This window comes from Eptatretus burgeri, chromosome 7, assembly GCF_056783735.1.
Source record: "Eptatretus burgeri isolate ZD-2024b chromosome 7, Ebu_testis_v1, whole genome shotgun sequence".
NCBI classification, from domain to species: domain Eukaryota; kingdom Metazoa; phylum Chordata; class Myxini; order Myxiniformes; family Myxinidae; genus Eptatretus; species Eptatretus burgeri.
The window spans coordinates 64,669,105-64,735,414 of NC_140967.1; the positions used below are offsets into that span (position 1 = coordinate 64,669,105).

The 66,310-nt window shown below is 42.7% G+C and overlaps 1 protein-coding gene and 1 long non-coding RNA gene across 2 annotated transcripts; one reads left to right on the forward strand and one right to left on the reverse strand.

Annotated features, from left to right (window-relative positions):
* Positions 1 to 27,087: 27,087 nt before the first annotated feature.
* LOC147023423 (uncharacterized) lies at positions 27,088 to 60,514 on the forward strand. The gene is made up of 4 exons (XR_015060174.1): positions 27,088 to 27,185; positions 41,200 to 41,267; positions 41,750 to 41,806; positions 60,022 to 60,514. It is a non-coding gene; the product is annotated as an uncharacterized LOC147023423 (long non-coding RNA).
* A 3,289-nt stretch (positions 60,515 to 63,803) lies between these two features.
* Positions 63,804 to 65,261, reverse strand: LOC147023424 (uncharacterized). Its single transcript, XM_085890339.1, has one exon. The coding sequence runs from the start codon at positions 65,259 to 65,261 to the stop codon at positions 63,804 to 63,806; it is 1,458 nt and encodes a 485-aa protein (XP_085746465.1).
* Between the last annotated feature and the right edge of the window lie 1,049 nt (positions 65,262 to 66,310).

Genomic DNA, 66,310 nt, shown 5'->3' on the forward strand with positions numbered 1-66,310 from the left:
GTGTTAATTGGCTTTTCTGCTTAACTGTTCGGGAAAATTCATTTTGTATTGAAACCCATTTTCAAAACAGCTGCAATAAGTGAGGTTTTTTTTTTTTTTTGGTGTTGTTTTTTTGCTAACCCAAACACCTGTCATCATGGGTGACAAGTAAATATCCCCACACTTTTTCTTTTATTAAAATGGTGGGGAAATTGTAATCTGCTCCGCCCGTCTGTCTGTCTGTCTGTCTGTCTGTCTGTCTGTCTGTCTGTCTGGCCGTCCATCCATCACACCATCTCCTCCTAAACTGTTAGGCAGAAATTCAATAAACTTACTAATTATGATCACCACGTGGCAAGAAGTTGCTCGAGCAGTATCATTTTTGGCCTTGCCACCTGAGGTCCCAGGGTGGGGTCAAAAGATCAAATCCCCAAAAATGCAAATTATGGGCACATTTTAAACGTTTTTTTAAAATGAAATTTTGTACATGCAATCAACATTGGGATGGACATGAAATATGAAACGATTTTTGGGGATTTGCCCACTGGTTCATGCCCCAGGGGTTGGGGACTAAGCATCACAGGGGTCAAAACAGAACATTTTTTTGAACTCCAAATTTGATATTGGGTCATTCATGGTGGAACGTTTTGCCATCTCTCAACTTTGCTTTATTTGGGAAGCATGTGCATTTGCGATTGTATGCCATCGACTTCACTCGAGTTAGGCATTGTGTTGATGATGCTCATTCGTATGAATTGTCCGTTATTTGTTCTACAAAAATCTACAATGCACTTTGTATTCTAAACCAAGTCATAAGTGTGACTCATTTTTAGACACACAAAATAGTCTTCCTTTCAACAACTTTTCCATTTTTCTACCTCCCCAAAATCCCTACTTTTCTCTGATGATTTTGTCCATGCTTACCTAGAGTTACCCTCATCAACTCAATCTATCCCTGCCACCAACTATTTTGTACATATAATATGTAGGTGTTCCTGATTGTGATGGCCTCGAAAAACAATATGCATATATATATATATATATATATATATATATATATATATATATATATATATATATATATATATACACTGCATATATTGTTGCAGTCTCGGGGCCCAAGCCTAATCCAAGGGTAAATCCAAGGTTTCTCTCGAACTTCCCGGACCTGAGGCCACCAGGAGCGAATAACTTTACCCCACGGTGGGTTGCAACGCAACTTCGAATGCCAATCGAGCGACCACGAGTCCAATGGTCCGTCAGTCTAACAACCATTTAACTTGGGGTTCCATGGTCCCCCGACCAGGGAACACACCCTTGGCAAATGTGCTACTTACCTTATCTGGTGATCTTGAATGCGGCCGAGCTGTACCTCTCGCACACGCAGGACCCTGCAAACCGAACCATCGGGAATCTTAACCTCCCAAGCTATTTATGTGCGGACAGTGCTAGACCAATGGTCGAAAAGACGGACACGGACGGATCGGAAATAGATTCAACAAGAACAGGTTTATTAACACAAGTGGGGAGCAGGAAAAAGGGGGGTTGGGATGTTCAAGCTGCCACATTTGAGGGGTTGGGAAGAGGGGAGGTGTGATGAGAGGAAAGAAGGAGCATGTTTCTGGTGTTGTGAAGTGTACTGATTGAAAGAGTGAGATATCTGTTCTGTTATAACGGAACCCACAGATGTTAGAACACCACACACTTTGGGGCAACAGAGGAGGAACTGTTACTGAAGCAGAAGACAGTGAGGATGCACTAAGAGAGGAGGTAGGATGAGGAGTAAGATGGGAGAGGTAAGCGGAGGGAATAACAGGTGAGGGGTTAGTAGGTAGATTTAAGGAAGTGGGGTGAATTGACACTGAAGTTGGAAAAAATGGACGATTGATGGAACACGAACATGTATTGCAAACTGGGATTTAAATTTTCTTTTTAAGTCAGAGATGCGATTAAAGACATTATGTGAGGGATGCAATAAAGGAGAATTAAGAGAATAAAGAAAAGAAACGTTATAACAGATGCACTTTTTAGAAAACAGCCTTTTGAAGAAGAAAAGGAGTTGTGAAATATGATACATTTTAAGAGGTACTTTCATTCGTGACTTAAGCTGCAGTCTTCATTGGGCAGAGCCTGTGAAAAACACAGAACCACCCACTGCAAACAAGTAGTGTCAGCTGCCACATTGCACGCTGCAGATCAACCAGCCAATTTGTTTGGTAACTTGCGAACTCTTCGAAAAAGAAACTGTGGTGTTTTGAGTGTAACCAATGACCAGTGTTGGCCGATGGGTAGTCAAAATTCCGTTGGATGACAGACATGTTGATGTATTGCCTGAATGTGAACCACAGCGATGTAATTTTATAGCTGAATCGACATTGGAACCCAGGCTAAACAGTTTGAATGTGAGTGTACATAGTTCCTCTCTCGAAGCTATCTTGCCCGTCCTGGAGGCTACCTCTAGCCTCGTCTCGTCTGTCTATCAGCTGGAGAGTGCCGACTACTCACATGGCCGAAACAAGTGAAGTATGTTTTTGAATACTTGATTTGGTACACAGATTATGAAAAGGTATGATGGATGCACGAAAATGGTGGCTTATCAACAAATCAGGGGTCGATATGTTATCTCTCTGCTCTCTGGAAAATCCACTCTTTCTTTTTGTTGATGACTCCACCTGATGCCGTAACATCTCTCATCCCTCAAATTGGAAGGCAGCAGCCTCTTTACTCTCTGCAGACCTGAGTAAAATCATAAGCTGGTCAAACAGTTGGAACATGTCTCCGATCCTGACAAATCTCACGATGTCTCTCTGAAAGGACTGTCTGGACACCCCTCCCCCCTCCCCCATCTACTTTCTCAACAATCCACTCGAAGAAGTTCTGTCTCTCAAAATTTGGGATGTCACTATCTGCCATTATCTTTCCTGGGAAAGCCACATTTGTTTTTCCATGACACACCTGAGCTCCTGACTATATACAAAGCTTTCATCTGCAGCCTGTTCGAGCACTGCTCTCCTCTCTGGGCTGGTGCTCCTGCCTCACACCTAGCTCAGCTTCACAGTGTGGAAACCAAGGCTTTTAGGATCATTGGTATTTCCCGCGATGAAGCTGAGTCTTTGGGTCTCTCACTTTCTCACTGGAGACAGGTCGGTGATCTTGATGTCTTCTACTGACTCCTCTCTGGCCTTGCCCCCTCCCACCCCACTTCTCAGTCTGTACTATGTCGCCCCAATATTTCCGCAGGGCGCTCAAGGTCCGCCAACAACCCCCATCTGGTAAAACTACCAAAATCACAAATTACTGCTCACCTTCACTCTTTCATTCCTCTTTTTCCCCACCTCTGGAACAAACTCCCACACTCTCTTGAATCCATCGCTTCCCTCCAGGTCTTCAAAACAGCTTTTCACCACCATCTCAATTCTTCAGGTCAGGTCAGGTATGGGAGCATGTGCCAGAACAGCACGTCGCTGCGTCCACTTTCCGCCGGTACTCCAGGGGCCTCCGTCTGGCCATCCCCCAGGCAGATGCCAGGCCCATCCCCATCTCCTTGAGATGATGGTCAACCTGTTGCAACCATGAGGCACGTGGTCGACCCACTGGCCTCCTCCACTCATGAGACTCCCTCGCTGAGAGAATCTGGTGAGCAGGATCAGAGTCAGGAAAACGAGCCACATGTCCATACAGCCGCAACTGACGCTCACGAACGATGCAGGTAACAAATCTCATCCGAGTCTCTCTCAGCAACCGCTCGTTGGACACAAAATCCGACCAGCGATAGCCAAGGATTCTCCGAAGAGACCTGGTACCAAAGGAATTAAGTCTCCGTCTCAGATCCTTGGTCAGAGTCCAAGTCTCGCACCCATAGAGCAAGACTGGAAGTACCAAGGACCTGAAGACTCGGACTTTCGTCTTCCAGCACAGGTACCGGCAGCGCCACACCCCATGATCCAGTGAATCCATGACTCCCCAGGTCCGACCAAGACGTCTATTGACCTCTGACTCGCAGCCAGCAGAGACATGAATATCACTGCCAAGGTAAGTGAATCTCTCCACGACCTCAACATCCTCACCACAAACAGACACAGACAGGACAGCAGCATCCAAGATGTCACCGAAAGCCTGGATCTTAGTTTTTACCCAAGAAACCCGTAATCCCAACGGCTCCGACTCCTCATTCAGCACCTCGAGAGCCTCCAAGAGGATGTCTAAAGTCTCCGCAAAGATGACTGCATCATCTGCAAAGTCAAGGTCCGAGATCTTGACATTCCCAAATGACGCACCGCAACTTGATCTCTCCGACATCCTCCCTAGAATCCAGTCCATACAAGTGCTGAAAAGTGTGGGGGCAAGTACACATCCCTGACGAACTCCAGTAACAACTGGAAATAAGTCAGAGATGGTACCACCACACTTCACAGCACTCTCAGTACCAGAGTAGAGTTCAGACATCAGATCGATCAGTTTTGGTGGCACCCCACGAAGACCAAGAATCCTCCAGAGGAAATCCCGATTCACTGAATCGAACGCTTTACAGACATCAACATAGGCTGCAAGCAGCCCCTGCCGAAACTCTCGTCTGCGTTCGGTGAGGACACGAAGTGCAAGGATACGGTCAATCGTTGACCTCTTTGGTGTAAAGCCTGACTGCTCTGGACGCTGGTGCTCAAGCAGATCGTGGCGAACCCTATCGAGAATTATCCGAGCAAAGACCTTGCCTGGCACTGAGAGCAGCGTCACCCCTCGGTAGTTTTTGCAGTCTTGGCGATCACCCTTCCCTTTCCAGTTCTTCCCCCATCCTTCCCCACTCAATTCTTCCCCCATCCAAAACCATGATCTTTTCTCACCCTGTTAATCCACCTCCTTCAAATTCCCTGCTTTCCCTCCTGAAAGTCCCTGTGGTGTCCATCTTGTTTACCACGAGTGAGTACCATGCCCCATCCCTCCCCCTTCCACAGATCTCAAAATGTCTCTGTTCCCTACTGTTGTGCTAAACTCTCCCGTCCCTCTTGTCTCCTCCTCCCTTTGTTGTATGTTCTGCGTGTTTGCTCTTCTATTAGCCTCACTAAAGTAAAGAAAAAAAATAATCAAATTTCGTTCATGATCAAACCGCATTTTCTCCTAAGAATCATTCTTACTACTTTGCAAGTCGATGCATTTAGAACAGTTTATTCTTCCTTTGTTGCCATTTCATCCCATTCGATAGCGCATAGATCCGTACATTTCTACCCCACTTTTCCCTTCTTTTTTATGTTGAAGGCTCCAGTCACGGACTAAATAGTCCTTATCGAGGCTATAAGGCATCAGGCCTTAAATAAAGAAAAATAAGAGAGAGAATGTAAAGTGAGGAGTGAAAATGAGTGAGTAAGAAAAGTTTGTGATGTTTGTTTGCAAGAAAGAGAGATTAAAGCTAGCCCAGTAGCTATAATTTGAGTGCGACAGAAAGTAAGACCAGCAATCCTGACACGGAGTGGGTAAGATGGTTCCGGACACCACTTTAACACTCCTAAGTCAGAATGGAAGTACTACCCTGAGCAGTTGCTCTCTACAATTTACTTTCTATAAAACCGGTCTAACTGGATGGGTATTTTTTTGGAGACACGATCTCCTTACTGGATGGCCGTTGGCTCCCTGAAGGAGCCCATCCACCCTTTAAGACCTGCAGGTAAGTTTTGAAGACCTGGAGGGAGGTGTGGGATTGAAGGGAGTGTGGGAGTTTGTTCCAGAGCTAATCCCAGCTCATCCGCTTGCAAACAACAACATGAATCAATTTTACAAGATCTCTTGCATGTACAGCTGAACAATTCCATGATTTCGTCAGGGGCAAGACTAATGGCGGTCCACTTTATTGAGATTGAATTTTCACTAATTTGCCATCCACAACCAGATCAGGAGAAGGAAGGTAAGGCATTTGAAAAATTGTACATGTCCATATCGCTGCTTGATAATTTGTCCTCGTCACACGTCACATCTCTGAGAGACTTTGGGGAATCCTTTGTTGTAGGCCTTGATGTCTCAAAAGCCTTTGACAGAGATTGGCATCGGGGTCTGATATCCAAGCTTCTCTCTTTCTGCTTTTCTTCTTTACTCTGCTCTCTCATGTCGAGCTTTCTCTCTGATCGTTATATCTCCGTAATTGTTAATGGTTCAACATCTCCCCCTTCTCCATCAACAGCGGTGTACCTGTCTCCAACACTCTTCCTTCTTTTTTATCTATGACCTTTCTTCCACAAATAATCAAATGCACTCGTATGCTGATGACTCAACATTACATTCCTCCATGTCTTTCCCATCTGCTCCATTTTCCCTCACTCGATCTACATTTTGTTTCATCACAGCCACCTCTTTTTAAATTCGGATATGGACGACAAGATCTCCCCGTGGGCCAAATGTAATCAAGTGAAGTTTAATAATGCTTCTAAAACTCAACTTCTTCTCATCCCTCTCTCTAAAGCTCCTCTCAACTCTCCAATCTCCTTTGAAAGCTCCACAATCACACCATGTGATACAATAAACCCACTAGGTATTACCCTAGCATCAAATTTATCCTGGAATCCACACATTGTGCAAATCGATAAGTCTCTCTCTCAGAAACTAGGACTCATATTCAGATGTCGAAGATTCTTCTCCTCTGAGCAGTTGCTTCAACTATATAAAGGATTGATTCGTCCTTGTATAGAGGACTGCTCTCACATCTGGAGAGGTTCTAGCGTCATCACTCTTGGATGATGACGCACTTTCCAGTTGTGCCTTTATCAACTCTCCCAATCTGACCTCAAAACTAGATCTGCTCGAATTACGACACAAAGTTGGCTCTCTTTCTCTTTTCTATAGATATTACTTTGGTTTCTGCTCCTGAGAACTTGCTGCTTGTGTAGCTCTGCCATTAGCGAGACCACAAAATACTTGACAAGCTACTACATCACATGATTATTGCATGGCCATTGGCAACTCAAAGGTGGGTCATTATGATGTTTGTTTCTTCCCCTCCATTGTCAAACTCTGGACCTCTTTACCTTCTCATGTCTTTCCTAACAGTTATGAGTTATGACCTTCCCCTTTTCAAAAAGCAGATTGTTTACTTCCTCAAAAACTCTTCTACTGTTCTCTCTTTCTTCATTTTTTTATCTATACAGTTTTTTTTAAAGGTCTGGTCTCGATGAGGATCTGGAGCCCATGACTCGAGCCTTTAAGATAAATCAAAAAATAAAAATAAAAAACCCCGTCAATTTGCAAGGCAATAAAGCATCAATCTCAACCTTCCCGTTATCAGAAATGGAGCTGATAACGAAGAGGATTGACATTTTGCAGTTGTTTTCCATAAAAAGTGCAATCAAATTCTTCCAGTTTGTTTGTTTCTTCTGGTACTGCCCATGTATGCGATGTGAATGCTTCCACAAAATATTGATGGTGCATCAGCAATTTCAGTGCTTTAACCTTTCCCTTACCAGCAAAAGCAGAAATCGAATCACATCCAGTGAAAGCATGCATCCCAATCAGAGATCTGCAGAATTCCTGGCTTGAAATTTGAGGATGCAATTTTGGCAATAGGTTTTATTTTACCTTTTCGATTTTGATTAACCCGGTCTTTGGAACCTTACCCAATTTCATGTGAGCGTCTGCAAGCAGATAACTGTGTCCAAGAAGTAATGTGAAGACATCTGTATCATTATCGTGAATAACTGTCAGGCCATTTTCAAGTTTTGCATGGAGAATCATGCACGTAGCAGTCTCTACTTATGAACACTCCAACTCAGGTACAATATCACATCATTTTGCTGTTATTCTCCAGTAGGTGCTGCCCTCTGTCATGTACATTGTCTTCCCCCTGAGCTTGTCTGTGAACTCTGGCTTCTTCCGTTCATTAACAAGAAACTTCACAATTTCTGTCTCATTTCATTGAATCGCCATTAACTTTTTCCAAGACTTTATCAGCTACTTTGAGAAAATGGTCTTGTATCTTCCACCCTCAGAACTTCCACCCGTTCTCGTGGCTCGCTCAGGATTATTTATGGACACATCTGGATAAACGTCAAAAACCATGTGAACACTTCTGCTGACCTGACTTGTACATATCTGAAAAACTGTTTCAGCTAATGTGTGAAACGTTGATCCGCTAGAAGGTTAAAACTTCTGAAGCACCGACGCCACATCAAATATGCTTGTTGCATGCCTCGGATAGTGATCTGCTGGAAAAGTTCCTTTTTCCAATAGCTGAGGAGATTGGCTTTGTTAGTCTTCTTTGGCATGCCATATGCATCAAAAAAGGCCCACGGAAGTGGACCTAACAGATAACAGAACACTTCTTTCAGGTCAATTTTTCTAAACTGTGCCAACAGAGGCATTTGCGCGAATAACGTACGGTCCATTGCCAAAGGGATAAGTGAATCCTTCTATCGGACCTTGACAACTTTCTTTAACTGCTTGAACATTTTGAGTCTTTGCATGCAGTAGTAAACCAACCAAAATTGAATCGTACATCTCTTTCGCACTGTACTTCCTATGGCCTGACTTCCACTTCTGCTTCACATCAGCCAAAATAGCGACACAGTCGAACAACTTTCAATTAACCAAAATATTATCTCAAATCTTTTACCTTGCTAAAGCTGAGGTTTTCCTTCCTAAGGTGGGGATGGGTACTTCCAGAAAAAGTGTGATTTCCCCAAGAAAGCTACTGGGAATGGAAGTCCATCATAGATTTTTCAAAAACAGGGTAGTGTAAGCACCATATGGCAAATTTTCCATTTGTTTTGATGAAATGAGTATTCACACTAAAAATACGGTTCTTAGCTGACAAACTAATGGTGCATATTTATTTCTCAACATCATGTCATGTCAGAGGCATCGTTAACACAGTCGCTCTGATCCGGAGGTCCTTCAAATACCTCCACGGATCCTGAAAACGGTGTTTATAGTTACTGTGTTGAAAGTCACTAGGATTCCCCAAGGTTCTTCCAAACATATTCAAAACTAGAAGTGTTCATGCAGGAAAAGGGGAAAATGTTTTCTTTACAATTAAAATGGTTTATTAAAGGTACAGTATATGGGAGGAGAGAGAGAAGACATGAAAAAAATAAATAATCGGAACAAATCAGGCACTCAAAGGGCAAGGATTATGGAGGCACACACGTTTATGTACAATGAAAGGAAATAAAACACAAAAGCCTAACCCAACTATGGCACCAAAAATAAATACTGAGACCTGCACAACAATGGGGAACGAGCGAGGGCTTGAGGCAAGGCATGAGCTGGTTGTGGATCCATGCAGGCTGGTGTTGCACAGGGCTGGTGCATCACAGGGCAGGAAGATGACGATGAGGAGAGTATGCTGCCTCTGCCAAGGTCCAAACCCAACACCAACTCTAACTCCAACACAAAACTAACACTCCAGATCCAAAACCACAAATTAACTGCAGAACGAAAATTACAACAGAACTGCCATGCTCAGGTGTGGTTACAGCCCTCATAAATTTTGGCACTGCCATTTTGGGTGGTGTGTTCCGCTTGTTTGTCATCTGCTTCTGTATGGGTATGCCATTTTCTGTGCTGCCTTGTCTCAATAAAAGGTCTTAAGTCTTACTCCAAGTCTCCACAGCCGATCTCACTGCTAGCCGATCTCTGCCGTCCACTGGCCAAACAGTCAGTGGTGTTTTCTCATAAAGCGCAATGCGGTTTCCAGTTGTGCCTTTGTGCCTCAGTCCTCACCTGGTCTTACTTGCAAACAGCAAGTTTTACAAGGTCACTTACTCTGACATTTTCCTGGTTACAAGAATAATCTAAGCTATACAGTCACACGATCCATGCTACCCTTACCCCAATCTATTTATGGATCCTCACCTTCCTCCCCCCTCCCCCCCAACCTTCCACAAAACAAGAAGTTTCATAATGCTGTCACGATAAAACAGTGTGTCCTCCTGACCTAATCAGTGCTTCACAGAGGCCTTGACATCATTCTCGGAACAAAAATGTTCTCCATGAAGGTGTTCATTGAGTTTGGGGAAGAGAGGAAAATCTGACGGAGCCATGGTGGGGCCGGTGATCCTTTGTGGCGGTACTCCATTGATAATCTCTTACTCTCGGGATTGTAGTGGTGTAGCAACTCTCATCTTTAGTCATCACATATCCAGTCAGTCATCCCAACTCTCATCTACAGTGCTTCATGCTTCAAAGCACTGACAGCATCATGCTGCCCTCTGCCATCTTGACTAATGTAGCACTGAGACATCTGGAGTCAGAATCATGAAATTTTTCTCTGTCGTCTTCTCCACCTCAGAAATCCATCTCCTCAGACTGGCACGATCCCTCCCTGCCCTTGTCAGCTACTCCCTCTTCTCCCCAGGCAGTGCCCGCCCCTAAGGCATCCATCACTCCACCCCTGGAGGTGTTCACAGCTCCACCCCTCTCTTCCTGTCTTGCCAAGTCTTACACACAATTTCCTTAACTATAATCCCTAACCAATTATTATCATGCACCACCCCCTGTTTGGCGCATATTCAAACAAGACAATCGTTACGCTGATGTGTCCCTACTTATTACATCAAGCATAGCTAACTACTCGTCAAAGGACAATGCCACTCTATACATTCCGACCTGCTCTATGGCAATATCTAACCCCAGCTCCCACCCCCCCCACAAACGAAACTTCGCACCCAGTGGTGGGAAGAAGTAATGTGTGGACTGCACTTTGTTTCATTCAAACATCTTCACCTGTTTTGGAGAAAAAGAATAGGAGGCATTACTTTTCAACATGACCTCATAATGTTACACCCATGAATAAAAGCAGATTCTGTAAATCTTTTGCAGGTGGCTACTATTATTTTAGGTGTCATGTTACACTATAATGTGCATATTATTTTGCAAAGCTTCCTTTTCCAATGTTGTATTTGTGTTATTTAGTGCCTATGTTGACTAAATCTCTGTCACTGCATCCAAAGGACATTCGCTTGGGTTCATAATGTATTCGCTGGAATTTTACCAGCGGCTGTGATATCTTTTACATTATTAATGACATGATTTTTTATAATTCTGCCACGAAGACATCAAAATCTGTCCACAGCCAAGCCAAAGTCCCAAAACGTAGCATTTGATTTTCAAGGTCAATGTATGCATGTGTGTGTGTTTTGGGCTGGCAGGATTCATTTCATGTCAGTTGGTGTGCCGCAGGTGTCTGCTGGTTCGCATCATTGCTGGGGAATGCGGTTGTGCCGCTGATGCAGTGTCCCCTGTTGGTAAGAGCAGGAATTTGTAGTTTGTTCAGTGTGCTGACAGTAACTTGCTTACGCTTTGTGAAGGACATCGTGGGATTTTTAACATCCACAACTGATGCCAGCAGATGGGATGCCAAGTTTAACGTCCATCTGATGGATGGCACACACGTTGATGCCTCGTCCTACCTGTGAAACACCATGATGACGGCCTATGGCTGGGTCGAGATTCAATTACAGGGCAAATGTGGGTTGGCAGGATAGCCCGCAAGTACGTGCACTCTTCTCTGGGTGTTTAGCCTGGGTTCGAATCTCAGCCTGGCTATAAGCTGCCATCCAGGTATTTCCCAGGTATTTCGCAGGCAGGGCAAGGCATCAATGCGTGTGCTGTCCATTAAATGAGCTATAACTGTGTTTCAGCTAGCATTAGTTTCTGGATGCTAAATATCACGTTGTATTTTTTGAAGAGTAGGCAAGTTATCACCGGCACCTTTTTATTTACTTATTTACATGCGATGTCAAGGCTTGTATCACAGCTAAAATATAAGAGCTGACCTTGAAGTAACTTCTGCCACCTTCATTTGAACGTCAGGCCTGGCCAGCTGATTCGTGAAAGACTTGTGCCAAATGCATTTCCCGGCCGACCCCACAACAATGTGCATGAAATTGTTGCTCGTTGCTGTTAAATTAGCAATTGAAGGAGGTGTGTGTGTGTGTGTGTGTGTGTGTGTGTGTGTGTGTGTACGTGTGTGTGTGTACGTGTGTATGTGTGTGTGTGTGTGTGTGTGTGTGTGTGTGTGTGTGTGTGTGTGTGTGTGTGTGTGTGTGCAGCAGGTATGAAGCCTCAAACGTTTCTTCTTGGTCTGAATGATGCACAGAACGCAGAGTCCACGTCTGTCAAAGCGTTTTTGCGCCTTTACGTACATTCTCGCAGCAAATTATCACTTGGCAATGAAGGTGAGCTAACTATACCTGTTTACCCATTATCATTCTGCTGGAGTTGTGAATAAAACGTTCTCCCCCCCCCCCCCTTCCAAAAGATGCTTATTATTATACATGCAGGTGCGGTTGCATCAATGCACGGGGTGAGCCGGTGCGGAGGTGTTGTAGGTTTATGTTAAATTTAGCTCCACACTTTGAAAATAATAATCATCATTCTTTGAACCTCCATGAGTGAAAAAGAGCACTTCTCCTCCTCCCCCCCTCCCCCCTCCCCTCCACCCCCCTCCCACCTGGACAAGCCCAATTCCTGCACGTCTTCTTTTTCTTTTTAAAATTATTGCTTCATTTAAGACTGCGAACCTGTTATAAGAAAGCATCGCAATCATAATGCTCGTCCATTGGACTACTGAATAAATAATGTGTCTTTGTCCTGTGTGTCTGAATAGCCAAGCGTTATAAGAGAAGTCATTGTTGCTGGACAATCAGGTGTATATAGAAAGCATCGTCCACCTTGCAGGTGCCATGGACGGTGAGCATGTTCGGATGTGCAATCGATCAGCGAGCGATTTCTCACACAATGACCCACGACCGAAAGATCGTGCTTTTATTTCATTGCGCCACGTTGGTGGAGTGAAAATTTGCCTGCAAAATGTAAAAATGTAAACCACCCGGACGGTCGGGAAGGCATTTCGCTTCGGTCATGTCGGACAAACATTGTTCATTTCCACTGTGGCTCCGCGGTCGCGCCGACTCTTTCACCGGAAACATGTCATTTGTCGTCCACAATCGACGTTACAAACCGAGATGGAGATGACTGCCGGGGTCGGGCCCGATCCGAACGTTCGTTTCACGACATGGATTATCCTGCCGTGCAGTTGTCGTGCTCTCCGTGTGTGCTCGAGAGGAGTGTGAGAACGTTCCTTCCTGCGAGGCATTTCCAACGGATGCTATCAGCCCGAGGACAAGGTTTGACGTGTGTGACGTCGACGTGTGAACGTGCCTGGTGTATGGTCGATAGTTTTTCAACAGCAGTCCAGCGAGATCAAACTGCTAAACGTCTTAATCCCTCCCTCCACCCCCCTCCCCCCAACCCCTCCGTCTCGTGCCCCCCTCTATCTCAATCTCAATCTCACTCCTCCTTTCCAACTCACACTCACCGGTTCTCAAACTCACAATAATTTGCACTTCATTCAAACATGAATTTGTGTTTTTGTTCACGATTGGTGCGATTTCCACCGTCGGTTGGTTAAATACGACGAAAAGGCTTTAACCTCAGTGGAGCACAGAGTATTTTCTTTCACCTGGAAATTACACAGCTTCACCTGAGTGGACAACTCCTGACAATTACTTATTGTACTACACGTCCACACCGGCTGTGTCCAGCTGGACATATTATTGCACAGAATAAGATGGGTCACAATTCCCCTGAGCAGGAAAGGGGGAGCAACTCGACCCACACCACCCATATGATATAAATACCTCGGTCGAGCAGGCAATTTAAAATGGGGAATGTTCAGAATGCTGAACAAAACGTGTGTTTGTAGATTTGTATAATGTACGTAGTGTGTGTGTGTGTGTGTGTGTGTGTGTGTGTGTGTGTGTGTGTGTGTGTGTGTGTGTGTGTGTGTGTGTGTGTGTGTATGTGTGTATGTATGTATAATTATGTATGTTTGTGTGTATATATTATAATTATGTATGTATGTATGTATTTGTGTATGTATGTACGTATGCATGTATTATAATTATGTGCTATGTATGTATTAGAATTATGTATGTATGTGTGTATGTATTATAATTATGTTCGTTCGCATGTATGTATGTATGTGTATGTGTTATAATTGTGTATTTGTGTATGTATTATAATTATGTATGGATGCATTAATTATAATTACTAGTATGTGCCCGACGTGCGTGGCCGTACGTGCAAAAAAAACAAAACAAAAAACTTTCAAAACCACATTCCAGAAACAACAACCACACAGGCCATTCCTTCGCTCTCACGTGCCTGTACGGCGTGGCCATACGTGCAAAAAAAAACTTTCAAACAAATACACAGGCCGTTCCTTCACTCTCGCAAACGACGACTGGATTGGGGCATTGTGTTTATCTATAAATGCGCATAAGAAATCGAGAAATTATTCAAATACACTAAGTCATCACTATCCAGAAGTCCGTACGTTGCAACCCGTAATGGGGAACGTGGCTGAGGATCCTTCCCCAATGGCCATGCCTACACAGCAATGTGTCCTGTCATTGGTTGGTAAATAAATGGCCATAACTTGGGAAGCACTTGTCCAATTAATATCAAACCATGAAAAGGCACATCCTCAGGGCCTCAGCAATATACCTGGCAAGTTTCAATTAGAACGGACCAGTGGTTGTCGAGAAACAGCAGTCACACACACACACACACACACACACACACACACACACACACACACACACACACACACACACACACACACACACACACACACACACGCACACACGCACACACACACACAAACACACAAACACACAAACACACACACACACACACGCAAACACACACACACACACACACATTGCTGGAATTATAGATAGATGTATTAGTGTATGTATTGTGCCGAACGTTCGTTTCACATTATGGATTATCCTGCCGTGCAGTTGTCGTGCTCTACCTGTGTGTTTGAGAGGAGTGTTAGAACGTTCCTTCCTGCAAAGCATTTCCTTGAGTGTATAACTCAAGTATGTGTTTACCCCTCTCAGGGGAGAGTGTAGCTCGACAGCATCGATTGGTGGTCTGTAGGATGATTTTGGAGGTGAGGTTGAGGAAGAGAGTGAGGGCTGAACCAAGGACCAGATGGTGGAAGCTGAAGGAGGAAGAAGTGGGAAGACTGCTATGAAGAGGATAAAAAAACGAAGGAATATATATATATATATATATATATATATATATATTTTTATATATATATATATTTTTATATATATATATATATATATATATATATATATATATATATATATATATATATATATATATATATATATATATATATATACACATACACCAGGGGGTTGACTCAGCCTGTCATCCTTCCGTGGTCGGCGAAATGAGCACCAGTTGTACTGGGCCCGGTGTATGCCCCGGTTAGAATCGGTGTACCATATCCCTGTGTGTTGTATGAGGCGACCAGGGTTACGTCAGGAAGGGCATCCGGCGTAAAAACCTATGCCAAATCATTATGCGGACAACAAAACGAATTTCCTTACCGGATCGGTCGAGGCCCGGGTTAACAACGACCACCACCGGTACCGGTGGTCAGCAGGGTACCGGTGGAAATTGTGCTACTGCTGGGCGAAGGAGGAGAAGGAGATGGGGGAAGGCGAGTCCGGAGGCAGTGGGATAGGGGAAAGGGTAGAAGTGTGGAGGTGAGAGTTGGAACTCTGAATGTTGGGACGATGCTGGCAAAGGGCGAGAGTTGGATGATATGATGTTGACAAGAAAGGTGGACATACTGTGTGTACAAGGACCAAGTGGATGGGGAGTAAGGCTAGGAGCATTGGAGGTGGTTTCAAACTGTTCTATCATGGTGTGGACGGGAGGAGAAATGGTCTCGGTGCAATCCTGAAGGAGGATTATGTCAAGAGGGTATTGGAGGTGAGGAGAGTGTCTGACCGAGTGATGAGTGTGAAGTTGGAAATTGAAGGGGTGATGATGAATGTCATCAGTGCATATTCTCCACATATGGGGTGTGAGATGGAGTATAAAGAAGATTTCTGGAGTGAGTTAGATGAAGTGGTGGAGAGTGTATCCAAGGATGAAAGAGTGGTGATTGGAGCAGATTTCAATGGGAATGTTGGGGGAAGGGAATGAAGAGGATGAGTAGGTGATGGGTAGGTAGGTCTCAACGAGAGGAATGTGGAAGGGCAAATGGTGGTAGAGTTTGCAAAAAGAATGGAAATGGCAGTGGTAAATACGTATTTCAAGAAGAAGGAACACAGGGTGACGTACAAGAGTGGAGGAAAGTGCACACAGGAGGATTACATCTTCACCAGGGGATGCAACCTGAAAGAGATTAGAGACTGTAAGGTGGTGGCAGGGGAGAGTGTAGCTCGACATTATCGATTGGTGGTCTGTAGGATGATTTTGGAGGTGAGGTTGAGGAAGAGAGTGAGGGCTGAACGAAGGACCAGATGGTGGAAGCTGAAGAAGGAAGACTGTTGCATGGAATTTAGGGAGGAGGCGAGGCAGGTGTTGGATGGCGGTAAAGATGGGTGGGATGATTGGGCAACTACAGCAGAAGTGGTGAGGGAGATAGCTGGGAAGGTACTCGGTGTGACATCTGGACAGAGGAAGGAAGATAGGGAGACTTAATCGTGGAACGAAGAAGTACAGGAAAGTATAAGGAAGAAGAGGTTGGCGAAAAAGAAGTGGGATAGTCAGAGAGATGAAGAAAGTAGGCAGGAGTGCAAGGAGTGACGGCGAAAGGCAAAGAGAGAGGTGGCAAAGGCAAAGGAAAAGCCATATGACGAGCTGTATGAGAGTTGGATACAAAAGAAGGGGAAAAGGATTTGTACAGATTGGCAAGACAGGGGACCGAGTTGGGAAGGATGTGCTGCCGGTTCGGGTAATAAAGGACGCAAATGGGAATGTGCTGACGAGTGAGGAGAGCGTGTTGAGAAGGTAGATGGAGTACTTTGAGGAGCTGACGAATGAAGAAAATGAGCGAGAGAGAGAAGGTTGGAAGAGGTGGAGATAGTGAATCAGGAAGTGGGGTGGATCAGTAAGGATGAAGTGAGGACTGCTATGAAGAAGATGAAAAGTGGAAAGGCGGTTGGCCCAGATGGTATACCAGTGGATGCATGGAAGTGCTTAGGAGAGATGGCAGTGGGGTTTTTAACCAGATTGTTTTATAAAATCTTGGAAAGTGAGAGAATGCCGGAGGAGTGGAGATTAAGTGTACTGGTTCCGATTTTCAAGAATAAGGGTGATGTGCAGAGCTGTGGAAATTACAGAGGGATAAAGTTGTTAAGCAACACCATGAAGTTGTGGGAAAGAGTAGTGGAAGCTCGGTTGAGAGGAGCGGTGATGATTTGTGAGCAGCAATATGGGTTTATGCCAGGAAAGAGCACCACTGATGCGATGTTTGCTTTGAGAATGTTGATGGAGAAGTATAGGGAAGGCCAGAAGGAGTTACATTGTGTGTTTGTGGATTTAGAGAAAGCTTATGATAGGGTGCCAAGAGAGGAGTTGTGGTGTTGCATGAAGAAGTCGGGAGTGGTGGAGAATTATGTGAGGATCGTGCAGGATATGTATGAGGACAGTGTGACAGCGGTGAGGTGTGCGGTAGGAATGACGGACCGGTTTAAGGTAAAAGTTGGATTGCACCAAGGATCGACTCTGAGCCCTTTCCTGTTTGCAATGGTGATGGACAGGTTGACGGACGAGGTCAGACTGGAGTCTCCATGGACTATGATGTTCGCGGATGACATCATGATCTGTAGGGAGAGTAGGGAGCAGGCTGAGGCGAGCCTTGAGAGGTGGAGGTACGCACTGGAGAGAAGGGGAATGATAGTCAGTCGGAGTAAGACGGAGTACATGTGCGTAAATGAGAGGGAGGGTGGTGGTATGGTGCGGTTGCAAGGAGTTGAGGTGGGGAAGGTGGATGGGTTTAAATACTTGGGATCAACTGTCCAAAGTAACGGAGAGTGTGGGAGAGAAGTGAAAAAGAGAGTGCAGCCAGGATGGAGTGGGTGGAGAAGAGTTGCAGGAGTGATTTGTGACAGAAGGGTAGCTGCAACAGTGAAGGGGAAAGTATATAAGACTGTCGTGAGACCAGCTATGTTGTATGGTTTGGAGGCGGTGGCGCTAACAAAAAGACAGGAAGCGGAGCTGGAGGTGGCAGAGTTAAAGATGCTGCGATTCTCGTTGGGAGTGACGAGGATGGACAGGATTAGAAATGAGTATATTAGAGGGACAGCGCAGGTAGGACGGTTTGGAGACAAAGTGAGAGAGGTGCGATTGAGATGGTTTGGACATGTGCACAGGAGGGAAGCGGAGTGTATCGGGAGAAGGAGGCTGAAGATGGAGCCGCCAGGTAGGAGGAGAAGAGGAAGGCCAAAGAAAAGGTTCATGGATGCGGTGAGGGCAGGCATGCGGGTGGTTGGAGTGTCAATGGAAGATGTGGAGGATAGAGCGAAATTGAGACGGATGATCCGCTGTGGCGACCCCTAACGGGAGCAGCCGAAAGAAGAAAAAGTATTAGTGTATGTATTATAATTGTGTATGTATTAATTATAATTATGTGTGTATGTATTAATTGTAATTATATATGGATGTGTGTATTAATTATTATTATGTATGTTTGCATGTGTGTATGTATTATAATTATGTATATGTGTATGTATGTATTCATCATAATTATGTATGTATCATTATAATTATGTATGTGTGTATGTATTATAATTATGTATTTGTGCATGTTTTATTGGGTTGTCGATCTCGTCGAAAAAAAAAAAGAAAATTTTTTTTCTACCCTTATCAGTATTTCCGTCGATATTGTTGCGGTGCCGGTGCGTCGGCCATGAACCGACCGCTCTGAAGGAGCCGCAAGTCGAGTCAGCCCGACCAATCGCCCGGAATATAGATCGCCGCCTGGATAACTCCGAGGCCAACGGGTCCTTGTGCAAGAACCGAAATACGCCAATGGGCAGACCACGAGGGGTAGGCGCGATTGCCAATCTTCAATTTACCTAAATACCCACGTGATCCAACTAACGGGGTATTCCACACTCGACGGAACTCGTACGGAACAAGCCGCCTAACCGAGCCCTTCCCGTGCGCGATTCCGAGCGGCTTAATCACCGAGAACCGTCGGTCCGAATGTCCTCCTTTTACGGCAAACCAACGGCTTTCTAACTACCAACACACGAAATGCTCAGTCAATGAAAGAATCGATGCAACGAGCTGAAAACATTTAACAAATGGGGTATTTATTAATAATAATGGGGAACTCGGGAAGCACGTAAGAGCAGAACTATACCGACTATACGAAATGCAATGCAAACATTTACAGCACACAAAGTACTTAACAATTTCCTACTTATTAGACGGGCCCATGGACACACGTACGCGCGCACACACACACACACACACACACACACACACACACACACACACACACACACACACACACACACCCAAGAAATGGTGGCTGAGGCCTTTAATAACGGGCTACAGCTCGGAGGACAGGTGAACTGAAACCCAGGACCTATCTCGAACCTCTCCACCTCGTGTGGTCTTCAAGTTGTTCGGACCCGGGCTCCAGTGAGAGCGAGCTGGATCCAATCGCCTTGAGCCGCGATCCTTCCGGAGCTCCAGCGAATCCTCTCGCGCTTCTGAACACGTGCTGGTCAGACGAGGGGCCGATCCTTCCTGTCGATGCGTCACTTCCCCGAGGAACCACCTCCAAGATGAGGCCGATGAGTCGCACCAAGCCGGGAACCAAACGGAGAAGTGCCAGCAGAGCAACCAGCTCAACTCTCTTCCGATGAACAAAGCGAGGACCAAGAACTCCGAGCCGAGTAGAACTCGAAGGCATGCTGAAAGCCAAGCCGAAGCAAAAAGCTTACTAAAAGCCAAGCCAAAGCAGAAAGCCTTCAAAAAGCCTCGACCCTAACCCAATCCAAGCAGAAGCCGAAGCTCTACTGGAACGCCCGCCCGAACAAAGCAGAGTATCCCTTTTTTATTCCTATCCGCCCCTCCCCCGCTCCCGTTGTGACTCAAGCCATCGTGATCCATCCCCTGCTCCATCACGGGTGGGAGGGAGTTGTTGACGTCATGAATCACGGGATGGGACGGCTCTTCTTTCTCTTCGCAAAAAAAGGGGGGGGGGTGGCGTCTCCATTATGTTATGATCGCTCCCTCACTATTAAATTGAATCGCGCAGCACACTTTATCGATTTCTGCCCATTAAACAATGGAAGGTGAACTATCTGAGGAACATGAACTTATCGGCATAACTGAGCTAAAGGAACCTGTATGTTGAGTGCGATCGAATTCCCAAATTCGTAACAATATGTTTGTTGGGTAGTCGATCTCATCGAAAAAAATAATTTTTTCAAAAAATTTTTTTTTTGAAATTTGTTGTACCCTTATTATTATCAGTATTTCCGTCGATATGTTTGTCTGTTGGGTAGTCGATCCAGTCGAAGAAATATATATTTTCAAAAATTTTTTTTTGAAATTTGATCTACCCTTATTATCATTATTTAAAATGGCAATTTCAGTTAATACAATGGCGATTTCGATGAAACTTGGTTGGTAGGTTCATACCATGACCGAGTTGTGTGCAAATGAGAACCGTTGCGATGGACCCAACCGTTGCCTTGCAACGGGACTTTGAAATTTTTGAAAAATCATAAAAAAATTATTTTTTCGAAAATCAAAAATCGGGACACGAGCGACTGTGGGCCGAAAAACCCACGACACGAGCGACCGAAAAACGGTTTTTCGGACACGAGCGACCGAAAAACCTCAAAATGTGGGGTATGAAACTGGGATGGGAGGTTCATGGTTTGTCCGAGTTATGTGTGAGAAGGAACCGTTGCTATGGACCCCTCCGTTGCCTAGCAACGGCCGAAAAACCTCTAAATGTGGGGGTATTTTAAAGAAAAAACAACCTGTAGCATTAACCCTTGAAGCTAGAATCATGAATTTTCTTGTGCTTAATCCACACGTCATTTCCCATCGAACGGGCCCATTACATCAGGTTCTATTGAGTAGTCGACTCCCCATGTCCACCTACCGGCTTGTTTGTCTGTCTGTCCCTATGTTCGGTCCAGTGCTCCGTTAATACAATGGCGATTTCGATGAAACTTGGTTGGTAGGTTCATACCATGACCTAGTTGTGTGCAAATGAGAACCGTTGCTATGGACACCACCGTTGCCTTACAACGGTACTTTGAAATTTTTGAAAAATCATAAAAAATTAATTTTTTCGAAAATCAAAAATTGGGCCACGCGCGACTGTGGGCAGTACATTCAGCCATATTGTCAAAAATTTCCAGCCGGATCCTATGAAAACTGTCGGAGAAGATAGAATTTGAATGAACTCTGGTCGAAAACAATAAAAAAACGAAGTTCGTTTTCTCTCAGAGACTATGAGTCAGATATACATGAAACTGGTATGGAAGGTTCATGGTATGTCCTATTTATGTGTGAGAAAGAACCGTTGCTATGGACCCCTCCGTTGCCTAGCAACGGCCGAAAAACCTCAAAATGTGGGGTATTTTCACGAAAAAACAATCTGTAGCATTAACCCTTGAAGCGAGAATCATGAATTTTCTTGTGCTTGATCCTCAGGTCATTCCCCATCGAACGGGCCCATCGCATCAGGTTATATTGGGTAGGCGACTACCCATGTCCGCCTACCAGCTTGTTTGTCGGTCTGGCTGTCTGTCTGTCTGTTGGGTAGTCGATCCAGTCGAAAAAAAAAATTAAAAAAAATTTTTTTTGGAGATTTGTTCTACCCTTATTATCAGTATTTAAAATGGTGATTTCAGTAAATACAATGGCGATTTCAATGAAATTGGTTGGTCGGTTCATACCATGACCGAGTTGTGTGCAAATGAGAACCGTTGCTATGGACACCACCGTTGCCTTACAACGGTACATTGAAATTTTTGAAAAATCATAAAAAATTAATTTTTTCGAAAATCAAAAATCGGGCCACGCACGACTGTGGGCAGTACATTCAGCCATATTGTCAAAAATTTCCAGCCGGATCCTATGAAAACTGTCGGAGAAGATAGACTGAATGAACCCTGGTCGAAAACAATAAATATACGAAGTTCGTTATATCTCAGAGACTATGATTCAGATATACATGAAACTGGGATGGGAGGTTCATGGTATTTCCTAGTTATGTGTGAGAAAGAACCGTTGCTATGGACCCCTCCGTTGCCTAGCAACGGCCGAAAAACCTCTAAATGTGGGGGTATTTTAACGAAAAAACAACCTGTAGCATTAACCCTTGAAGCGAGAATCATGAATTTTCTTGTGCTTTATCCACACGTCATTTCCCATCGAACGGGCCCATTGCATCAGGTTCTATTGAGTAGTCGACTACCCATGTCCACCTACCGGCTTGCTTGTCTGTCTGTCCCTATGTTCGGTCCAGTGCTCCGTTAATACAATGGCGATTTCGATGAAACTTGGTTGGTCGGTTCATACCATGACCTAGTTGTGTGCAAATGAGAACCGTTGCTATGGACACCACCGTTGCTTAGCAACGGGACTTTGAAATTTTTGAAAAATCATGAAAAAATTATTTTTTCGCAAATCAAAAATCGGGCCATGAGCCACTGTGGGCAGTACATTCAGCCATATTGTCAAAAATTTCCAGCCGGATCCTATGAAAACTGTCGGAGAAGATAGAATTTGAATGAACTCTGGTCGAAAACAATAAAAAAACGAAGTTCGTTTTCTCTCAGAGACTATGAGTCAGATATACATGAAACTGGTATGGAAGGTTCATGGTATGTCCTATTTATGTGTGAGAAAGAACCGTTGCTATGGACCCCTCCGTTGCCTAGAAACGGCCGAAAAACCTCAAAATGTGGGGTATTTTAACGAAAAAACAATCTGCAGCATTAACCCTTGAAGCGAGAATCATGAATTTTCTTGTGCTTGATCCTCAGGTCACTCCGCATTGAACGGGCCCATCGCGTCAGGTTATATTGGGTAGATGACTACCCATGTCCGCCTACCGGCTTATTTGTCGGTCGGTCTGTCTGTCTGTCTCTCTGTTAGGTAGTTGATCCAGTCAAAAAAAAAAAAATTCAAAAATTTTTTTGGGAGTTTTGTTCTACCCTTATTATCAGTATTTAAAATGGTGATTTCAGTTAATACAATGGCGATTTCAATGAAACTAGGTTGGTAGGTTCATACCATGACCGAGTTGTGTGAAAATGAGAACCGTTGCTATGGACACCACCGTTGCCTTACAACGGTACTTTGAAATTTTTGAAAAATCATAAAAAATTTATTTTTTCGAAAATCAAAAATTGGGCCACGCGCGACTGTGGGCAGTATATTCAGCCATATTGTCAAAAATTTCCAGCCGGATCCTATGAAAACTGTCGGAGAAGATAGAATTTGAATGAACCCTGGTCGAAAACAATAAATATACGAAGTTCATTATATGTCAGAGACTATGAGTCAGATATACATGAAACTGGGATGGGAGGTTCATGGTATGTCCTAGTTATGTGTGAGAAAGAACCGTTGCTATGGACCCCTCCGTTGCCTAGCAACAGCCGAAAAACCTCTAAATGTGGGGGTATTTTAACGAAAAAACAACCTGTAGCATTAACCCTTGAAGCTAGAATCATGAATTTTCTTGTGCTTAATCCTCAGGTCACTCCCCATCAAACGGGCCCATCGCGTCAGGTTATATTGGGTAGTCGACGACCCATGTCCTCCTACCGGCTTATCTGTCTGTCTGTCTGTATGTATGTCTGTTCGGTCCAGTGCTCCGTTAATGCAATGGCGATTTCGATGAAACTTGGTTGGTAGGTTCATACCATGACCTCGTTGTGTGCAAATGAGAACGTTGCAATGGCCACCACCATTGCCTCGCAATGGGACTTTGAAATTTTTGAAAAATCATAAAAAAATTATTTTTTTGAAAATCAATAATCGGGCCATGAGCGACTAGAGGCAGTACATTCAGCCATATTGTCAAAAATTTCCAGCCAGATCCTATGAAAACTGTCGGAGAAGATATACTTTGAATGAACCCTCGTCAAAAACAATAAAAAAACGAAGTTCGTTATATCTCAGAGACGATGAGTCAGATATACATGAAACTGGTATGGTAGGCTCGTGGTATGTCCTAGTTATGTGTGAGAAAGAACCGTTGCTATGGACCCCTCCGTTGCCTAGCAACGGCCGACTACCCATGTCCACCTACCGGCTTGTAATTATCTGTGTATGTATTAATTATAATAACTAGTGCAGGCCCGTAGATGCGTGCCTGTAGGTGCGTGCCAGTATGTGCAGCTTCGTTCCTTTGCTCTCATAAACGACGACTTGATTGGGGCATTTTTTCAATGAGATCGGACCAACCGTATCATAAATGGCCATAACTTGGGAAACACCTGGGAAACATACTGAGGTCCACAGCGTCAATTGTGACGTCATATTAAACGAAGAAGAAGAAGAATTGTGATGCCCCCTCTCTCTCGCCCCCTCTCTCCCCCCTCTCTCTCGCCCCCTCTCTCCCCCCTAGTCTCGCCCCTCCTCTCTCCCCCCTCCTCTCTCGCCCCTCTCTCTCACCCCCACTCTCACCTCCTCCTCTCTCGCCACCTCCTCTCTCCCCTCTCTTGAATTGTGACACCCCTCTCTCTCGCCCCCTCTCTCTAGCCCCCCTCTCTCTCCTCCCTCTGTCGCCCCTCTCTCCCCTCTCTCGCCCCTCTCTCCCCTCTCTCACCCATCCTCTCTCCCCTGTCTTGAATTGTGACGCCCCCTCTCTCTCGCCCCCTCTCTCGCCCCTCTCTCGCCCCCTCTCTCTCGCCCCTCTCTCTGTAAATGTATTCACAAATCTCTGCCAAGCACAACAATTAATTCAAACCTTGGGAAAAAAAACAGCTTTCAAACCCTTGGGAAACAGCTCTTTCCCTTGGGAAAATTCAAACCTTGGGATTAATTAATAATTTGAACAATTCATTTAAACCTGGGGAAAAAACAGCTTGTCATTGGTTGACAGATAAATGGCCGTAACTTGGGAACCGCTTATTCGATTAATATCAAACCTTGAAAAGGCACATCCGTTGGTCCCCAGCAATTTTCCTGGCAAGTTTCAATCAGATCGGACCGTCAATCATGCAAAAATAAATGAATAAATAAATAAACATCAATTGTGACGTCATTCGTGATGTCAAAGCACCACGTCTTGTCATTGGTTGACAGATAAAGGCCGTAACTTGGGAACGGCTTATCCGATTAATATCAAACCTTGAAAAGGCACATTCGTGGGTCCCCAGCAATATTCCTGGCAAGTTTCAATCAGATCGGACCTCAATCTTGCAAAAAATAAGTAAATAAACATTAATTGTGACGTCATTCGTGACGTCATCCCACCGTGTCTTGTCATTGGTCGACAGATAAATGGCCGTAACTTGGGAACCGCTCGTCCGATTAATATCAAACCTCGAAAAGGCACATCCGCGGGTCCCCAGCAATATTCCTGGCAAGTTTCGATCAGATCGGACCATCAATCGTGCAAAAAAAAAAAATTATAAATAAATAAATAAACATTAATTGTGACATCATTCGTGATGTCATAGCACCGTGTCTTGTCATTGTTCAACAGATAAATGGCCGTAACTTGGGAACCGCTTGTCCGATTAATATCAAACCTCGAAAAGGCACATCCGCGGGTCCCCAGCAATATTCCTGGCAAGTTTCAATCAGATCGGACCGTCAATCGTGCAAAAATAAATCAATAAATAAACATTAATTGTGACCTCATTCGTGATGTCATAGCACTGTGTCTTGACATTGGTTGTCAGATAAATGGTCGTAACTTGGGAACCACTTATCCGATTAATATCAAACCTTGAAAAGGCACATTCGTGGGTTCCCAGCAATATTCCTGGCAAGTTTCAATCAGATCGGACCATCAATCGTGCAAAAAAAAATTATAAATAAATAAACATTAATTGTGACGTCATTCGTGATGTCATAGCACCGTGTCTTGTCATTGGTCGACAGATAAATGGCCGTAACTTGGGAACCGCTCGTCCGATTTATATCAAACCTCGAAAAGGCACATCCGCGGGTCCCCAGCAATATTCCTGGCAAGTTTCAATCAGATCGGACCGTCAATCGTGCAATAAAAAATAAATAAATAAACATTAATTGTGACGTCATTCGTGATGTCATAGCACCATGTCTTGTTTTTGGTCGACAGATAAATGGCCGTAACTTGGGAACCGCTTGTCCGATTGACATCAAACCTTGAAAAGGCACATCCGCGGGTCCCCAGCAATATTCCTGGCAAGTTTCAACCAGATCGGACCGGCGGTCGTCGAGAAACGGCGGTCGCAGACAAACAGACGGACAGACAGACACACACACACACACACACACACGCACGCACGCACGCACGCACGCACGCACACACACACACACACACACACACACACACACAGATTGCTGGAATTATAGATAGATGTATGTATATACGTATTAATTAGAATTATGTATTTATGTTTTAATTATAATTATGTATGTATGTATGTGTGGATGTATTATAATTGGATTCGCTAGATATCCCTTATTGTCGGGTTTTCCGTCAGTGTGTGTGTGTGTGTGTGTGTGTGTGTGTGTGTGTGTGTGTGTGTGTGTGTGTGTGTGTGTGTGTGTGTGTGTGTGTGTGTGTGTGTGTGTGTGTGTGTGTGTGTGTGTGTGTGTGTGTCTGCAACGCGAGGCTCCACAGCACAAACCAGCAAACCGATTTCGATGAAACTTGGCGACAGGTGCCATATGAGGTGGGAATGTACACGTTTGAGTTTCGTTGCTAAGCAACCACCCGTTGCTATGCAGCGGCCGAAAAACCGCACGTTCACTATTTTCAATACTTGTCCTACAGTTTTGAATGTGGACAAACGAGACTTCGGAATTAAACACTTCGAGATATTTAGAAAATTTGACTTGAGCCGATTTTTGATTTAGGTTTTATTTTTCAAATGGTGGTCCTTCAAAAATAGGGCGTCTATTTACCGTCATTCAATGTGTGTATACAGTGTTTGTAAGGAACTACACCGTTGTTCCACCTTCGATCTCTCCTCGATCCAAACGTTATTGACCAAAGTGAAAAGGATCCAAAATAAATGGAATCACCAGCATTTCTGTATTTGTGGATTTCTCATAATATGGTATAAATTAAGTTACGTGGAATTTGAAAAACATCTTTTAAAAAGAAAATTCTACACCCCTCTTTATGTTATCGTTCGCTACACCGCCAGGTTCATCAAAAACAACCGACCAGGAAGTCTTCTCGCGCTCCCCACGGTCTGGTTCGTATTTCCCTGAACATCTGTTGTTCTGTTGTTCTGTTGTTCTGTTGTTCTGTTGTTCTGTTGTTCTGTTGTTCTGTTGTTCTGTTGTTCTGTTGTTCTGTTGTTCTGTTGTTCTGTCTCTGTCTCTGTCTCTGTCTCTGTCTCTGTCTCTGTCTCTGTCTCTGTCTCTGTCTCTGTCTCTGTCTCTGTCTCTGTCTCTGTCTCTGTCTCTGTCTCTCTCTCTGCGTCTCTGCGTCTCTGCGTCTCTGCGTCTCTGCGTCTCTGCGTCTCTGCGTCTCTGCGTCTCTGCGTCTCTTGGTCGTTCATGGGTGTGGCTTCATGGCGGCTCTGTGTGTGCAGCTGTGAGTACTGTGCTGTGTTCGTGTTGTTCCTGTCCCTATTTCGTTTCCCTCTGTGTCCCCGGACGTGTTTGTGGAGTTTTTTCCGTTTCCCTTCCTGCTGAGACGAGAGAGAAGGAGAGCGCGCACGGTAGGTGCTTTGTGGGTTTTCCTTGAAACCTTCGGGTTTCTGGGCCTACTTTTTCATCTGCCTTGTTTTCATAGGCCTGCCGTTTATCGGTGGTTTAGCTTCTTCCTTATACTCTTCCTTTCCCTTATACTTCATTTGACCCACTTGCTGGTTGCTTGTGACGGTTTTCCTTTGTTAAACTTAAACTTCTCTTCTTTTGCTTTAAGCTATGGCAAACGGACATTTGCACAATAGTGTGTACGAGTCACTCACTCGGAAAAATGGAGTGACAATTACTCCGCCTGATGGAGTTAGTGTTGAGAACGTGGTGATGGCTCTGGGAGAGCTCGTAGGAATCGAGAATGTTCTCGCTGCTTCGAAAATGAGCCAACGTGTGGTGGTTTTCTTGTCGGAGGAGCGACACGTGGCTCAGGCGGTCGAAACCGGTCTGTCCGTTCCGCCGGACGTCTTCGTTAACGTTAGTTATCTCGATACGATGGCGGTAAAATTAACACTGTCCAACATTCCGCCCTTCTTCTCGAGTGAGGAGATTGTAGCTGCATTAAGCGTTTTTGGCACAGTTGTGTCACGAATCTCCATGATTCCACTTCGTCTGCGCTCTGACGCTTCGGTTCGCCACATCATGTCGTTCCGACGTCATTGCTATATCATTCTAAAAAACAACGCTCAATCGCTCAATGCAGTTATGACTTTAAAAAATAAAAACCGCAATTACCAGATTTATATTGCAACGGAGACCACAACTTGTTTTATCTGTCGTGATTCGGGACATTTAAAAAGCGATTGCCCCAAGAATATATTAAGTGGCATATCTAGTGTGGTCGAACCCATTGAGACGAATAGTGGTATATCTAGAGTTGGGAACGTTGGTGACGCTTCAAACTCGAACAATCTGCCTGGGCCGTCGAAAGTGGAGGTAAATCCCCCCCTGGCAGATGACAAAAGCTTCACCGTTGTTCCTTCAAAAAGGAAACATAAATTGAAGCATCTAAATGATAACAATAGTCAAGATGTGACGGCGAGCTGTGCAAAAAAGATGGCGCCGGCTGCCGAGAATAATGACTCGTGTTTGGAAGCAACAATAGATGCTCTTTTTAAAACGAAAAATCGATTTGATGTAATTGCTCCAGAGGATGATGACTTTTTTGTCGGTGGGGTTGGTGAACATGAGCAGGAGATTGGTTTTGTGCAGCAGGGAGCACACGTGACCACTCCCATAGTCACAGGCACCTTGGATATTAACACCGAATCCACTGTAACCCCCCTCCCTGTAAAGACCAACAGTGAAATATGTACCGTTTCTAATTCACCAATAACTCCAAACCTGGGTGAATCAGGGTGTAAAGCTTCAACTAGTGAAACACCAGGTTCATCTCAAGCGGAATATAACGTTCCTTCCATTAGTATTCTTCCTCCTCCCCGTCCTCTTCACCCTCCCACTCCTCCTCCTCCTCCCCCTCCCACTTCTAATCTTCTTCCTCTTCCCACCCCTCGTCCTCCTCCCACTCCACCTCCCCTACTCCACCTCCCCCTACTCCACCTCCCCCCACTCCTCCTTCCCCCACTCCTCCTCCCTCCACTCTTCCTTCCCCGACTCCTCCGACTCCTTCTCCCCCTTTGGAAGTGGAATGTGAGGCTTCCCTTATTAAACCATCAGCTCCATCTTTGGAGCATAACGTTAATGTAATGGACACCGATCAGTACTCGGATTATGATTCCGATGGGGCCTCATCACTTTCTTCTTGTGGCAGTGCTGAAGCATGGAATGATCCAGTTTCCCAAGATTCGGAGAGTGTTACCAGTATTCCACCTGCTGATATCATAAAGTTTCTTCATGACACCTTTCGCAAGAAACATGTTAAAATTAAAAACTTTTCCCTGACTTGTCCGGCTTTATAATCTCTGCGAAGCTTTTGCTCCTCAAAGCCGGACAGCTTGGTGTGACGGAATCACAAGTGTATTGACTCCGGAAATGCATCCTCAAAGCAAAGAATGAGCTGCAGACACAGAGAGACTAAGTTTTTGACACACCCAAACTCTGTGTTAGCCTATGGCCTTCTCTATAGCGAGTTTAAATATTAATGGGGGACGCTCCTCCATCCGTGAAGCAGAAGTTAAACAGTTTGTTGAGACCAATCACATTGATGTTTTGCTTTTGCAAGAAACTAGATGTAGCTCCTCTAGTGCAAGTGAATGGCAAAGGATAATGAGGGGAAAATGGTTTTTTAGTGGTCTGGAACACCCAAGGGCTGGGGTGGCTGTTTATATACAACCTTCCTTTTGCAGTCCCAGTGTTGTTTTTAATGAGATTATCAAAGGGTATTTGATTTCACTCACCTTCACACACAATGGCTTTAAACACACCGTACTGAATGTCTACGCACCTAGTGATAGCACAGATAGACTCACCTTTTACACACACTTAGAAACGTCTCTTGTACACATTGATTTTGATGGACTTGTCTGCTTGGGTGGAGATTTTAACTGCACGATGGACCCCACCATTGATCGTAATGGAGAGGAGCCGCACCCAGCAAGCGCAGTGCCTTTGTTGAAAGCCTTGTCCAAGTTTTCCCTGGTTGATGTGTGGAGAATCCGCAATCTTTCTCTCCGCCAATACACGTGGAGTCGGTGTTCAAAAGGCCACCTATCACTTGCAAGATTGGACCATTTCTACATCAACAGTACCTTTTTAAATGTTGTGAGCAATATGAACATTATTCCGAGCGGCTTCTCAGACCATCACATGGTCGCACTTCGTATTCACCAACCAGTTCGGAATCGTGGTGCTGCCTACTGGACCTTCAACGCAAGCCTTTTGGATGACCAACTGTTTGTCGATGACTTTGGTGTGTTCTGGAGAGCCTTGCTCCAACGTAAAACTTCCTTCCCCTGCCTTGGAAAATGGTGGGACAACGTCAAAGTCCAAATAAGATCCTTTTGCCAACAATATGGAGCCTACCACACCAAATATGACTCTGCCCTTCAATCCAAATATGACCAAATATTCACCAAATATGACCAACCTCTTGGCTTCAAATCATGAAAGAACCAACCTCTTGCTGGCGAAGAAAAAAGCTCTTCTTGCTGGACTTTGTGCAAAGCAAGCCAGAGGAGCGCTGATTCGTCTCCGACTGGAGAATTTGTGCTACCTGGACACCTCCTCTAAGTTCTTTTTTGGACTGGAAGCTCAAACAAAGAGAAGTCAGCAGATAACTTCAGTAAGGACAAAGGAAGGAAGGATAACACACAATCAAAAAGATGTCAGAGCCTCACTCAGACACTACTTTACTGAACTTTATCATGCTCCAAAAATCGACAACAAAATGGTAACAGTGCTGACTTCTTCCTTACCTACCTTGTCAAAATCTGCAGTTCTACAAACGGACAAGGAAGTAACTTTGGAGGAACTCCAAGCTGCTCTTCAAACTCTACCCTCGGGTAAGGCCTCCGGTCTGGATGGAATTCCTGCGGAATTTTATAAAACCTTTTGGGACCTCCTCGGACCAGAACTACTTGAGGTTATAATCGACGGTCGACGATCAGGCTCACTGCCATTAAGCTGCCGGAGGGCTGTCCTCGCCCTTATCCCCAAAAAAGGAGACCTTCAGCAACCACACAACTGGCGTCCCATCTCATTACTCTGTGCAGACTACAAAATATTTTCCAAAGCCCTTGCCAACCGCCTTAAAGCCATAATCGAGGAGATCGTACACCCAGATCAGTCTTACTGTGTCCCGAAGAGGACAATTCATGACAGTATCTTCTTGTGCGTGATATAATTGACATCTGTTCTCTTGAACAAAGAAATGTCGGGTTGGTGTTCTTAGATCAAGAAAAGGCCTTTGATACCATTGATCATTTTTATCTTTTCTCTGTTTTACGGGGGTTTGGTTTTGGGGAAAATTTTATCTCTCATGTGCAGTTACTGTATAACAACACTTTTAGTCTCTTAAAAGTTAACATTTTATGTCCCCCTTTCCCGGTTAATAGAGGCATTCGTCAAGGGTGCCCTCTTTCTGGCCTCCTGTACTCTCTTGCGATTGAGCCTTTGCTCGTTCGGTTGCGTGCACGTCTTCTTGGTTTCCTTCCTCAACCAATGGCGAACCCGTTTAAAGTGATTGCTTATGCAGATGATCTTTGTGCAATCGTTCGCTCGAATGAGGACATCTCAGCCTTGGTCCGTTGCATTCATGAATTTGGTTTGGCAAGTTCCACAAAAGTGAACTGGGGAAAAAGCAGAGCTCTCCATCTTGGTCCACAAAATGGCGCCATTCCTCCGACTCTTCCCGAGAAACTTAAATGGGAAAGGGATGGAATTCTTTACCTGGGCGTCTTTCTTGGAACTGAGAACTTCATTTTAAAAAACTGGGAATCTCTAGTAATTAAAACTGAGAGACGTTTACGAAAGTGGAAGGGCTTACTTTGTCAACTCTCCTATCGGGGCAGAACCCTTGTTGTAAACAACCTTGCAGCATCAATGCTTTGGCACGTTTTTATAGCGCTGCAGCCCCCAGATTTGTTTCTTAAAAAATTACAATCAATTCTTATTGACTTCTTTTGGGGAGGAAAGCATTGGCTCCAACCTGGTGTGTTAAACCTGCCTGTTGCTGAAGGAGGACAGGGGCTGATTGCTATTACCAGCAAGGTGATGGCTTTTCGCCTCCTTTCGCTTCGCAGATTGCTGTACACGGACGTTTCGTGGAAGGCCTTGGCTCACTGCCTGCTTCGGCAGGCAGGGAAACTCTGCTACGATCAGCAACTGTTCCTTATTGACACCAAGAAAGTTGATATAGCATCAGTCCCCCTGTTTTATAGAAGCATGCTGAAGGCATGGCAGGCAGTCACTGTTCGCCGAAATAACAATGACTACTCCCTGGAAATGTTCTTAAATGAGCCTATCTTTTTAAACCCCATTTTTGAAGGGGTCTGCAGCGATTGTATTCTTGTCCAGAAGTTTATTGATGCTGGATGTACGAAGGTAAAAGATCTCAGAACTCCTTCTCCTTACAAGTGGAAGCCAGCTGCTGACGTCGCTGTGGCCACTGGAGTGAGGTCCATTCGAATTATTGGGAGAATCTTTTCTGTGATTCTGCGCTTTTTCAAGCAAACCAATCTGAAATGGATTCCACAGGTGGAAGCTAACCTTTCTTTATCCCAACATCCCTTTCCAGAGCTTTTGCTTCATTTTCAAGGTTTCACCTCCTTTAAATTGATGGAAAAATCTTCTGTTTACGCTTTGTGTGTTAAAACTCTTGTTCCCGATAGACCTGCGGAACCACAGGCACATTGGGGGCGAATGCTTCAGACCACTCATTCTACTTCGATCAACTGGCATGTTATGTACAAGGCACCCACTGCCAAGCGCTCCGGAGATTTGCAGTGGCGACTGGCACATTACATTTTACCATCCAATGTTTTATCTCATCGTATATGTCCCGATAACACAGAATTGTGTCCCTTCTGCGGTGCCACAGAAACTATTTTTCATATTTTTATTGATTGCTCAAGGTTGGCACCCCTTTTTACAGTCTTATCACGTGCTATCCGGGGACTTGGCCTAACTTTTACTTGTTGTGGTTTTGTTTACGGTTTTAGCATCTTCCACCAGTGTAAATATGAGTGCCTGTTAGCAAATTATTTGTCCTCTGAAGCGAAGCTTGCTATATACATGTCAAGGAAACGTGAAATTCAAGATGTTTGTGATTCTGTTTCCGATGTTGTTTACCTCTTTAAAACCTTGGTCACAGCACGCGTACACCTTGAAATTCATTCCAGTGATTGTACACTGTTCTTACAACAGTGGTGTGTGAACACATCCTTATGTGAACTTGTTGATGGTGTACTTACATTGAAGCTTTAATTTACCTTGTTTCTTTGTTGGGCAATGCTCAGGCATTTGCTTGTACTGGTATAACTTCTCTTGTCACATCATGATCCCAAACAATCAAGAGGCCAAAAGTGTCTGTCTCTCTCTGTCTCTCTCTCTCTCCTCTCTCCTCTCTCCTCTCTCCTCTCTCCTCTCTCCTCTCTCCTCTCTCCTCTCTCCTCTCTCTCCTCTCTCCTCTCTCCTCTCTCCTCTCTCCTCTCTCCTCTCTCCTCTCTCCTCTCTCCTCTCTCCTCTCTCCTCTCTCCTCTCTCCTCTCTCCTCTCTCCTCTCTCCTCTCTCCTCTCTCCTCTCTCCTCTTTGCACGCACGTGCAAACGCAAGGGGCTGTTGCTCAGTCTCTGGCGGTACGTGTGGAGCCTGTGTTGCTTCTCTCTTCTTATCATCTCCTCTCTCTAATGTATTTTTTGGGGGTGTTCCTTGTGTATAAACTGTTATCAATGCTTTATCGATGACTTGAAAATTGAATTGGTTTCTTCTCTTCTTTTTTCCACTCTTGTAAAAATCCTTTGCTTTGTTGTATTGAATTTTTACCCTTTATACTTTTTTTGTAATAAAAGTCAAAGTCTCTGTCTCTCTGTCTCTCTGTCTCTCTGTCTCTCTGTCTCTCTGTCTCTCTGTCTCTCTGTCTCTCTCTTTTTTTTGTTCCGTGTTCTTTTGACGTCTACTCTGTTTGCCGTCATCTGAGGTAATGTCAACAAAAATAATGACACATTTTATTTTTTACTTAATTCGTCCCGAATTTACTTGAGCCGATTTTTGATTTAGGTTTTATTTTTCAAATGGTAGTCCTTCAATAATAGGGTGTCTATTTACCGTCATTTTTTATGAGGAGTGCCAGTTGGCAAAATACGCAATAGGAAAAATCTTGCCAGGCAGAGGAACAATTGTATGTGAACCAACACGTCTTGGCAATGAATCTTCGTCGGTGGATCGGTCAGAATGAAAAGCATCGTATCCGAGCAAATCCCTCGTCGCCTACCGACTTGTTCTGTATGTATTCATTATAATTAACCTCCGCCATCGAAGATGGACGGAGGTTACTGTTTTCACCCCTGTCTGTTTGTTGCTTACGAAATGTAAAGATTTCGTAAGTATATTGATGACTTCTGTCATCTGCTTGTGTGTTTGTTTGTTTGTCGGCACGATAACTCGAAAACGGAAGAAGCGACCAATGTCAAATTACACCACGTGATTCAGGAGGGTGATGGCTTGTGCTGATTAGATTTTGGTCAAAATCCCTCAAAGGTCAAGGTCACAGTGAGGTAAAACATTCGATTTTTGATGGTTTGGTACAGAATCATCGTAGAAACTTCTGGTTTGCGTCGCTACCTTCTCTTGAGACAGCTTTTATTAGACAAGGTGAGAGGTCAAGTTGATGATTTCGTAAGTACCAGTCTATGACTGCTTGTTACTTACGAAATCTTTATATTTCGTAAGTATATTGATGACTGCCGTCCTCTGTTTGTTTGTTTGTGTGTGTGTGTTTGTGTGCTTGTTTATAGGCACGATAACTTGAGAACGGAAGAAGCTACCAATGTCAAATTACACCACGTGATTCACGAGGGTGATGGCTAGCGCTGATTCGAGTTTGGTCAAAATCGGTCAAAGGTCAAGGTCACAGTGAGGTCAAACATAATTCCGTAAATTCATGTGCAGAAATGGAGTATTTTTGCTTCGGTCGACGTTAGGAGTTCGTTTTAACTTCGATTTTCATTTTGTCTTTGGTTTTTACGATCGCTTTGGACGCTTAAAACTCGGTTGTCGAAATTCTGGTAAAAATCGGATGTTTTGGAGACGTTTTAAGATTGTATAAAAAATATTTCACTCGCTGCATCACGGCTCGTCACGTGGTGCAGCGCGCTCGAGCAGAGGCGTCGATGAATCACGTAAAGGTTTTGTGTGTGCGCGCTGATGGTGTTTTCGATAAAGATGGTGTTTAAAAGTCATTTTATCCCAATAAAGGTTACCGTCGCATGCCTGACTCGCTAAGCCATCGGATTATGTAAAGATTGTTGGTGGATGGCCGAATATTACGGTTTTGTGACTTTGATAAAATTATATTAAATAATTGCGTGGAGAAATGGAGATTTTTGCTTCGGTCAACGTTACGATTTTTGATGGTTTGGTACAGAATCATCGTAGAAACTTCTGGTTTGCGTTGCTACCTTCTCTCGAGACAGCTTTTATTAGACAAGGTCAGAGGTCAAGTTGACGATTTCGTAAGTATATTGATCACTTCCATTTCTGTGTTTGTGTTTGTTTGTTTGTAGGCACGATAACTCGAGAACGGAAGAAGCTACCAATGTCAAATTACACCACGTGATTCAGGAGGGTGATGGCTAGCGCTGATTAGATTTTGGTCAAAATCGGTCAAAGGTCGAGGTCACAGTGAGGGCAAACATAATTCCGTAAATTAATGTGGAGAAATGGAGTATTTTTGCTTCGCTCGACGTTACGAGTTCGTTTTAACTTCGATTTTAATTTTGTCTTCGGTTTTTGCGATCGCTTTGGACGCTTAAAGCTCGGTTGTCGAAATTCTGGTAAAAAATCGGTTGTTTTTGGAGACGTTTTAAGATTGTATAAAAAATATTTCACTCGACGCATCACGGGTCGTCCCATGATGCAGTGCGCTCGAGCAGACGCGTCGTTGAGTCACATATTGTTTTGCGTGTGCGCGCTGACGGTGTTTTCGATTAAAGATGGTGTTTAAAAGTCATTTTTTTATCCCAATAAAGGTTATCGTCGCATGCCTGACTCGCTGAGCTGTCAGATGATGTAAAGATTGTTGGTGGATGGCCGAATATTACGGTTTTGTGACTGATAAAATAATATGGAATAATTGCGTGGAGAAATGGAGATTTTTGCTTCGCTCAACGTTACGAGTTCGTTTTAACTTCAATTTTAATTTTGTCTTCGGTTTTTGCGATCGCTTAGGACGCTTAAAACTCGGTTGTCGAAATACTGGTAAAGTCAAATGTTTTGGAGACGTTTTAAGATTGTATAAAAAATATTTCACTCGCGCGTCACTGGTCATCACGTGGTGCAGTGCACTTGAGCAGAGGCGGCGTTGATCACGTAAAGGTTTTCCGTGTGCGCGCTGACGGTGTTTTCGATAAAGATGGTGTTTAAAAGTCATTTTTTACCCCAATAAAGGTTATCGTCGCATGCCTGACTCGCTGAGCTGTCGGATTATGTAAGGATTGTTGGTGGATGGCCGAATATTACAGTTTTGTGACTTTGATAAAATAATTGCTTGGAGAAATGGAGATTTTTGCTTCGGTCGACGTTAAGATTTTTGATGGTTTGGTACAGAATCATCGTAGAAACTTCTGGTTTGCTTTGCTACCTTCTCTCGAGACAGCTTTTATTAGACAAGGTCAGAGGTCAAGTTGACGATTTCGTAAGTACCAGTCGATGACTTTGTTTGTGTGTTTGTTTGTTTGTAGGCATGATAACTCGAGAACGGAAGAAGCTTCCAATGTCATATTACACCACGTGATTCAGGAGGGTTCTCGCTAGTGCTGATTAGATTTTGGTCAAAATCAGTCGCAGGTCAAGGTCACAGTGAGGTCAAACATCCAAAACATTCGATTTTTGATGGTTTGGTGCAGAATCATCGTAGAAACTTCTGGTTTGCGTCGCTACCTTCTCCAGAGACAGCTTTTATTAGACAAGGTCGGAGGTCAAGTTGACAATTTCGTAAGTACCAGTCTATGACTGCTAGTTTGTTACTTACGAAATCTAAAGATTTCGTAAGTATATTGATGACTTCCGTTTCTGTTTGTTTGTTTGTGTGTTTGTAACTTACTAAATCTAAAGATTTCGTAAGTATATTGATGACTTCCGTTTCTGTTTGTTTGTTTGTTACAAACGAAATCTAAAGATTTCGTAAGTGTATTGATGCCTTCCGTTTCTGTTTGTTTGTTTGTTTGTTTGTAGGCACGATAACTCGAGAACGGAAGAAGCTACCAATGTCAAATTACACCACGTGATTCAGGAGGGTGATGGCTAGTGCTGATTAGATTTTTGTCAAAATCGGTCACAGTGAGGTCAAATATTCGATTTTTGATGGTTTGGTACAGATAACTCGAACGGAAGAAGCTACCAATGTCAAATTACACCACGTGATTCACGAGGCTGATGACTAGTGCTGATTACATTTTGGTCAAAATCGGTCAAAGGTCAAGGTCACAGTGAGGTCAAACATCCAAAACATTCGATTTTTGATGGTTTGGTCCAGAATCATCGTAGAAACTTCTGGTTTGCGTCGCTACCTTCTCGAGAGACAGCTTTTATTCGACAAGGTCAGAGGTCAAGTTGATGATTTCGTAAGTACCAGTCTATGACTGCTTCTTTGTTACTTACGAAATCTAAAGATTTCGTAAGTATATTGATGACTTCCGTTTGTTTGTTACTTACGAAATCTCAAGATTTCGTCAGTATATTGATGCCTTCCGTTTCTGTTTGTTTGTTACTTACGAAATCTAAAGATTTCCTAAGTATATTGATGCCTTCCGTTTCTGTTTGTTTGTTTGTTTGTTTGTAGGCACGATAACTCGAGAACGCAAGAAGCTTCCAATGTCAAATTACACCACTAGATTTAGGAAGGTGATGGCTAGTGCTGATTAGATTTTGGTCAAAATCGGTCAAAGGTCAAGGTTATGGTGAGGTCAAATATTCGATTTTTGATGGTTTGGTGCAGATAACTCGAGAACGGAAGAAGCTACCAATGTCAAATTGCACCACGTGATTCAGGAGGCTGATGGCTGGTGCTGATTAGATTTTGGTCAAAATCGTTCAAAGGTCAAGGTCACAGTGAGGTCAAACACCCAAAACATTCGATTTTTGATGGTTTGGTACAGAATCATCGTAGAAACTTCTGGTTTGTGTCGCGACCTTCTCAAGACAGCTTTTATTAGACAAGGTCAGAGGTCAAGTTGACGATTTCGTAAGTACCAGTCTATGGTTGCTTGTTTGTTTGTTTGTAGGCACGATAACTCAAGAACGGAAGAAGCTACCAATGTCAAATTACACCACGTGATTCAGGAGGGTGATGGCTAGTGCTGATTAGATTTTGGTCGAAATCGGTCAAAGGTCAAGGTCACATTGAGGTAAAATATTCGATTTTTTTTTGATGGTTTGGTACAGATAACTCGAACGGAAGAAGCTACCAATTTCAAATTACACCACGTGATTCAGGAGGGTGATGGCTAGTGCTGATTAGATTTTGGTCAAAATCGGTCAAAGGTCGAGGTCACAGTGAGGTCAAACATCCAAAAAAATGATAACTCGAGAACGGAAGAAGCTACCAATGTCAAATTACACCACATGATTCAGGAGGGTCGTGGCTCGCGCTGATTAGATTTTGGTCAAAATCGGTCAAGGTCACAGTGAGGTCAAACATTCGATTTTTGATGGTTTCGTACAGAATCATCGTAGAAACTTCTGGTTTGCATCGCTACCTTCTCGAGAGACAGCTTTTATTCGACAAGGTCAGAGGTCAAGTTGACGATTTCGTAAGTACCAGTCTATGACTGCTTGTTTGTTTGTTTGTTTGTTTGTGAACAGTATTACGGAATAACTCCTCGACAGATTTCGACGAAACTTGGTGGGGGGATTAGGTGTGGTCCAAGGATCATTCCATTAGATTTTGGACCTGGTCCAAAGTCCAATATGGCCGCTATGGCGGCCATTTTGAAAATATATTTGAATTTTTGTTTTTGCATTTTTCCATGCTTTAAATGATTTCTAACCCCCCTATTTCCAACAGCCAATATTCACACTTACAGACCTCTCACACATCTTCGTTAAGTCTTTCTCTCATGCATCTTTTTCTCCCATCTATGTGCATCCACTGAGGACGCACAAGCTAAAAGAGCATTACTGACTCGCATCTATCACACCTTCCTCTTGCATCACGCTGCATGACAACACTGCATTTGCTCCTCCCACTCCCACACAGTAGACACCCCCAGTTTTACTCCTCAGCGATTTACCCCTTCATCAGTGATTGGGTTGTGTAGGTCCATTGACCGCACCAGGTACAATGAGGTTGCTACACCTCAACTGTCTCTTCTCTCTGGGCTACCTCTAATTTCCGTGTGTGTGTGTGTGTGTGTGTGATGGCACCTGTTATGTGTAACATAAGTTAAGATTGTAGAAGTTTATCGTGGTAACTCTGCATTGTCTTCTTTTGTAAACATTTGCATTTCATTTGCTGTACCCACAAATTCCTTGCTTTCCCCTGCTGTACATAATTATTGTGCCACATAATTTTCCTCACCTTGTTGTAATAAACATCTATGTTACCTCTGCCACCGAAGGTGAAGGAGATTATGTTTTCACCCCTTTCTCAATGTTTGTCTGTTTGTTTGTGTGCAGGATATCTCAAAAAGTTGTGGACGGATCCGGATGAAATTTTGTGGACAGTTTCGGTGTGTGTGACAAGGATGAACTTTTTAGATTTTGATGACGATACAGATCTGGATCCGGCTACGATAATTTTAAAAAGTGATTCTTCACCATTAAGAGATTGAACCAAAAACGATATAAAGCACGATATCTCAAAAAGTTGTGGATGGGTTCAGACGAAACTTGGTGGACAGGTTGGGTGTGTGGCAAGGAAGAATTGATTCGATTTTGATGAAGATCCGAATCCGGATCTGGATACGAGAACTATTTCATTCATAAAGTTATTCTTCACCATTGAGAGATAGAGCCAGAAACGATATATGGCATGATATTTCAAAAATGTATTGGGTCCGATATGTACGCGTGGATCAGTTATTGTGTAGTGGAGGTATGCGCTCTACTGAGTGCCCTTCTAGTTATAAATGTACCCAGCTCGTTTTCGTCTTTTCCATCATTGGTCCAGTATGGTCTGCACATTAGCTGAGTCGGGAAGTTATACCCAAATAATCTGCTTATTAGCTGGTGCGTACTTGGCAGCTCCGCTCGGCTGCACCTGATACGGTAAGTTTAACGCAAGTACGCATCAAGGGCGTGATTTCCCGAAAAGGAGACTGCGTGTTCCCCAGTAAAATGGTCGTCAGACGGAGGACACTGGGTCATGTGGTTAAAGTGTTGGTGTTCGCAGTCGATTAGCGACCCCCGCAACATGAACTTATTCTTGTGCAACGGCCTCAATTCCAGGTGAGTATGATACTGGTTCTCAGAGTGCTCCTGGAAATGACAGAACTTCCTACGAGCTCAGTGGTTGTTTTTCTCGTCTTCCAGTCCTGTGTTATGTCTCGTGCATTCGTCTGTATGTCCATTAGTGTAAGCTCTGTGAGTGGCAGCCCCACTACGAGCCTTGGATCCTGTAAAAAAGATTACATGGCTGCACTGTGGCAGTTGTAGAAGTCAAAATAGGTCGTACATCTTATGGGTTGTCACTTTTGGCTAAATTGAGCAACATCATGTGTTCCTTCTTTTTGCGGCCAAGAAATTTACTGTCACATTTCCATGTATAGTCAGTAGTGTAACATCATGAAAGTGTTTGTGTCTCATTCCCAAATGTAAGCTGCTGATCAATCTCTACCACACAGCGTTGAATGTATTAAATGGATACATCATTATGACGTCTCTTGGGGAATCTGCTGAAGGGCAATGTGGAAATGCATGCATTAACACTTTACCATGTGTACTTGGACAGGTTAATGATACTTCTCAGCCTCTAGTGAAAGGACTCGACATACGCGTCTCAAATGCTATCCTTCCTGGGTGAGAAACCAAATAATTCCAGTGTTTGAAATAGACTTACTGCTTTTGCATAAAAGAGCTTATCTCTAGAGTGCTTTATTGTGCTTGTTCACCTGACATTTGAACTTTGAATGAACTTTCACTTTTGTCAAATGATGGTTAGTTAAGACTCTACTGTGTGATAAACAGTATATTTATTTCTAGTGGGGTGTGCTTACACATTTTAAGCAATAACGAACCATGCTTCCTCATTCTCAGGTCACTCTCCTGCATTTGATTTTTCAATTATTTATTTTCTTTTTTTTTCATTTATTTATATTTTAATTTACGGATGCTTTCCAATGGTTCTGTAACTTTTCCTGGTGTATCGGTTTCGTTGTCCGTCGGCACACAAAATTACCATGCTTCCCCATTGTCTCGAGTCGCTCACCTACATTAATTTTTTTCATTTATTTATATTTTCATTTACGGATGTTGTCTGACAGTTCTGTGATTTTTCCCAGTATATCGGCTTTGATGTCCATCGGCACACAATTTCAGATTTCTACATCACCCGGAAGGTACTGATCTTTAATATCAGTCAGTGAGCCAGTGGTTAGAATGAGCTTTATACATTATATAAGGGTTTATGAAATAACTATGATAAAATTGGAGGAGATATTAATGATGTCAAGAGTTCGTCCTAAATTCCTTTCACTGCCTTTAACTTTGGCCATTATATTTCAAAACAGATGCAGTTAATGTATGTCTACTCATTAGTTAATTACTTATATATCCACTTCAAGTCCAAAAACACATATGGCTGATACCAAATCCCTCCAACAATTTCTATTCTTGGCTAAACTTATTCAATTTACATCCAAAAATTAAGGGCCCCTAATTATTCCACCTTTTGCAGTCGGCCGTGGAACGTTTTTGACTCGAGTCTTTAACGAACAGGCTGGCCATGCCTGACTGCAGGTGACAGGATGCAATTTGTTCAGGGTTCTGGCGATAACTCGTACTCTCCACCAACAACTGATGCTGGCATACGGACTTAAGGTCCATCCAGGGGATAACACCTTGCCCTGCATTTGTAACAGCAGCGTGACCGTTTATAGCTGGCTCGATATTCAAACCCAGGTTTAGACCATGCAAAGGCAAATGCATAGACCTCTACGCTATCCGGCTTATACCTCAAGCTCCACTTGTATGTGATGTAGGAAATTTACATTGAGGAGGAATTCTACTGTGGAACTCGAGTTTGAGCTGTAAAAATTCCAGCTAAACCACAATTTTATTTTTACTTTAAAAATCAACGAGGCTGTTTCTGTCTGCTGCAATACAAAGGTTTCCTTCAACTAGTGTTGAGGGGTGTGTGGCATACTCGCCACGCTTGCCAATGGCAGGTTGGTGAGACTGAGCAGCCATGGGAATTGAACCCACACCAATTGCTGTTGAAGGAAACAAGTCTTTACCAGTTGACCAAAATCTCTTTTTCTTTACTCGAGAGTGATATATTTGAATATAACATCATTCAAAAAAAAATATCTTACATATAACTTATAGCCTTGTAGTGAAACTGTCATCTGAACGAAGTGTTCGTACGCCTCGTTCAACAAAAGCTGGCTTTGTTTGAACAGTTGTATACATCTGCCGTTATATATCGAGAGCATTTAACATTGTTTTTTTTGAAGCTGTATATTGTCTGCTGTTGAGTTTCGTCTGAAGGAATGTTTTGTATTCAATTTGTTGTTGTTATTATTAGAATGAAGCTGGAATGGCATTTGAGTGGAAAGGCATTCCTTTTGTGGATCTTCTGCACTAGAAGATTCCTTTTTGTCAAGCCTGTAGTTATTGTTCCAACACATCCCACCGAGCCTTTTACCAGACTTGAAAACAATGCATGTGAACTCACCTGTTTCCAGATCTACAAATCCCTGGATACCTTTGAAATAATTAATTCTTGTGCAGAACGTGGTTGCTGGTTGCATAAATTGAGGCAGTGGGGTGATGCCACTGATGCAGTGAGGCTGCTGTAGATGAAGACTGGAATTTGCAATTTGTTCAGGGTGTTGGCAGGAACTCATCCACTATTCATAAAAAGATACTGTGGATTTTTTTTAACATCCACCGGCAATCGATGATGGTAGATTGGTACCAAGTTTCATGTCCTAACTGACTGATGATGCACTTCTTGATCCAACATGTTGCCTGTGAAGCACCATTCTAACAGTGTATAGTTGTGTCAAGAATCAAACCCAGACTAGATAGTTCAAATGAAAGTTTGTTACCTCTGAATTATCTTGCCAACCCATGTTTGAATAAAGTTAGCGATTACGTACCCGTATCCTGACTGAATCCTAAATTGTTGCTTAAAACTATGAGGGCACTGCAGCAGCAGGCATAACCTTACCATAGTAATTAATGGTACTTGGGGCAGACTCAGTTTATTGTTGAATCTCTGAAAAAAAAAATGCATTCACAAAAGAGATTGATGGCTCTGGATAGTTTGTTGCACCCTACAATGTGATGCTGTGCATTGGTGACACCACTGCGGTTAAAGGCTGTTGAGTATACTGTGAAGGGATGTATTTATTTGAATTTGTTGTTGTTGAACAGTTGTTCTTTTAATGTATTCCATGGAATGACTTGCTTGATGTCTCCATGATCATCCAGTCTTTTATCATATTATGGAGGTTTGATATGGCTGAAGAGTTATCTATCTATAATTCCAGCAATATGTGTCTGTGTGTCTGTGTGTCTGCGACCGCTGTTTCTCGACAACCACTGGTTGTCGAGATCTAATTGAAACTTGCCAGGTATATTACTGGGGCCCTGAGTATGTGCCTTTTCATGGTTTGATATTAATCGGACAAGTGCTTCCCAAGTTATGGCCATTTATTTACCAACCAATGAAAGGACACGTTGCTGCGTAGGCTAGTGCGCAGCCAGCCGACGATGACGTCACGTGCCGTGCCGGTTATGATGGGGATCGGTGCCTTAGTTACCGTGGCGTACGAGTAGCAATGATCAATGGCAGCGAATGTCATGGCAAACAAAGACAGGGAGGTAAACTTGATTTTAATTTTGATTTTAATGAACTCTGTGTGTGTATCACAGCAGTTGTTACTTCAATGCAAGCGATAATTCGTGGAATGCATGTGAACATTCCGTACAGGCACGCACCACTTCCGCATAGTGATGACTTAATGTATTCTAATAATTTCTCATTTTCTTCTGCGCATTTATAGATAAACACAATGCCCCAATCCAGTCGTCGTTTATGAGTGAAGGAACGGTCTGTGTGGTTGTTTGAAAGTTTTTTTTGGGGGGGGAGGGGGGGAGTGGAGTTTGGGCAGGCACGCGGGAGCGAAGGAACGGCCTGTGTCGTTTCTGGCTCATGGTTTGAAAGTTTTTTTTTAAGTTTTTTTTTGGGGGGGGTGTGCACCCACGGCCACGCACATACAGGCACGCGAGAGCGAAGGAACGGCCTGTGTGGTTGTTTCTGACTCACGGTTTGAAAGTTTTTTTGGGGGGTTTGCATGTACGGGCACGCACGTATGGCCACGTACGTATGGGCATGCGAGAGCAAAGGAACGGCCTGTGTGGTTGTTGTTTCTGGCTCGCGGTTTGAAAGTTTTTTTTTTTTATTTTTTTTTATTTTATTTTTTTTTTGCACGTACTAGTGTCTGTAATGAAGAACAATAAGTTGTTGGATTCTTTTCCCTCTTCAGGTGATTTTTCAATGATCTGCCAAATCCATGGTCAGGTGTTGTTTCCTGTGCTCTTTAAGTTCATTATGATATTTCCTAAGGTTGATTTATGGATCAATATGATGGCTGACATTTTCCTGTCGTCGGCTCCATTGCCAATTATCATTCCTCTTGAGAAAACTTCCTCCAGGTGATGATGTTTGAAACTTAAGAGTGACTGCTCCCTGACCAGTTAGTACAGGGTGGCCATAACGTCTGGAAACATAGATAATGTTGTGTCATTCTGTTAGTTTGAAGATGTCCTTGACAAAAAACGAATGTGTTGAGGTGATACTGCTGAGTGGACACGAGGGCTGGTCATATCGATGGATAGTCGTCATTCTGGCGTATGCTGAAGGTGCAGGTTTATTCAGTGAAAATGACGCACGAAACATCGGAGGCAATGCATCACAGATGCATGTGCAGGGATTGATGGAAATGCGACATGAATGCGCCGCATTTAACTGTGCATTTCTCATGAGGGACAACACATTGAACATGTCATGTAATGTTATTTAACATATCATGTGTTGTAATGTAATGTCAATAAACTATTTATAATGTATATTCGCATTGGTTTCCAGACTTTATTGCCACCCTGTACGATGACGATTGTTTATATTATTATTAGCCCCCATTGGACTTAGTCCGAAATGGGGGCTGATGGATTTGGACTCAATTTTTGTGTGCGTGCATGCATCCGCATCCATTTCTCACACATGCATTTACCGATCTTGTTCAAACTTGGCACACAGATAAAGAATGATTGCTTTGCACACCATATTTTTTCGAGATCAGATGCAAGATGGTTGACTGGCGGCCATTTTGTTACTTAAACGTGGCCCCAACCATTTCTCAGACATGCATGGTCCAATTTTGTTCAAGCTTGGCAGAAGCACAGCACATAATGGCGCATATGTGTAACTGAAGTTATTTTACGCTCTGATCAAGGATGGCTGAATGGTAGATTGGTGGCCATTTTGGCTGTAAAAATACCCGATATCGAACACGTCCTCAACCATTTCTTGGACATGCATTTACCGATGTTGTTCAAACTTGGCACACAGATAAGGAATGATAGCTTACATAGGCACATTATGTTTTTTCGAGATCAGATCTAAGATGGCCGACTGGCAGCCATTTTAGTTGCCAAAAAACCCAATGTTGAACACGTCCTCAACCATTTCTCATACATGCATGGCCAGATTTTGTTCAAACTTGGTACAAGTGCAGTACATGATGACATAAATATCCCCCTCACTTTATTTTGCGATCTGATCAAAGATGGCCGACTGGTTGACTGGCGAACATTTTAGTTGCAAATAAATATGGGCTAGCCCTTGAACTCCATCCAGCAAAATTACTAAAACAATTGGGGCGATGACATTTTATGTCTTTTTTCCTTGTTATTATTAACAACAACAGCGACTGTTTAAAAAAGTAATCATGCGTGTTTATTTTTACTTCCGGTAGGTGTGCCTCACCAGACTCCACGATAAGCTATTTATACACCTTAACACGGCATTTGTTCAACGAGAGAAAGCTACTTGGGGAGGCGGGATATTATTAGTATTAATATTGTTTTGTAATATCGTTGATATTGTGCTATTATTATTGTTGTCATTACTTTTGTTGTTCGAAGCAGCCTTGGAAAAATGCCACGACAAGCTATTTTAACCTGGATTTCACCCAAGGCAGAAAACCCCTTTGGAAAGAGGGGCAAATTAAGCTGTTACAACCTTCATCGTGTAACCCTGAGTCCTCCTTGACCCAGGTATCTTTGTTCATGGTGGTTTGTCTCTTCAGAGCAGCCTCTTCTGTTCTTTGACGAGCTTGTTGGACTGTTGTCTGTAGCCTCTCATAGCGCTCAGTAATCCACTCTTCTTCCACATCTCGTTCTACTTCATTTCCAATTATGAGATCAACAGGTATCTTTGGATGTTCCCCGAAAAATAGAGGTGTGAATACTTTGTAGTGGCATGTGGTATGCAATTGCAGGCATAGATGAATTCCAGAAGCAGTTCGGGACATTTTTTTTTTTCCTAATGAGTTGGCAGCATCCTTAGCATGTTGGGCAATGTTCGATTGAAGCACTCACATTGTGCATTGTCTTCATTATTTGTCACTGTCTTGGCCATTTGGTCTCTTGTGGGAAATGCTTGTGTATATTTTGAATACACATCAGTTAGTACAATGATATTTTCGACTCCATGGCTGCCCTTTTCTAGCATTGTGAAATCCATTCCCAGTACTGTATCTCCAGCGGTCGTTTTGCAATAATGGAGCCAAAATATGGTTTTACCGAAATACCACGTTTCCCTAGTAGACAATACTCACACTTGGCAAAATAGTCCTTTAAATATTTGGCAATGTACAGCCAGAAACATCTTGTTCTTAGAATTGAATAGGTCCTTTCTCTGCTTGCGTGTCCACTCTCATCATGGCTGCATTTCAGGACCCTGGAGAGCAGTTTCTGTGGGAATATTACCTGTGAGATGGTCTTTCTGTCTTAAGTGATTTTTTTATGAAGAATTATATTGTGCAGATCCATGTTTTTCTAACACGACCAGCTTACGTGTGTTTGGGTCTTCTGTCAATTAAGCTTATTTGTATGGATACCGATCCTGTTTCCAATATATGTAAGACGTCTTGCATTCCTTCTTTAGTTGCCTCATGGTGATGATTATGATGATTGATGATGATTTCCTTAAATAACCTTCCTATTGCTGTTGGAGCTTTTCCATTTCGCTTTGGACACAGATGGGATGTGTGTGTTGGGTAATGGAGTTGCTGCTTAGGGTTCCATGTACATAACTACCCTGTCTTGCAGAACCTGTACTCTCAACATGCAGACCAGTGGATTCAGCAAGCAGCAATTCCACATTCCTGACAAGTGCAGTCTGTAGATGAGCTGTTTCTGTGGTATGCTCCACTTTCCTACTCAAGTGATTCAGCATTTCTGTTCTTCTTTCCAGACCTGTGTCAGATAATGAGGTTGAATTGGGCCAGTTCTCCAATTCATCTGGTTTCAGTGTCATCCAGTTTCACATTGGTCTCAATGTAGCTTTGTGGGTGATTGTTCCTGTAGACTGGAGACAGTACAATCAGATCCAACAATAAAATGTCTGCCTTTTTCTGACAGCCCACTTTAATGCTACAAGTTCCAACTTCATACTACTGTGGTTGTCCATATTTCTCTCACCTGGTCGTGGAGATCGGCTCGCAAAGCTCAAAAAAAACTTTTCCTGTTTCTTGGTCTTTTGATAACACAACTCCCAGACCGTAGTGACTAGCGTCGACCTCCAATATATATGGTCTCCTAAAGTTAATATCTCCCAAGCCAGGTGTCATGGTAAATCTGTATTTCAGCTCTTGAAATGCCTCATCACAAGAACTATCCCAAGCTTTCATACCACGTCCCATTTTAACTTTTCTCTTGCCTTTCTTTCCCGACGTTCTACCTTGCAGTTGGGAGGCTGCCAAACTTAAAAATGATACAACCAATTTGCGATAATATCCAGCTAAGCAGAACAAAAAACCTCTTGGTACTGTTTCTGTTTTTGGGACAACCCATTCAGTGATTGACTGGATCTTTTCCAGGTCAGGAGATATTCCTTCTTGAGAGACGTGCCCAAGGTATCTTAGCTTCTCCTTAAACATGTTGCATTTCTCTGGATTCACTTTCAGATTGAATGTCATTAATCTTGTCAAAACCAGGTGTTATCTTTCGAAAGTTTCTTCAAATCATGTGCCAAAAATGAGGATATTATCAAGATAGATAAGCAGAGTTCGGAAATTTTTATTGCCAAAGATCATGTCCATAAGCCGCATGAAGGTAGCTTGTGCTCTAGTTAAACCAAATGCCATGCGAAGATATTCATAGTCCACATGTGCTGACTGGAGGCTGTCTTTTCAATATCTTTTTCTGAGACTGCAATTTGATTGAAACCATGCACAAGATCTTAACTGCAAAAGTATTTTGCCCCTTTGAGGAAAGTCCTTGGAAGTGGATAATCATCTTTCCCGGTTTTATTATTTAACGCTCCGTCATCAAAGCAGACCCTCAGCTTAGTTCCCTTCATTACAAGCAGGACAGGAGATGCATAAGGACTGGATAACTCTCGGATGACACCTTTTTCCAAAGACTTTCACAGGTAATCCCTGACCTCTTGCCATTGACTTGGTGGTATGCGGTGTAGGGAAATCCTGATGGGGGTGCAATCAATGGTGATAATTCTTTGTTTGATAACATCATAGAACCCGACGTCATCTTGTTGTAATTTGCCCTTGTGAGTTGAATGCCTTTGCTCAATGTAATGGAGTGTTTTCTAAGAGCTTCTTGGAATTTTTGTTGGTAGAGAGATTGTAGGTTGTCATGAACATCCATATATTGTAGGAGGCTGTCCACAAACTGTACCTTATGTTTGCTTTGATTTACTTCTGTGACCTGAACTGCATTACAGCTGTCTTTAACTACGTCATGTGTTGGTTCAACTTCAGCATGGTTTAGGATTTCTATACGTGTTTTAGGTTAAAGATAGATGTCACAAGAGCTGAAATTGGCCACTCGACGTTGAACTATTCCCATGTGGTTAACAGAAACAACTGTAGGACCCAGTTTTAGTCCTCTTGGAAGGGAAAGAGAGATTTCTTCAATGAAAGCTGTAAAAGGGACACTTATCCAACCAAGATATTCTAGTTTTGTATTTTTTATTAACTTTCTGAAATTTGTGGAATTTGTTTTTCACTTGGAAGTTGTAGGTTACTGTGTGTAAATAAAGGTGGAAAATGTCTGGTTTATTGAAATTTAATTCCAGGCTATAAGGCAACAAAAGGTGAAAATTTTGAAAGGGGGTGTAGACTTTCTATAGGCACTGTATGTGTGATCAACATTGGGGGCCACACAAAATATGTTATGATTTTTTTGGATTTGACCATTCATGCCCCAGGTGGTTGGGAACTTCAGGTCACTGGGGTCAAAATGGAAAATATAATTTTTAACTCAAAATTAGATTTTTGGGGTTTGCGATAGCGTGCCATTGACTTCGCTATAGTTTTGATCTTGTCAAGGAGGAGCTTGTTTTGGGAGCCAAATAGGTTATTCAAGTCGAGATGAGTTGACAGTTACTATTTTGAAGAAATGGATACTCATGGAAATGCCATGAGCAATGTTGAGGTTGATTATCCCCAGGAATATTTCAAACAAGACTTGGCCGTGGTTCAGTAAAGCCATTAATGAATTGCAGTTTTACTTTACTGGCGTGGCTTCAGTTGAATGCCTTGGCCATTCAGGCAAATTTCTGCGTTAAAACACCATTTTGTTTGTCCTGTCTACGTTTACTTGTTCGTAGAAAATGTCCACAATGGTAATTGGGTTATCATGGGTATCATTTGCCACTCTTTTGGTCAACTTCAGGATTATCTAAATTGTTTATCATTCAAGTATTACCATTTGCCTTATAAAGACTCCCAGCAGCCCCATAAAGCTATGTTTATTGAGCCCATAACTCGAAAGTTTGTTTTAAATAGGATACCGTTCATTTAACGTATAAACGAAAACAACAGTGATGTTAAGTGCAAGTTAAATGGTTGGAAAGAATACATAGCCTCTGGATATTATCTAGTAAATGTGTGGGAAACCTGTATTCTACATGTCACAAAAGAGTACAAGTTAATTTTCACAATTACAACAGAGGCAAAGTAAAATGTGTTTGTTCAGCAAAGCTTGCATCATGATCATTACCTCTACCACCGAAGGTGAAGGAGGTGATGTTTTCACCCCTTTCTGTCTGCCTGTTTGTTTGTGTGCAGGATGTCTCAAAAAGTTGAGGACGGATCTGGATGAAATTTGGTGGGCAGGTTGGGTGTGTGAAAAGAACGAACTGATTAGCTTTTGGTCAAGATCTGGATCCGGATCCGACTACTAGAATTTTCAAGTGATTCTTCACCATTGAGAGATGGGTCTAAAAATGATATATAGCACGATATCTTAAAAAAAGTTGTCGACGGATTCGGACAAAACTTGGTGAACCTGTTGGGAGTGCGACAAGGAAGAATTGACTAAAGTTTGGTGGAGATCCGAATCCCGATCTGGATATAAGAGTTATTTAATTTTTCATGTGATTGTTCACCATTGAGAGATCGACCCAAAAACTATTGTTTAGCATGATATTTCAAAAATGTATTTGGCCCGATATATTCTTGTGGATCAAGCATTAGGTGGTGGAGGTATGCGCTCAACCGAGTGCCCTTCCAGTTCATTTAGTGTTGGTCTGTTTATCCTTCAAATCTAAGCCCAAGGCTTATGATGCTTGTAATCTCGATTGAAATCCCATATGTCCATTTTGTAAATTTGTATACAAAGTGGAGGCTCGTGGAGGAGCTAGAACACAGAGCAGATCAAGACACAACAGAACAAAAGAAACAGCAGAAAGAAAGAGGGGGACTCCAACAGAAGGGCTGAGGGACAAAATAGAGGGAGACTTGGATGGGTGGGGAGAATAAAGCATGGGAAGAGCAGAGGGTGCAACATCAGAAAGGAGGTGGAATAAGACAGAGAGACCACCGACCTGTCTGTGATGGGAAAGTGATGGACCCATCGACTCGGCTACATTGTGGGCGGTTCCAATTATCTCAAAGGGCTTGGTTTCCATAGTATGCTGAGCAAGATGTGAGGCGGTGGGGTGGGGGGGGGGCAGCCCAGAGAGGAAAGCTTCATTAAGCTACGGCTGAGTACTCCATCAAACTGTGGATGAAGGCGTTGTTGGTGGATAAGGCCTAACACCTCAAGTGTGCCAATAAAGGACTTTGCATGATGGAGGATGCCCAGTTGGCGACTGGCTTTGGAGGCCAACTTAGAAATGTGGTTTGCTCAAGAAAGATCATGACTGATAGTGAGACTCAAGAGTTTGAGTGAGTGAACTTCCGCCAGAGGTTAAGAAAGTAGATGGAAGGGTTTGCCAGATGGCCCTAGATGGGAGGAAAGACATATTACAAGTGTTTAACCAGCGTGTGATTCTATCCAGATCAGATTCCTTGCTATAAATTCACAGACCGGTGTTTGTGTGTTTGTTTGTCACATTACTCCTCCTGGGATGATTACATCCAGACTTGCGACATAGGATCAGCATAACCCCAAATAATGTGTAGGGGTGTTTTTATCTTTGCCGGTGGTCTTGCGGGGTGGGGGTTTAGGGAGTAGACCAAATTCTCGATATAAATGTGTGTTATGTAGCGCCACCTCTTGGGGGTGGGGTGGGGGTTGAGAGTATTACAAGTCTCCACCATTCACAGTACAGTATTCCTGTCCCCACGTTTTCCAGTGCAGTGAGGTGTTTTGAGTTTTAAGCAGTTGGTATGTTTTTGCTTCATGCACGTAACCGGGTTGTTGTTTTTTTGCCTGCACAGAGCTGTCAGTTGTTTATACATCACCCAAATAAAGGCATGAGTCAGAAGAACGTGTTGCATGCTTGGAACAAGCTCGCCTGTAGGGAAGGTCCTCTGCTCATGAAGGGAATAGGCTGTTACAAGGAAGAGTGTTACAACTGTTACAAGTGACCTAGTGTGAGTCCAAATTGATGATCTGCGATGAGGCCGTTGGAGGAGACGTAATATTTTATGTCAACTGCAATGATGGATTCCATGACCTTGCTGATGATTGGAAGTAAGGTGATTGGTCTGTCATTAAGGGGATCCGTGTTTGCACCTTGTTTTTGTGATGTTGTGATTTTGCCTGATTTCCAAGCAGATGGAAGATGACCTCGGGAACATTATAGGGTGAAAAGAGCAAAAGAGGATGTGCAAGAGCAGCAGAGCAGGTTTTCAGGACACATGAGCTGATGCCGTCCGGTCCAATTGCATAATCGGAGACAAGGGTTGCTAGAAACTTCTCCACCTTCTCAGGTGAAAAATACAGAGTCCAGAAGCAGTTGGGTGCAACTGTGTTGGGTGGGTGCAGAGAGTGAGGGGTTGGAGATACAAAATTTGGAAGTAAACACAGAGTTGAAGCATTCAGCCTTACAAACAGAGTCGGTTGTGGTGCCATTTGAAGTGAGGGAAGGGATGGAGGGGAAGTATACTCCAGAGACAGACTTAACAAGGCTCTGCCAGGTTTTAGATGAAGGAGACAATTTTGAAAGTTCAATATTGAGGTTGGACAGATGTTGTTTTGTGGCTCGACTGAGCATGGACACCCTTGTTGTGGATTTTGTGGAATGATGAGAGATTGCCTTCGGTCGGGTTTGCCTTCCAGGAAGAGAAGGCAAGTTGTTGAAAGACAACTGCATCATCACAGGATTCAGTGTACCATGAGCAGGAGGATGGATATGATAACTCGAGGTAAGATGGGATGGATCTGTGCATAAGAGAGAGAGAGAGAGATAGAGAGAGATAGAGAGAGATAGAGAGAGATAGAGAGAGATAGAGAGAGATAGATAGAGAGAGATAGAGAGAGATAGAGAGAGATAGAGAGAGATAGAGAGATAGATATTCTGTGGAAGAATTCCCAGGCTGAAGTGATATCACTTGTCATAAATATAGGAGACCAGTCCTGAGGCGAGATGGCAGCTTGCAGTCCCTGCCGATCTGCCTGAGTGAACTGCCTTACTTGACAGCACTCAGGCAGCACTGACAATAGCCAGAGAGATGTTGAATCTCACAAGCATATGATTAAATTTACCAATTGGAGCAGATGAAAAGCAGGAGATGTTTTCGGGGGATGTTGCCATCACCAAGTCCAAAAGGGAGGGTTTGCCATTGGGAGAAATCCGGGTCAGAAAGTTCACAGATTGAGTCAGTCCCATGGAGTCAAAGAAGTCCTTTGCTGAAGTGTCATGGCTGGTGAAAGAGGTGCCAACACCCAGCCAACATTTGAAATGGTGACATTTGAAATCAAGGTGACACGGTGGCATTTCAAATCACCTCATATGATGAAGAGAAAGTTGGGATGAATGGTTAAAAATTGGTCCCTTTTGTCTGAGAGAGATGTAGATGGAGGAGTCACTGTTTGGAGGATGGTATAGCAGAAAGACAAGAGGTGGGAGTGGAGAGAAAATCGCAGCCAAAGGTACTCCTGCTTGTTGGATGGTGAAAGTTCAGTACATGGCCAGTGACAAATTGTGTTATTGATGTAAAGTGCGACCCTGTTGCCTGGGTTGGGTTCAAGCCTATCAAATTGGAGGAGACAACAGCCAGGGAGAGCCACAAAGGAGTCGGGGATATCCTACAGTAAGAAGGATTCTGTTAAACAGATGATGTCCGGTTTATCAGCGGCAGCCTGGATTGAGAGATCTGTCAATTTGAAGCAGAGGCCTCAGATGTTTGAGTCCAAACAGTTAGGGACAGGGGATGAGGCATTGGGAGAGGGGTTTGAGATGAGAGGTGAACTGAAAGATGGGAAGCTGATAGATATATGCACATATCTATCTATCTATATTTTACTAAAACTTTTATATATATATATATATATATATATATATATATATATATATATATATATATATATATATATATATATATATATATATATATATATATATATATATATATACCTGGTGTTGGCACAGTGGTTAGGGCAGCGGCTTGGGATCCAAAAGGTCCTGAGTTCAAGCCCCGTTGGGCCACTGAATTAATACACCAGGGGGTTGACTCAGGCTGTCATCCTTCCGAGGTCGGCGAAGTGAGTACCAGTGTACTGGGCCGGTGTATACCCCGGTTAAAATAGGTGTACCATATCCCTGTGTCGTAAGAGGCGACCAGGGTTGCGTCAGGAAGGGCATCCGACGTAAAACATGTGCCAAATCACGATGCGGATCATACGGATGATCCGCTGTGGCGACCCCTAATGGGAGCAGCCGAAAGAAGAAGAAGAAGATATATATATATATATATATGTATGTATGTATATTGGGTGGTCGCTAGACGACCCTTATTCTCAGGTTTTCTGTCTGTCTGTCTGTATGTATGTAATGGACAGCTCTGGAGGCCAGAGGAGTCAACCAATTTTGATGAAACTTGACTGGTAGGTTCATACCAGGATCTAGTTGTATGCTTTTGAGCACCGTTGCTATGGACGCCACCGTTGCCTAGCAACGGGACTTTGAAATTTTTGAAAAAATCCGAAAAATATATTTTTTTTTTCAAAAATCGGCTTCTGCGCTTTTATGCGCACTTTAATCAACCTCTTTGTCACAAATTTTCAGCCCGATCCGTCAAAAACTGTATGACTAGTGATGTGGATTTTTCTTACCCACATTGTGATCATTGCCCTCCTGAAGGATTCTAACTGGCCGATTTGTAGAATCCTATTTGACTTCAGCCAGAGTTTACAGTTTTCAGATTTGGTTATAAATCCTGCATAAAACCCTATCGACACTGATAAAACTGATGTCCACACAAGTCCTTCCTTGTGAAACAATTTATTTTCTAATTATACACCATACACTTCTCACCCTTGTACAATGAACTTAAGAATCCCCATTGATTGCAATATTATTTGGTTCTATTTCATTTATTCTTACTTTAGTTAACAGTTAGACCAACCCGATTCAATTCACTTCCACATTACATCAGAGAGTTTTAATCTAACTTGGTACTTGGTCAGTTCCAAGGAGTACAAGCCACTGAGATTCTAATACTTTCTCAGGTACTTGCACTGAAACAATTTTACATTTCAAAGCATTTTATACTTTCATGAGAGAGTGGTGGGGGCTATCAACCCAGACTGCAGACGTGTCCTTTAGACAAAAAGCCACTTCATACATTTCTAAGCAAAGGTTCGTTTGTTATCAGCTCGGTCATTCTGCTCCAGACCAACACATTTCTTAACATTTAGGGCAAAAGTCTTTTGGCCAGATATGACAGCCAATTCAATTTGTAGCATAACAGTTACATTTCTAAAACTCCATTTGTTACAATTTACAATAATTTCAAATTATTTGTTACAATTTCCCCCACAACGAGTATGCAATTATATATTACTATATGCTTTCACCCCATTATTCGCATTTGGATTCCCGAACATGGGGTTAGGGAATCTAACACAAATTATGAATGGACAGTTGCTCGTCATGTTCCTATATGGAACAACGAACGGCAAAAATGCCATCTGATGTGTTCTCTTGTCTACATATTTCAAATTCGCCTTGGTCTAGCGACCACCCATGTCGCCTACCAGCTTGTATGTATGTATGTTCCTGTAATACAGCCAAAACGGTACATGATAGCACAAAAATTTTAGGGCCACCTTACTCACCATCTGCCTGCGGTGTGCAGTATCAAGTTTCATTCAAATCGGGCAACGAAAAAATTTATTAAAAAATCAATTCCCGATTCAGTCAAGTTTTGGTATGACGATCCATAAAGCGCAAGGACAAACCATGAGCGATTGCTGTCTACAACCTACTACCTACAACCTACAGAATTGGATTAATGGTAGCGTTGGGCTGTGAGACTTAAGATGGGCGTTGCTTTTATCAGTCTGCCCTCCATTCACTGTTTCGGTTTGGTCCATGCATGGCGCAATGGTATCTGAATGCCATTCTCTTACCTCAAAAACATAAATATTTAGCCCTCATCCAAACATTAATTTCCTCATTTAATTGATGAACCAGAACTAGGAATGTGTTGGTGATAGGTCAATGTCTGTGCCGTCCCTCTGATGGATGATCAACTGGGTGTCCCATCTGCTGGCATTTGTTGGTGGACATTAAAGATCCCCCGGTTTCCCTCACTAAGAGTCAGCAGAGTATCGCTGGGATTCTGAAGAAATTCCAAATTTCTGCAACCTCATTCCAGTCTCCTGCATTGGAGTAGCACCCCTTCAAGGATTGCAAACCGAGCCAATAAATTGCCTCGGTGGAACCAATACCCTGTATAGAGTATATGATTATGAGTACGAGGAATGTGTTTAAATGCAAAGGATTCGCTGATTGTCAGTCTGTTAATCTTGTTGGGTGAATAGCATGGGTTTGTTTAAAACTGGCAACCTTTATAGTTGGTTTGCCTTCTGTGAGTATCAGGATGGATGATGAAACATCGCGAGAAAGATTTGCTGGACAAGAAAATCACAGTAAGGGTGTAATTGTGGATTGTTTGAAATACATGTTGCCCCGTATAATGTCGCTCCGGTTAACGTTGCTTCACTTTAATGCCATTTATCAAGTTGAGAACAAAGACTCACAATAGGTTGCAACATCCTGCTTTGAAGTAATGACATTCCGCTGTTAAGTCATGACGTTTCGAAGGCGGATTTTAAGTTGTGTCAAACTTGTTTTTTTGAGTCGTGGAGTAAACAGTTTCAGCAAGCTGATGAAGAAGTTATTCCTGTAAAATAAAACACCACCCCAGTAAATGTTAACTACAAAACGAATGTCAGAGGATTTTCAGCTTATCGAAGAAGCAGTGGCTATTTGGCTATGTAAGATGATCCGAGGAGAGACTGCAGTTCCAAAGTTTGCGAGGCTGGTGGCTGATGCCATTAACTGTTACAAAGACCTTTACCAGCAGAAGAAAAGAAAGTCAGTCAAACAGTCTTTGGATGAATTCTTCCAGGTCGAACCGAAGCAGGAATAGAAGCCACAAGAATCTACATCCACAGATGAAGAGGCAGATGAACCTGTCCCTTCTTCCCCATATTTCCACTACACTATAAGCAAGCTTCACAAACATATTCTGTTCAGTGTACATGTTATTTATACTTTATATTGAAATATCATTTAAATATGTACATGTTTGGGTTTGAGGGTAGAGAGGTAGCAGCTGAAACCCCAATCCTAGCCAGGTTCCTCATAATGACTCAATGTGTGTCTATTTGGGTTTTTCCTGATACTCCAGTGCTATATTTGATCAGTTATTTGAGTATAGCAACCTATATTGTCTTTTACTCTCGAAAATATTCCAGAGTTAGGTCCAAAGGAATGTAACTCACCTTTATACATGGGTTCTTATGGGAAACATGGATTTGTTTTAAGTCACTTTTCAGGAACACAACCATATCAACTCAGGCCAAAGTACATTTGAATGGTGGCATCACAGACTATTTTCAGTTAAATCATGTCCATTTTTTGTAGCGATAAAAAATGTACCTTTGAGAGGACCTTGCTTTTCCTCCAATGTATATTGCTAAAATGAGGATTATCATAAATATTCACAAGTTTTCCATGCCCGCACGGGGTTCTAAACAGGGTAGGGATGGAGACGGCAAAAATGCAAATGCAATTTTCTGTCATCGAGCCGGCAAGCTGGGAGCAACAATTCCCATGTATTTCCACATCTGATGCAATTTCAATGCTATATTGGTGGCGAGGTGCTCCATTTGAAGCTGTTTTTTTTCGATATATGTAGCTTTTCGATGCTTAGAGTCCATAATATAAATTTGTATTGGTGTCAAAGCTAGTGACCAATAGCTGTTAGAACATGGTGGTACACCATTATTCTCTGTCAGGACAATGATGGATCACAAACGCATCCACTAGACACTTAAGGCTTGTGTCATATGCTGTAAAATGTGTAATAAAGTAAAGCAATACTGCAAATGTATGTGATATAACTTTGAGAACCTTTCAGTGTTGTCAACCAATATGATAAAAGGTAATGTCACAATTTTTACAAGGGGTGACAATATATTGTAGCCATGCTGTATTTATTAATGTCCTAATTTATACATTGAACATGTATATGGGCGCCACAGGATGTCGTGCTACCCCTAGGTTGTTTTATTAGCCTCACCCATTCCAAAAATGATGGGAGAGGGTATTTTAATCAGTTGGTACAAGACCTATGCTGCAAGGTGTACTGCCTCAAATAACATGGCCAGCATTTTTTTAAATCTTTACTACCTCTCAAATTGCGGTTTTTAAAAAAACTTTAAATATATCTCGAATAGGGGTTTTTTCTTAACCTTGAATATCTCTCGGATAGCGTTTTCTTTTTTTAAACTTTGAACAGTTTGTTTGTTTTTTGTTTTTTTTAACTTTGAACATCTCTCGAATAGCGTCTTTTTAAAATCTTGAATATCTCCAGAATAGCATTTTGTTTTTAACCTTGAATATCTCTTGAACTGCGTTTTGTTTTTTTTTAACGTTGAATATCTCTTGAATAGCATTTTTTAATGTTGAACAAACATCTCTCGAATAGCGTGTTTTTTTTTAACCTTGAATATCTCTCGAAAAGCAGTTGTTGTTTTTAAACATTGAATATCTCTCGAATAGCATTTTTTAAACCTTGAGTATCTCTCGAATAGCGGGGTTTTTTACGTTGAATATCTCTCGGATATCGTTTTTTTAACTTTGAATATGTCTCGAAAAGCAGTTGTATTAAACCTTGAATATCTCTCGAATCGTGTTTTTTTAACCTTGAATATCCCTCAAAAAGCAGCTGTTTTTAAACCTTGAATATCTCTCCAATAGAGTTTTCCTTAACCTTGAATATCTCTTGAATAGCGTTTTTTTTAATGTTGCATATCTCTCGAATAACATTTTTTTAAGGCTTGAAAATCTGTCGAATAGTGCTTTTTTCTTGAATATCCCTCGAATAGCGGGGTTTCTTTTACCTTGAATATCTCTTGGATAGTGTTTTTTATTTTAACTTTGAATATCTCTCAAATAGCTTGTTTATTTTAACCTTGAACATCTCTCGAATAGCACAATTTTTAACCTTGAATATCTCTCCAATAGCGTTTTTATTTCTTTTAATCCTTGAATACCTCAAATAGCAGGTTTTTTTTCAACCTTGAATATCTCTCAAACAGCGTTTTTTTAAACCTTGAATATCTCTCTGTTAGTGCATCTATGTGTTGTCATCAAGGCCCATTTTTTTTAAACAATCTGTCCTATTCATAGAGGATGTTTGTATCTGATAGGTACACGAATAGTTCACATGTAAATTAATTAATAATGATTAACCTTGCCACTACACTATACGAAGCATCACCAACGTATTATTCATTATACAGGGTGCCCACGATGTCTTGTCATACCTTGTAAAAATTGACATTGCCTTTGTGTACAGAGTGTTAATTCATATCCTTTTCCTCTTTTTTTCAGATTGAGTGAATGTAACAATGGGTGGTCCAAGCAATTACACCATCTAACAACGGATTGTTGTCGGTGTCTGTGTTGTCAGTGTTCTGGGAAATGTCCACAGAACATGACGCAACATTATTCTCTGAAATGACAATGATGGAGCATAAACGCATCCACTAGACACTTAAGGATTGTGTCAGATACTGTAAAATGTGTAATAAAGTAAGAGAGTATGGCAAATGTATGTGATATAACTTTGAAAACCTTTCAGTGTTGTCAGCCAATATGATAAAAGGCAATGTCACAATTTTTACAAGGTGTAACAAGACATTGTGGCCATCCTGTATTTATTGACGCGTTAATTTATTGGGTGACTTTTTGGCATCGCTTGTTTCCCAAGAAATACGAAAATCTATTGTACAATGAATGGTTTTGTGTGTTCATGGTAAGTCATCACTGGTTCTCAGATTTACTGTAATTTATATATACCCAAACAAAGCTCTCTGTTCTTAAATGGTCTGTTTTGTTGATATTATTTAAGGGGGGTCAGGATTATTTACTTTGTAACATATTTTCCTCTGAGCATTCTCTCAAATGAGTTTGATTCCATGCTTCAAACTCTCACAGTGGTGTATCACGGGTTTGATATTCCATTGTAAATAAACCTTCCTTTCAGAGGAGATGTTGGGCCTGCTGTCCAGACTGCTAACTGTTGCTCGACATTCAAGACTCCAAGGTGGTTTGCAAAAAGACTCAGAGGTTGTCTGTTAATGCCAAGATCAAAGCCTGAATTCAGGTCTAAGTTGACAGCTGCTTAAGCAATTCAATGGGATGGAGTAACAACCTGACCAGGGTTAAATTTTTGGCTATGAAATGCGACTTGTAATAAATGATCTTACATACCAGAGCACAGTTTGAAAATACTGACTGATTGAAACTAACTGACTGAAAAGACTGATTTATACCATACTGATTTATACCAAAATATCCATTATTTTCATTTAACTCCTTGTATGTAAACCTTTTCACTTTTTTCTTATTCTTGTTCCAGAAATAAAATTAAAAATGCCTTCACTTGCCATTGTTAAAGTAATACTTTAGCATCAGATAAGGTGGGGGCAAGATGCTTCTGGTAGTAAAAGTGGTTGCAAGACCCCCATAAAACCTTCTTGGCCCTGTTTACATGATCAGTCATGAATATCTGTAACAGTGGTGTGTGTGTGTGTGTGTGTGTGTGTGTGTGTGTGTGTGTGTGTGTGTGTGTGTGTGTGTGTGTGTGTGTGTGTGTGTGTGTGTATATATATGTGTCAGTGTGTTTCCTCCATAACTCCAACACCATGAAACCTCGCAGCCTGAAAGTTTACATGCAAACTAAGAAAGCTCAAAGGAATTGCAGGAGTGAAAATTGGATGTTTGGGTTAATTAAAACACCCCTTTTGAAGATAATTAATGGCCTTATTTAATTTATCCTTCATCAAGCGCATCATCGGGCACCACTCCGTATGGGGTCTAAAGGCATATTCCAAGTTACCTCACTGGGGTCTGAAGCCACCATGTTTTTTTGGCCTGCTCAACCTTGCCTTGACTTGGAACAGACCAGAACGATTTCTTTACGATAAAGTTTTTTTTCACTTTCCTCACTCATATTATCGAATGCCTCTTCAACATTGCTACGAATCGCTGTATACATCACTTTTGTAAGTACTATAGTTTTCAAATTAGGAGGTTGGAGCGATTTCATGCATTATGACATGATTTTCCACAATCTACTATCACGGACTAATTAAAGTATGTCATCAAAATATTATTTAAGTTTTGAGGATCAGATATCGTCTAGCCTAAATAACTTGAAATTGGTTGTGAAGTCTGATAATTTAAATAAATAAGTAAAATCAGTCTTATAACTAAGCATTTATACTGATATCTGCCTGGTGTTGGCTTAATGGTTTGGGTGGTGGGCTTGGGATCTGAGGATCCTGAGTTCAAATCCTGCTCAGCTGTTCAAGAATATCAGGTTGGGTTGACTCTGCCTGTAATCTGTCTGAGGCTGGCAAAGTGAGTGCCAACTTGCTGGTATCCTGTGTCAGCTGGTGCTCATCCAGGATTGTGCCCAATAGCCAAGGAGACTGCTTTGGCAGCACCAATGCTCTGCACAGTGTATGGTCCCAATGGATAAATGGATATACCTATTTACTTTTAGCAAGTAAAGCTACATTCCCTCGTCCATTCTGACACAAGAAAATGTGAAATTTCCAAAGCATTAAACATCTTTTTCTACTGTTTGGAGAATTATATTGAGTGAGCAGAATTTTTTGGAATGTGTCAAAATTAACCAGCTTCATTCAGCTATATGATTTAATCCTTCACTGCGAGATCTTGCACCCTTTCCCCCAGAGTAACTGCCTATCCATAGCATCTGCCAGATCTGTGTGTATATTTTTGGACGTTTTGTGAGGTGCTCGACAGAGAATCATAACAAATCTGGTGAAAAACGGCCATTTTTAAAAGAAGTTGTAACGTTTGCGCAGACCGTGAACCCATGTACCATGTGACACATGCACAGATGAGCAGACAACAGCTGAAGCCACTTGCCGAGTACCCATTGTCCATAGTGGTACTGTGCTCTGTCAATATATATGTATACACATATTTGTATATCTATATTTGTATCTGTATATGTATGAGGTGTGTTCAAAAAGTATCCAAACTTAATTTTTCGTGCGTAAACAAATGAAGCTTGGGAGGCGATCCTAATCCGTATGCGTGAATATTTTCCCACCTGCAGAAGCTGTCAGTCGCCGACAGACTGCCGATGGGTGAGGAAGTGCAAGTGAGCGCCGTCGGATTTTCGTTTTTGACAAAATGACGGATCACTGTGGTCTCATCGCCAGTGATCACTGTGTTGAATAATTTGGGATCACTGTTCACAGTCTCCAGCATGTCCTGTGCGATCTCCAAACGGAGTTGCTTCTGCTCGATCGTTAGCAGCTTTGGCACGAACTTCGCTGAGATTCTCCTTAAGCCCAAATCCTCAGTCACAATGGAATGAACGGATCAAATGCTGACATCCGCCTCCTCTGCAAGTTCTCTGATCGTGATTCGACGATCCTGCATCAGCAGGGTCCTCACTTGGTCAATGACGTTCTCATTTCGGGAGGTTGAGGGCCTACTAGTCCATTTGCCATTTTGAGAAGCTATGAATTGTCAAAGGTACAAGGTTTTTTGGTTGATTTGTGATCCCAATGGGTCCCTGAAGTATTCCAGTTGGGATGTCCTCAGGACAACTTTGGGCAAACTTTTTTTATATGCAAATTAGGTCCGCCATTACTGAAAAATCGATTTGTTGAATATCTCTGCAACTATACATGATGATGTCACAGAAATGGTGTCTATACCCATGTTTTCATGGTCAAGGATTAAGATAAAGGTATGCAAAAAGTTTCCACATCCATATATTTTGTCTTTATGCAAATTAGTTGCCGCCATTACCGAAAAATCGACTTTGTTGAATATCTCTGCAACTTTACATGATAATGTCACAGAAATGGTGTCTCTATCTATGTGTTCATGGTCACAAATTAAGATAAAGGCATTAAAAATGTTACCCTATCCATATACTTCAAGCTGTACACCATGTTGGAGGATCATGACATTTATTACAACGCCAAAGTAACAATCAAATCACAACAAAAATGGAAATCATGGAATTGTTACTTCAGTATTAATGTTGCACGACATATTCATTCCAAACTAATGTTGCATGTGCAAACTAATCCAGAAATTATCCTCCAAACTCCTCAACACTAATCATCTTCATCATCATCATCATTCTCCACCTCATCCTGTACATTATCCTCCACATCATTCCTTGCCGTAAAAGGGTTGAAACAGCCTTCACCACCAGCACACATGCAATAGGCTGTACATGACATGGTATGTCTGTGGCAGCTGCATCCCTCGGTACTGCATGCCTTGCCCTCTGCTTTACATCCACAGCTTATGACATCAATGAGCCCTTGTGGAGCCGGAGGACCTATGTCAACGACAGGTGATGGAATACCATCATTTAATTCCCATCCAAATTGTGTGATGTCCACACAAGGAGGAGCCTGCTGATCAGCAACCTTCCACAACATCATCTGAAGGTGTGCTCGGCGAACATGAAGAAGCAGATTCACTTCTGTTGGAGGCAATGCCATGATCTGCATTGGCTTCCCCTTCTTCCGGGAGTATAGCTGATAGCGTGCCATACTCATCGAAGTACCTGGCGGTTGACCATATAAGGCCGTGAAGAACTGTTGGCCTGTGTTCATTCGATCCTCATGTGTGGCATCTTCCTTGCCCAGGACCTCAAACAGCCCTGGGAAGTCACCTTCCTTCAAAACATTCAGAGCGCTGATCTTCCCCTTTTTGAATGGGTAGGAAACTGTGTCGCAGCCACTCAGTGCATGCATTCCAGGTAACTGGAGACACTTCTGGCCCAGAAGCATACAGCTCGCGTTGATGTCAATCACTGCCCCATTCCAGCATTCCATCTGGATACTGCAAACATTTTGCAGCTGCATCGCCCACACCCAGTACATCAAAAGCACAAATACATCGGTGTCATCGCTCAGGATTCGAATCACCACCATACCAGATTCGGCAGCTTGTAGCAGGTATGAGATCATCGTGATATCTGCCTCAACATGTGCAAAGCCAGCATCTCTACTCTCGATCGATATATCAGCACCCATGTTGAATGAGGACAGCACTCGTGAGAGTTCCCGCTTGTTGTGCTTGTTCTTAAGAATGGCATCACGATTAGGAAGTGGACTGCTGATTGTCAAGTTAAAGTCTGTTGAACCCTCGCCACCACGTCGCTTCCTCTCGTGGTCTTTTGCTGAGATATCATTATACCTGTCAAATACCAAAATCTTTTTAGTACCATCAGGATAACATGAGAGACGACGCTTGATGCTCTCAATGACAATGGAGGCATCCCCTCCATGTGGCCATATGATGTGGTAAAGCAGCTGCTGTGCATCTACGATCACGATGTCTGGAGCTGGAGCATCGAGTTGTTTCACACCCAAACGATTGGCAAGAACAGATTTGTTGCCCTTGCGTAAGCAGCCAGACTCATCGATGATTGAGGGCGGGAATGCACACAGTTCGTATTGAAAGATGGGTGCAAGCTTTAGCTGTCCTTGTTGTCCGACCATCAGAAGGCGGATGAAGATGGCCTCCATGTCAAAGGCAGTCTTACTGCCAATCTTCATGCCTCATTTGAGTTGTTCCATCGTCTTGACCTGGCTGGAAATCTTGCCATGGAAGCCGGACGGCAGAGAGTTGCGGAATGATATGACCATCTTTTCTCCAATTACTACTGCAAATACATATATTATACAGATAAACCTTGATGTGGTAACATTTTCAATGCCTTTATCTTAATCCTTGACCATGAAAACATAGGTATAGACACCATTTCTGTGACATTATCATGTAAAGTTGCAAAGATATTCAACGAAGTCAATTTTTCGGTAATGGCGGCAACTAATTTGCATAAAGACAAAATATATGGATGTGGTAACTTTTTGCATACCTTTTATCTTAATTCTTGACCATGAAAACAAAGGTATAAACACCATTTTTGTGACATTATCATGCAAAGTTGCGGAGATATTCAACAAAATCGATTTTTCAGTAATGGCGGCCCTAATTTGCATATAAGAAAAATTGCCCAAAATTGTCCTGAGGAAAACCCAGCTGGAATACTTCAGGGATCCCTGAAGTATTCAGGGGTTGATTGACAAATCAACAAAAATACCTTGTACCTTTGACAATTCATAGGTACACTACAGTGAACATAGGAAGGGCAAATGGACTATACCAGAACGTGCTTCACTTTCCACTGATGTACGACCATCTTTGAAGCGGTTGTACCACTCTTTTATCTGTGTGGTGCCCATTGCTTCGTTCCCGAAGGCCTGTTGAATCCTGCGGATCGTTTCCACTTGGGAATCGCCAAGCTTTACACAAAATTTGATGCAGTAGCGTTGTTCAAGTTTTTCCGTCATTTTGTCAAAAACGAAAATCCGACGGTGCTCACTTACACTTCCTCACTCATCGGCGGTCTGTCGGCGACTGACAGCTTCTGCAGGCGGGAAAATATTCACGCATACGGATTAGGATCGCCTACATACGTGCACCAAACCACGCCTTGCAAGCTTCATTTGTTTACGCACGAAAAATTAAGGTTGGATACTTTTTGAACACACCTCGTACATGTGTATAAATGTATATAGATATGTATACATGTATATATGTA

What these genes read in the sequence shown, in the direction of transcription:
- LOC147023424 (XM_085890339.1), bottom strand. Translation starts at nt 65,261, where the DNA reads ATGAAGATTGGCAGTAAGACTGCCTTTGACATGGAGGCCATCTTCATC.